General features: G+C 48.4%; 4 protein-coding genes and 1 pseudogene across 4 annotated transcripts; 2 read left to right on the top strand and 3 right to left on the bottom strand.

Moving 5' to 3' along the window:
* Positions 1–4,412: 4,412 nt before the first annotated feature.
* LOC137167575 (olfactory receptor 52P1-like) lies at positions 4,413–5,351 on the bottom strand. Its single transcript, XM_067569789.1, has one exon. The coding sequence runs from the start codon at positions 5,349–5,351 to the stop codon at positions 4,413–4,415; it is 939 nt and encodes a 312-aa protein (XP_067425890.1).
* Positions 5,352–22,281: 16,930 nt separating this feature from the next.
* LOC137167568 (olfactory receptor 52P1-like) lies at positions 22,282–23,220 on the top strand. The gene has a single exon (XM_067569783.1). The coding sequence runs from the start codon at positions 22,282–22,284 to the stop codon at positions 23,218–23,220; it is 939 nt and encodes a 312-aa protein (XP_067425884.1).
* An 11,830-nt stretch (positions 23,221–35,050) lies between these two features.
* On the bottom strand, positions 35,051–35,989 carry LOC137167572 (olfactory receptor 52P1-like). The gene has a single exon (XM_067569786.1). The coding sequence runs from the start codon at positions 35,987–35,989 to the stop codon at positions 35,051–35,053; it is 939 nt and encodes a 312-aa protein (XP_067425887.1).
* Positions 35,990–47,806: 11,817 nt separating this feature from the next.
* LOC137167589 (olfactory receptor 52P1-like) lies at positions 47,807–52,182 on the bottom strand. Its single transcript, XM_067569798.1, has 2 exons — positions 52,110–52,182; positions 47,807–48,789 (listed from the first exon to the last, which is right to left on the bottom strand). Exons 1-2 carry the CDS (start codon positions 52,180–52,182, stop codon positions 47,807–47,809), a joined length of 1,056 nt encoding a protein of 351 aa, XP_067425899.1.
* A 9,808-nt stretch (positions 52,183–61,990) lies between these two features.
* On the top strand, positions 61,991–62,930 carry LOC137167574 (olfactory receptor 52N4-like; annotated as a pseudogene).
* The last annotated feature ends 8,225 nt before the right edge of the window (positions 62,931–71,155 follow it).

Below are 71,155 nucleotides of genomic sequence, written 5' to 3' on the forward strand. Positions count from 1 at the left end.
TAGGGAGGGCCCAGCATTGCAGGGTTTTTTTTTCATTCTGCCCCAGGTGATCAAAGTCTGGGTGAAAAAAAAATCAAATCTCTACCGTAGCCCCTCCCAGGTGGAGAACATGGAGAAGCCAAGACCCAGCCAGACCCTCCGTGTACAGTGACCCAAGTCCAGCTACCACCTCAGATACAAACTGCTGACTGCTCTGAGGGCTGGGGTCACCTACCACAGTCATTGCTTTCCCAGGACAGTCAGCAGGACCCCACTAATCCCTCTCCTCTCATCCTGTCCCTTTAGGGGGCTGCTGCGCTCACTGGCCCTTGTGCTCTCCTTCGGTGTCTATGAGGATAGCTAGTTTTAGGTGGGGAAGCAGACAGGTGCCTCCCAGTCTGGTGGTGTGTGGGGACATGGGCGTGGAGTGAAGCTGGCACACAGTACCACAGTGCCGCAGATGTGTGGTGTTGACAGGAACCATCCCTGCGTTATCCCCCTGCTGGTCACACTTGTCACCACTTCATGGACTCACCACTGGGATCCCAGGTGCCCCCTTGTGAGCTGACACTGGAGACTGAACCCCAAGTGCAGCTACCAAAGGGGCTTCTCCTGATCCCCCGGTGACCGAGCAGCCCTGCCGTGAGACCAGCACTCTCCAGGCACTATGGGCCCGGCTCCGGTGCAGAGGGGTGGTGTCTGACATTGAGTGGGGTGGTGGTGTAAAGGCCGGTGCCATGTGTAGCCGCAGGGGTGACATTACACCAGATTGGTTCCCGCCACTGTGGAGCTGCTTTCCCAGCCCAGCCAGGCGGCTCGCTGGGCTGAGGGGCTGCTGTGTTGGGGAGATGCGTGGCAGGCGGATGTGCCTGTGGCAACAACTCACCCCAGCTGCTCTTCAGCCATGGTGAGCCACGCCTCAGACTGCACACGTCTGCGTCAGTCAGGGTAGCAGGGCAGCCATGTTTTCCTGGCTAGCCACCAAGGTTTGACGTTTGGGCTGGGATGAAGCTCACTGCCGACGGATTCCCCCAGTTCTACGAGGCCCCAGATGGTGATGCGAGGCGGCTCTGGGTCTAGGGATACAGCAGGGTATCCCAGGGGGTTGTGTGAGTGGCTCCCCGGGGAGTTGCTCAGTGTCACCAAGGTGGGAAGGATTCCTCTCAGGAGCTGACCTGCCCTTGGTCATTGCCCAACGTGGGGGTGCGGTGAGCCTTTGTTGATCTAATAGGATCTCTGGTGTCTCCTCAGTGGGGTCAGGTTCTCCCTCAGTCCCCAGGGTAGAGAGTGCTTGTGGCCATCGGGCTGGAACTGCTTCCCAGGGCTGGATGTGGCCCAGCCGCTGAGGCCAGCTGATTCAGTGGACTTGAATCCGAGGGACTGCTTGGGGCCTGGCGACGGCCATGTGGATACCGTGCCGGATGTAGAGGGATGGGATGATATTGGCCATCACCCATCACCACTCCTGGGCCTGTCCACCTCCCTCTGGCTGGGATGTTGCTCCCTTCTCTGGATAGTCCCTGTCATGGCTCCCTCTTGCCATAGCTTCTCCCAGTCCCTGGGCTGTGACTTCCCCCCCCCTGGGCTCCAGAGAGTCCTTCCCCATCTCCCAATCTGGCAGCATGGCCAGGACTGATACCTGCTCTCCCAGGCTGGGATGATGCACAGATGGTCTGTCTGCCCTTAGTCCCCCAGCTCTGGCTGTCTCTCTTCCCTGGCACTCTTCCTGTGCCACCCATAGAATATGAAAAGAATAGTTAAAGGGTTTATGCTTTAAGATAGAATAGAAAAGTTTAGAGTTTGGAAAAAGGGCCTAAGGGACCTAATAAGGGCTGTCAGGACGCTAGCACAGCACAGATAGAGGGCGGAGCCGACCACACCTGGCTAAGTGACAACTGAGAAGTCATGGTTACCAGGCAGAAAATGATTTAATACATGATGAGGCAACCTGACAACTAAAAATGGGGTGACATAAGCAAGAAGGAATTGATCAGAAATGTTACTGAATTATGTCACATGATGGGGCAAGTGACAGCTAAAAGTTTGGTCAGTTTAAAGTAACAAGTAAACTTGTCAGCTTAATTAATAAATTGCAACAAGTAACAAATAAAGTTGTCACCTAGGTCAGCTTGAGGTTATTTAAACCCCCAAAAATCAGTTGCACTTTGGACTGCAGTCTGCTGGGATCCTCGGTAGCTGGACTGAGCCCTTCTATGAACCAGCAGCGTCTAAGAGCCAGCTAATACTTCTTAGAGTCGACTCAGCCCAAGGAGCTGAGGAACAGAAGCACTTATTTGGTAATGTATGAGAGTACACTTGCTTTAAGATAGCTAAGGATTTACAAGCGACCATCAGTCTGTAAATATTGATATAGCTGAGAATTTACAAGTGACCATCTGTCTGCAAACTCTGGAATAGTTGAGAGTTTGAAGCAATCATCTGTCTGTAAACTCTGGATTGAATGTGAGTTTGCAAGCGATCATTTGTCTGCAAACATAAAATGGCCAAATGTAAGGAATGAATGCATGCATAGGAAAATACTAAGCCTTTGTATTCTTCTTTAGTTTCATGTTTGTATTATTTACATTTATGCACTTTATTTAATACTTATGACTAAATAAATGAGCTCTATTTCTTCAGTTAAAGTCCTATTTGAATTCTTGTTCGGTCGCCCCCACCCCTTGGTTGAGGAAATTCCTCTGCTCTCAGAGACCCACACTTCTAAAGCTAAGGCCTTCCAGGCCACTCTGAGTCCATGCCACCCTTCCTCTGGCCTTGTTTATTCAGTATAATATCCACCAATCCTATCTTAGCAGTGGGAGGGATGTGTTTGTTTCCCCGCAGTACAAAGGAATGGAATTGGGTTGAAGTGTAGAAAGGAAGAGACAGAAATCATCTTCAACAGAAAGCTGGGAGTGATACTTGGTTTTGACTGCAGTGAATGCTGAGAAGCCTGATGGCATAGGTAGGAGAGTGAAAAAGGAAGGAGTGCTTTAATAGCCCAGTGTGTTAAGTCATAAAACTCAGATCCCACCGATAACAAAAATTCTGTGACTGGCATTTGTGAAAAGTTGTGCTACAGTGCCTTAGAATTATAGAGTTGGAAGGGACCTCGGGAGGTGAACCCCCTGATCAAAGCAGGACTAACCTCAGCTAAATAATCCCAGCTAGGATTTTGTCAAACAGTAGCTTAAAAACCTCTAAGGATGGAGATTCCACCACCTCCCTAGGTAACCCATTCCAGTGCTTCACCCTCCCCCTAGTGAAAAACTTTTTCCTAATGTCCAACCTAGACCTCCCCAACTGCAACTTGAGACCGTTGCTCCTTGTTCTGTCATCTACCACCACTGAGAACAGCCTAGCTCCATCCTCCCTGGAACCCCTTTCAGGTAGTTAAAGGCTGCTATCAAATCCCCCCTCACTCTTCTCTTCTGTAGACTAAACAAGCCTAGTTCCCTCAGGCTTTCCTCATAAATCTTGTGCTCCAGCCCCGTAATCATTTTTGGTGCACTCCACTGGACTCTCTCCAACTTCTCCACATCCTTCTTGTAGTGGGGGGCCCAAAACTGGACACAATACCCCAAATGCGGCCTCACCAACGCCGAATAGAGAGAAATAATCACTTCCCTCGATCTGCTGGAAATGCTCCTACTAATGCAGCCCAAAGTGGCATTAGCTTGTCTGGCAATAAGGCCACGCTGTTGATTCTTATCCAGCTTCTTCTCTACTGTAACCCTCAGGTCCTCTGCTGCCTAACGGCTGCCTAGCTCGTCGGTCACTATCTGTAGCTGTGCATGGGATTCTTTTGTCCTTCATCTCTGTATCTGTGATTTTTCTAGTAACTTTTTGTTTATTTTGACCCTAGTCTGTGTGCAATGTGTGTCCGAAAATGAACTGATAATTGAGGGCAGATTTCATGTCTTTGGAGAGGACAAACCAGAGGGGAAAACTCCAAGTTATTGCTAGTTAAGAATTCAGAGACTGATTTGGGAAGGCTCAGGACTGGAAGGGATTATTTGGGCTTGGCGGGGGGCAGACCTGGGCACCTTGTGATGGCAGAGGGGGTAAAAAGAATCAATGATGGAAGAGAGTGAGGAATAGTGAGAATCAACAACCATACTGATGAAAAAAAGGTCAGAGAGCATATGAGAAGCCACCATCGCTGGTGGTCTGGAAGTCACAGAAAGGCCGAGTGACAGGGTGTGTGGGGCTGGGGGATGACAAGTAGTTTTGAAAGCAATCAGGTGATGGTTGGAGAGATGGAACTGAGCAATGTAGAGACCACTGCTTAGTAATGGAGTGATAAGACATTAGGTGTGAGGAACTTTTAAAACTGAACTGCTACAAGGCTGAACTCAACCAAATTTAGACAAAGCATCTTTGATCGTTTCCCCCTCTCTTCACGCAGATTTAACATGAGTGGCCCCAGGCAATCACATTCTGCAGATGTATTTTCCCACTTTCTCACGAAGCTCTTTGGTTTTCACCCCATAAATGATAGGGTTGAGCATGGGGGGCACAAGGAGATTGAGGTTGGCTAAGAGGATGTGAACATTGGCAGCGATGCCCTGACCGAACCTGTGTGTCAGGGTGGAGAAGAGGATGGGAGTATAAGACATCATCATCACACAGATGTGGGCTGTGCAGGTGTTGAGGGCTTTCCGGTGGGCTTTCTTGGAGGTGATCCTGAGGATGGACCTGATGATCAGCCCATAGGACAGGCCAATGAGTGTCAGGTCTAACCCAAAGGTCACTAATGTTATCATCAGACCGTACATCCTGTTGACTCTGGTGTCCCCACACGAGATCTTCACCACAGCCATGTGCTCGCAGAACGTGTGGGGGATAAAGTGATTTGCACAGAATGGCAGCCTCCGAAGTAGTAGGGGCATGGGCAGAAGCAAGAGAACAGCTCGTATCAAACCCACTAGCCCTAGCTTAGCAATTCGTGCGTTGGTGAGGATGGTGCCGTATCTCAGAGGGTCACATATGGCGATGTAGCGATCAAAGGCCATTGTCACGAGGACGGCTGATTGCATAGCAATAGTCACATTAAGAAAGAACATCTGGGTGAGGCAGCCATTCACAGTGATGCCTTTGGAACGGAACCAAAATATGCACAGTGCTTTTGGTACGACACAGGTAGACATGCCGATGTCTGTGAGCGCCAGCATGCAGAGCAGCAGGAACATGGGCTTGTGCAGGGTCTGCTCTTTGCTTACAACAAACAGAACCATGAAATTTCCCAACAGGCTGATGATGTAGAACATAGAGAAAGGGATGGAAATCCAGATGTGATCAGATTCCAGCCCCGGGACGCCGTTTAAGATGAATGTTGACAGATTGGAGGAGGTGAGGTTGAAAGCCGCCATTAGATGGTCGTAGCACTGATCAGGGTCAGTGATATTCGGGGTGCCTGTGAAAGAAGAGAAGCAGAGAGAGGAGGGTCACGCACTGGAGAGCAAATAGCACGGTACATCTTTCATTGTTACTAACTATCTCTAAAGGGGGGTGAGCAGTGAGGTGGCACCAAATTATTTAGGCCGAGTGTGACCTGTCCGTGCCTAAGGTAGCCGCCTGAAAATACCAATGTCAGGGCACATTGCAGACAGAGAGCAGGTTATCCCAGCACTGGTGGGTGACACTGAGGTCAGAGTTCCCAACCAGCCACAAACAATGTTTCTGATTCCCCACACTGGTTACCAAAAAGCGAAAACAAAATATATACAGCCCCTTTACTGCATTTCTGTTTCTGGCTCCCAATAAGCTACTAGATACAGTAAAGAGATAAGCTATTTAAAACTCTATGCTCTTTGCCAAAAAGGTGCTCCTGACTCCAAAGGGTCAGCCACAATACCAGATCAGTGTAAATTTAGATCTTACCCAATATTCCACGCTGCCAGGCATTCCTTTAGTAACTAAAACTAAGGGTTTATTATAAAAGGAAAGAAACTATAAGAGAAATGTTACATGATTAAAGAAATAAATACATATATAGGATTGGAAAATCCATATATATCATGTTTCCAGTAGAACTGTGGAGTTTGCAGGCTTGCAGAGTCCCTCTGGTGTACCTCCAGTACCTGAATGGGTCTCAGTCCTTTGATTCACAGCTTCAGTTGTAGATGAATTGATCCAGAGCAATAAAGACTAAATAGTCCATGTGCTGGGTTTGCTTAAGTTCTCCCATGAGAATTATCAGGGTGATTCCAGGCTGACGCTGGAATCTCAGACTCGCGAGTCAATCTTTCCCTGACAAGCTTGGAGAGATTTGAGATAAAAGGATCAGTCCACTAGAGTCTTTATTAGATCCATGCAGGCTGACCGATATTTTCTTGACAGCAGGTATCTCCTTGAACAAATAATAGATGATTACTTGAGACTCTGAAGTACCATCTCCTATGTACTGAGCACACCTGTAACTAATGACATTAGCACAAGGTGAATGGTCATTTACAATCATTCACACATATTTACTACTGAAACTTCAAAGAGAAATACAAAGAATAGTATTCTTACATTCAAAGCTGTATCTAAATGCTCATATGTTCCTTTTCAACTCGTAATCAATAAAACAGTGACAGACAGGAAAGCAGTTTATCTACATTGCTAACCTCTAACAAGAGAGATGTAAATAACATCAAATACCTACCAACAATACACTTCATATTAAAGCTCTCCTTTACTTATAAGGAATGACCCTCACTACCACTGTATTTTCCTATAATATACTTTGGAAGGTCAGCGTTGGGCCATGCAACTTGCAAAGTTGCTTGGCATTTTCCTGCCTAGCGTCACACTCCCAACGTGAGATTGGTGTAGGAGGGTGTAATCAGAGCTCCTGTATACAGCTTAAGGGCCCCCCAGCCTTGACACGGCATCAGCTACAAATTAATTACAAGAGTTAACATCAGCATTAATATTTACATCAAAATTAGTACTAGGGTGTGCTTGCAATCTTTTTCATTATGCCATGCCTTTAATACAGATAGTTTGTCATTGGGGCAGTTTATTTAATCCCCTTCTGGATTTTTGAACACTTAACCAGTCGCCTTCATTTTATCTCAGTATTCTTTGTAGCAAAGGGCTTTAATTACATCCTGGGGTTTTGATATTTCAGGGTTAGCCTGTGCTTCTCATTTACAGGATAAAGTTTTCTCCCTTTTTTTCCTCCCCCCAGCTTCCCTAAAGGTTGGAAACCTGGGCTCTGTGGTCTAACAGAATCCATTGTCTGGCTAGGTGTGTCTCCTTTGCTAACAGTTCTGAGTCTGGGCAACTCTTTGCTCCGCAATCAGTCAGGTAGATCACATTAACCCACAGACTAGCTTGCTTATTAGTTCTCAAATGTTCCATTAGGGCCAATTTCAAGGTCGGGCTCTGTCTCAAAGAAATACCAACCATTCATATGAATGTTGTCTACAAATGATAGGTCCTTTGAGAGTGTTCGCTGAAGCTCAATGCATGCTGGGTAAAGTCAGTATGTTTTTTCTGTTGTTGATGTTAGAATCATAGAATCATAGAACATTAGAATTTGAAGGGACCTCAGGAGGTCATCTAGTCCAACCGCCTGCTCAAAACAGAACTAACCTCAGCTTAATCATCCCAGCCAGGGCTTTGTCAAGCCAAAACTTAAAAATGTCTAAAGATGGAGATTCCATCATCTCCCTGGATAACCCATTCCAGTGCTTCACCACTCTTGTATGCCCATTGGAGGGAAAAGCTTGAACTCCTCAAACACTTTACAAGGTTCTAATTTCACTGTATGAACTCAAGGCAGGGACCTTGTGTCATGCTACACAGCTCTGTGAAACCCTGCTCAAAGTGCCAGCATGGCCATAAACAAAGGAAAACATTGGGATACAGAAGGAGTGGGAAGGTGAATAATACTGAAACTACAATGCCATGAGATCAGTCAGTCAATGCTTCAGCCTCCTCTGGACTTCTAAGTGCAGTGTTGAGCATCCTTCTCAAACAGGATATTGCAGAACTACAGGAGTTCAGGGAAGGGCATCGAGTAGTATCAGGGAACTGGAGAAACTCTCCTGGGGAGAGAGGATGAAAAGTCTGGGATTGTTACCTTAGAACAGAGAGAAATAAGAGGGTATTTGAGAAAAGTCTGTAAAATACTATAAAATACTGTAAAATATTGACTGCCAGAGAGTATATGAAGAATGTGTTCTCCCTGTCTCAAAACGCAAGGTGAAGAGGATATTCAATTAAACTGAAATATGGCATATTCCAAACTGATTAGGAAAATAATACTTTCTTCACTCAGTGTACAATTAGACAGTGGAACTCATTGCCACAAGATGAAGTTGAGGCCAGGAGCTAAGCAAGAATCAGAGTTTTAGGACATTTGCATGGATAGTAAGACTCTTCCGTTGCAATACTACAGCTAAATAAAAGTCTTGGAATGACTGTACACCCCCATGTCTCAGGGCACAAGCTAATCTCTGGTTGTTAGGTGTTAATGTGACACCTTTATGAAGGTCAAGTTATTGCCCCTACACCTTCTTCAGGAGCCCCTGTGGTTTTCGCTGTAAGACAGAGAAGACATGGGATGGGATGGACCATAGGTCAGCTCCACAATGCAATTTCTTTTTTGGGAAGGATCCAAGTTTTCCCCATGGAAATACACCTTATCATGCCAGGCTGGGACTTTCTGCTTTGTTACTTCTGTGGAAGAACCCAAACTCAGGGGTCCTTACTTACAAGTTCTCTTGCTCAGCGGATAGTCCTGAATTAGCCAAACAACAAATTTAGCAAAGTCAAAGTTTATTCTTTAAGTAAAGAAGGTGATCCCTTCAAATGTGAGGAACGACGCTTGCTTCCAAAAAACTGACCGTATTTGTAGGGTGGTATAAACAAGTTTTACACGTCACAGTTTCAATGGTCATACACACTAAAAAGTATTATCTAGGAATTTTCTAACTGAATACTTTTCTTATCTATGTTACAAGGTCTTTCTCTGCATTCCATCTCTACTAGTGTCTAGACCTCTTAACTATTTCATTACTTCAAAACATTCTAAGATTAAATAACTGCTAAAAGAACATTTTCTATCTCAGGCTTTTTACAACCATTTCTAAAATCAATTCTCAGCAAAAACAGAGACCCCATCTTGTTTTCCCTTCACACTTCCCTTGTTTCTTTTGGTGTGGCTCATTCTTGAAAGCACCCAGCTTTTTCTGAGAAAGAACAAGTACGGTGGTTTTGTTATTCTGCCTTGTTAACTGACAGGGGTAAAGAGAGAAACCTGTAAGCAAACTAGCTGCTTACCCTTCTCAAGCAGATTCCACAACAATTGGGGGAAACTAAATAAGAAAGAAGACAGGTCACTGATTCAGAGCATTAGGGACTGGTTGGTATAGGGAACAAATATTGACTAATGAGCTTTTCAGGCTAGCATGGATTAGTCTAACACCATCCAATGTCTGGAAGTCGAAGTTAGACAAATGCTGACGATAAATAAGGTGTGCACTTTTTAAACATGGAGAGTAATTAACCATTAGAGCAATTCACCAAGGATCATGGTAGATTGTCTATCAGTGAGAATTTCTAAACCAAGGTTCGATGTTTCTCTATAAGTTCCATTCTAAAAATTACTTAGTGGCAGATCTCTGGCCTGCGCTATACAGGAGGTGAGTATAGATGATCAGAATAGCCTCTTCTGGCCTGGGGATCTGTGAACATGTCCCTGCAGCACAGACAGGAGTCAGCTGGAGGTATTTTGCCTGCAAGCTGGTGCCTGAGCCGTACTGAAGGCATTTTTTTTATTCCTGACAGTGCTGAATTTAGCCCCAGGGCAGAAACTTCTCAAGAACATTTTGTAACTTTGAAAAGGATACTCTACGTGTGACTCTGAACGAGATTTGGGGGGCATGAAGGAGGAACATTTCAGATGAGAAAAATACTGACATGACCCCATAAAGTCTCCACCATGAGGAATGTATGTACAACTGTCCCCATTAATTAGTTAGCAGAGCTGGCTAACAAATGATCTCAGAGAGTCCCAGGTTTATTGTCTGTGTCCCAGTGGCTCACTGTGTCAGCCAGCGGCCAGGAACTCTTGCACATGGCATCTGTATTTACCTAACACTGACATGACCCAGCATTCCCAGCTCTCATTATACACTGTGCACACTTCTCAGCTTGCTCAGTGAGTGTGGAAGCAGCAAGAACAGCGGCACAGCACAGTTGCCTTGGCATCTGCTACTGTGCGTGTGACCTTCTTCACCGGAGAGAAACCGTCACTGATCCCCCCCTAGCCAAGGGAGATGTGGGACGGGGGCACCTCACCCTGCAGAGGAAGAGTTGTGGGGATCTTGGGGAGGCTCAGAAATTGTGGGGGCCACGGGTAACTGGGAAGCCTGGAGAAGACACTGGTGCCCAGCGTAATGTTGGAATTGGGGCAGTCTAGGATGGGGAAGGAGATTACAGAAAGGCTATCGGATCCAATTGGAGACGGAACCAGCTGAGAAGCAAAAATCAATGGTTCTTTCCACTGGGGAAATACCAGAAGTTGCGTAAATAACATGCAACAAGCATTAAGAAAACTGGAAAAAAAATGAGTAAAGGTTGTTACACCCAGCCTACAATTCTATAACTCATCAGGGAAAAGAGGCTCTGAGGCCTGCCCAGACACATTTGGACCCAGGGTAGCTCCCAGTACTGGTCTGGGACCAATGATCAGACAGAAAAACTGAATTTCATCAGTGCTGCCTGTACACCCGCCTCCCCATGCAGACCATCCCGAGTGCTGCCACACAGTGATCCCACTCACCTAGGACCAACACCAGGTGCCGGACACACCACACAGTGACAGCTCATACAAATATCTACACAGCCTGGGTTAAACTCTGGGTCTGGCTGCACCGGGGAAAGAGGGGACGAAGGGGGAGAAGCCTGCACTGAAACGGAGACAGATGGAAGGATACGCTAAAGAGACAAGGAACTTATCTTAAAAACAAATATTTGTCTAAACTATTTCTAATAAATCTTTAGCACCATTTTTATGAGATAAATCCCTTGGTATTTCTGACAATATTAACCATTCAAACCTCCATGCTGGAGAATTCCTGCCCAGATTACTCTTGACTCGAACCCTTCCTGAGCCCTTAGTGCTAACTTTATTGCATAAACAGACCACTCACCAGAATCCCATGCAGCAGAAAGAAGAAATCTCTTTACTGTGACCTGAGAATGAGTGTACGAATCTCACATCTGACACGTGCAATGCTGGACAGGAACATTTATTATTCCCCCGTACAGTCCCTGTGGGCTCTCAGGTTGACCTGGTCTCCGGGACAATTCCCTGTGCTCCATGAGCAGTGGGAACAGCATAAAATAGACCCTGGAGAATTTCATCTTAAGAGGCTCCCCTGGGAGAGAAGGAATGATTCACCGATAACACAGGCTCAGATTGTCGGGGCACTGAGTCTTGCAGACTTCCTAGACTTGTCCTGCACTGCTAAAACCCCAGAGAGAAAAGAAGAGCCACGGGTTAGACGTGCTCATTTATCTATCAGCATTTCTGTGCTGTTGCTCATTGTCATAGAATCTGAGCATCTCCTACTACTCACCCCTCAGGGTGCAATATCCTGCCATGGGGAAGCGCAGCTTCCTGAGCCCCCTTCAGTGATCAGCACGTGCCCTGAAGCCTGTGGACTGATGGCCTTTGTCTCTTTATCCCAGCTCCAGTAACTGCACAGGCTGTCATTGGAGTACGGATGGTGCGGGAAGATGTTCAGAGGTGAATGAGGTGCCCATTGTCCATCCACATTCAATGGGACTCTGCTGCCCACTGCCCTTGTGCCTTTGACAATCTCCAGCTGGAGTCTAGTGGATCAGGTGCTGTTTTGGAACTCAGGTGACCAGATCAATTTTTGGCTTGGCCACAGAGGTCCTGTGTGACCTTGGTTGTGTTATCCTGTAATCTACTCTGAGCCTCAGTTTCCCCTCTGTAAAATAGGGAGAGCACTTCCCTGACTCAGGGGGTTTGGAGGATTAAAAACCCTTAATATTGGGGCACCCATATGGGGAACCACAGTGAGGAGGGCCTTGTGAGGACCCAGAGGTACAACCGTGCTTGTTTATCTCACGCAGCATTCCTGCCCCTTTCAGGACTTTGCTCTACTGTGATCTGGATACTGCACACACTGCCTCACACACTGTGCATTCCTCCCTCAGTCACTGCAGGAACAGTCCTGTGCCTCTATTCTCCCCTTATGGGGTACCCACAACTCCTTCTAATATCCACAATCCAAGTTTGTGGGAATTTTATTTAGTCCACAGCTATGAGTCTCCACCTATCAATTTCATTGGCCTGTCACCATTCGTACTTCTATTTTCAACTGTCCATAAAATATGGCTGTGGGGAATCACTTCTCATCCAGCCCACTGAAAAAACAGTTCTTAACCATTTGTAACTGTTGTTCTTCAAGAGGCGTGGCTCATGTCCATTCCAATGTAGGTGTTTGCATGTTATGTGCACCATCAGTGGAAGCCTAGTGGTAGCTAGTGGTATCCGTTAGGTCAGCTCTCGTGCTCCCTGGAGTCATGCCCTCATGGTGCTGGTACATGGTGTAGTAAGAAATGAGAGATGAAGGCCTGCAAACAGGCTAAGGCTTAAAGCCTAAGTGGAAATAGCCAAGTGAACAGAAACCAGCCTGTGAATTTACAACCTAATGAAACTGGCACTGATACTGCAAGCATACGCATTTCCAAAATATTGCTAATATGCAAATAATACTAAAAATACAAAACAGGTGCAGAAGGCACCAAAACGTCCTGACACTAAAGAGATAACTGACTCCCTGAAATGAGACTTTGATTAATAATAATGTCTAATATGGTGATGTAGAAGAAAACAGTCTTCACTTCTGTTTGGTTGGGCAAGGAAAAGAACTTTATTACAAGGTAATTACCTGGGGCAACAGCTTTAGTTAAACTGCACCCCCGATCTGTGTTGTGTGAGGGTTTTTATACAGACTTATTACCAAGTCATTGTTATACAGCAAAATGCATTAATCATGTGTAATACAAAGAAGAAATAATGGTGAGTTGAACAAACAGTGTCATGCATACAGCTCCACAAGGAACTTCCCGTATTTGGTTACATTCCCATATTCGGTTACAAAAGAAGGCATGTGCATAGTTTATTGCTAAATTGGAAAAATACAACTTCAGTCAAGAGAAAGAGAAAGTTTGCTATCTTATTTAGCTTCAGAGAAAGCTTCGCCCCCACCTAGCTGACCACGCTTATCGATTAGCACCTTCCTAACTTCCTCTTAGACTTCCGTTACACACTCAAACTGTTTTTGTGACAAACTTCATGTTTCCACAGTGATAAATAGAGTTGTTTTGCTCAAATCATCCATATACAGTAAAGGGTGGTATTAGACTATGTCAAGAGATTGGCAATTACCTACATCAAAGGGGGCAGAACAAAATTGTCTGTGATAGTATATAAAAGAGGTGTCAGAGGGAAGGACTTTGTCCGGCCTAGGGGATAACGGAAAGTCCCGCCATTGGGTCGCGTCTATTGTAATGCCAAATATAGGAAGCTGACCCATAGATACTCTGTAAGTCACTTTTCATTGTGCCACACGCAATAAACCTGGCCAGGGTGCCTTCATTGTTCAGCTAATCTGTGGTCGTGTCGATTCATTCGATCGTGAGTGCTGTCCCGGTTACCAGCGCGGAGCTGGGACAGCACCCACACAGGGACACGTGCACGCAGCCTACACTGACAAGCACCAACACCGGTAATGACATTGACGACACATGGGACCCTGTTGACCCTCCACCCACTCAGTTTCTTCTTGCCAGCTAACTCCAGCAGAGGGGCAGATAGTGCTCAGAGCATAATATTCCCCACCCAATAGAAACAGACGTGATACTGGCATTACACTACTTTCAGCAAAGCAAGCAGATTTTGAGAAGAGCCGGAGAACATGGCAGTGAGTTTAGAAAGGCACAAAGTGCAGAGCTTTCAATGTTTAGCAACTACAACTTCAAAGAGAAAGGCACTGAATGAAGTCACAGCCTACCTTAGGGGACCTTGGATAAGCTTTAGATGGAGCTTCCTGGTTAGGCTCATGTTGATTCATCAAGGCCTGCAATACGGCATACGGGAGAAGAGTGAAGGAGTTAAAAACCTCATGATACTAAACTCTAGGGGAAGGTTGCTCTGAACCCCAAGAGGAGTCCCATGGAGGCCATGATTCAAAATACAGAGCAGAAAGACATGAATCATAGAGGAGAAAAGCCAAGAAAGAACTGCTAGGACAACAATACCCAGAACGAATCCAAAGGAGCAGACGGATAATAGCTGAACACTTATCTGCTCCATTGGCCCCTTTAATTTTAGAGAGCTCAGTACAGCTTTAAAAGACCCCTGAACCCATAGAAAGATCATTACAGATTGGAAAGCGTAAGCAGGATGGGAAAGAAACAACATGCCTGTGTTAATAAATAAAAAGGGTGAATTGGGAACAGGAATAAGTATGACTTAAGCGAGGACATGAAGAATTGCTGCTATTCTGCATCCTACTTTGGTTTTGTCACAGATAAATAATTGTAGTATTTAAGGAAAAGCCATTCTACACTTCCAAACAGAGGCGCCAGCAACAATAGCCCAGCTCCGAACCACTGTCACCCTCGTCAGTGTCTCATGATGAACCATTCTATCTGCCAATGTAAGGCAAAGCTCTGAATGCTACAAAGGGAGAGAATTTGCTGGACTCTGCCTCACGTGCAGTCTCTAATGGCCATTAAAGGTGTGAGCCCCAACTGAAGCTTTTCCCACATTCAGTGCATTCCTGGGGTTACTCTCTCATGTAAATTCTTTGCCATCTATATCAGGAGAAAAGGACAGGGGAGTCTGAGGAGTAGCTGTGGATCCCGGGCTGGGAGGGAAAGCAATGCTGGGTCTATTTGTTGTTTGTCTCCAGGAGGGTTGTGTGGAGGGGGGCTGTGTAGCCCCTAAGTAGAACTGAAATTCCTGGTGTACCCTAACAGTGGTGTGCATTTTTACCGGTGAGGTGGAGCAGACGTGGCATGTCAGAAAGAGCGAGCTGCCATCTGTGTGCAACTGCAATGTGAAACACCCTGACAGAGCTACACAGTGAGTGGGGTGAGTGCCAGGATAAACTTAAAAGTTCCTCCCATGTTTGATTTATTTTGTTGAATTTGATTGGTAGCAAACACCTTTGAGTTGGATGAATTGACCAAAGAAATTTTGTTCAGCATCTTGAATAATGATCTGGAGTATGGGGTGGATTGCATTCCCAGCAATTTTGCAGATGACACTAAGCTTGGCGCAGTGGTAGATACACTGAAAGACAGAGATAAGATACAGCATGACCTTGACAAATTGGAGGATTGGGACAAAACAAATCAGATGAGGATCAACAAGGACATGTGCAGAGTCCTGCAAATAGGACAGAAGAATCCCAGGAACCGCTACAGCCTGAGGACCGATGGGTTAAGCAGAAGTGCTGCAGAAAAAGACCTGACGGTTACAGTGGACAAGAAACTGGATATGAGTCAACAGTGTGCCCTTGTTGCCAAGAAGGCTAAAGGCATATTGGGCTGCATTAGTAGGAGCATTGCCAGCAGATCGAGGGAAGTGATTATTCCCCTCTATTCAGCACTAGTGAGGTCACAGTTGGAGTACTGTGTCCAGTCTTGGGCCCCCCACTACAGGCAGGATGTCGACAAACTGCAGAGAGTCCATCAGAGGGCAGCGGAAATGATTAGTGGGCTGTAGAACGTGACTTATAAGGAGAGGCTGAGGGAACTAGGCTTGTTTAGTTTGCAGAACAGAAGAGTGAGGGGGGGTTTGATAGCAGCCTAAAATTACCTTAAGGGGGATTCCAGGGAGGATGCAATTAGGCTGTTCCTAATGGTGGAAGTTGGAGGAAGTAGGAGCAATGGTCTCAAGTTGCAGTGAAGGAGGTCTAGGTTCGGTATTAGGGAAAACTTTTTCCCTAGGAGAGTGGTGAAGCACTGGAATGGGTTACTTAGGGAGGTGGTGGAATCTCCATCTTTAGAGGTTTTTAAGGATTGGCATGACAAGATTTAGCTGGGTTTGGTCTTGCTTTGAGCAAGGTATTGGACTAGATACCTCCTGGTATCCCTTCCAACCCTCATCTTCTATGATTGTCTAATTCCAAAGTGGGGAATAACCGACTGGGCAGTGGTACTGGTGAAGAGGATGGAGGGGATATAAAAGATCAAAAATATGAGTCAACAAAGTGATTCAGCTGAGAAATAGGCAAATGCCATTCTGGGGTGTATTAACACGTGTGTTGTACGTAAGACATGGGAGATAATTGTTCAGATATACTCTGCACTGGTGAGAGTGTAGTTAGAGTGCTGTGTCCACATTTGGGCACCATGCTTTAGAAAAGAGATGGACAATCTGGAGAGAGTCCAGAGAAGAGGAACAAAAAATGACAAGTGGTTTAGAAAACCTGACTCGTGAGGAAAGGATAGAAGGTATTGGGAATGCCTAGTCTTGTGAAGAGAAGGCTGAGAGGGGACATAAGAGTCTTCAAATCTGAAAAGGTTTGTTATAAAAAGGATGGTAATTAATTGTTCTCCATGTTCCCTGAGAGTGGGACAAGAAGTAATCAGCTCCGTTAGCAGGAAGGGAGATTTTGCTTGGATATTAAGAAATATTTTCTGAGAATAAGGAGAGGTAAGCACTAGAACAGCTTAACTGCAGTGGTTGTACTGTCCCTGTCACTGGAGTTTTTAAGATCTGGTTATACGCACCCTCCCCAGCTTCATTAGTAGTTTCCACAACAAATGACAGGGAGAAACAAGGGCAGCAAGGGCCCACGCCTAAAGCAGATCCCAGCCCTTCAGAGGAAGCATTTCAGACACGAACCTTGCCTCACTTTCACCAGTCTCAATTGAGGCAAGGCTCCACTAGGAGATGTGGCAGGAGCTATAAGAGAAGGCCTCCTCCCTCGTCGATCCACGGGTCTGGGCCCACAAGAAACCATGAGGTTGAAAGCAGAGCTTTCGAGGATGCGACTCAAGATGGCACACCAGAACAGTATCTGGATCTAATCCCCAGAGTGTTTTGGACTGTTTATCCGACTTCTATTAGGTGTGAGCCCATATTACTTCAGAGCGCTGGGTGCCAGGCTTGATAGGACTGGGATACTCCCTGCAGTTCTGTTATTCCCCTCCTTGCCACCCTCCCTCTCCATCCCCCTTCAGGAACTCTTCTCATGAACAGCTTCTAATACAGGGGGTGCAAACATCCCCAAAAAGTGGGAGCTGTAGAGGAGGTTCCTCTGGAGCTAAAGGGCAAGGCTTTCTGCTCCCGTTATTTCCTTCTCCCAAAAGCCAAGGGCCATCTCAGACCCATCCTGGACCTGTAAAACCTCAACAGATTCATGAAGAAGGTGAAGTTCTGCATGGTCTTCTTGGCCTCCATCATCCCTTTTCTGCATCCAAGCAACTGCATGCTGCTCTCGACTTGAAGGGTGCGCACTGTCATATCTCACTCCTTCAGAGTCACATAAGAGTTCTCCAATTCAGAGTAAACCAGGGTCACTACCAGTTTACTGTCCTACCCCTCGGCCCATCAGCAGCTCCTCACATGTTTACCAGGTGCATGGCATTTGTTGCAGCTGTTCTTAGGAAACAAAAGGTCCAGGTTTCCCCTCACTTTGATGATTGGCTGATCAAAAGCCGCAGCAGGGCACAGGTGGTGTCCAAAGTGAGCTTAATACTGAGAACCTTCGAACAGCTAGGCCTGTTAATAAATGTTCAGAATTCAAGTATTATTTGAACATGTGAGAGAGTTATCAGAGGGGCAGACCTCAACTCAGTCCAGGACAGAGTCTTCCTTCCAGAGGCCTGGGGCACCATCACAGAAGGTCTCAGAAGCCATCCTACCACCATTCAAAACAGTGCTTGAAACATCTGTGGCATATGGCCACATGCACCCATGTTGTGCGACATGCGAGATTGAGTCTCAGACTTCTTCAGTCCTGGCTAGTGTCAATGAATGGACCAGACAGGGACCGCTTAGACATAGTGGTCACACTTCCTCCCTTAGTAACCGATACCCTCTTTTGGTGGTGTGCTCAAGGTCAGATTCTCGAGACGACACCCTTCACTGTCTCTGGTTACGAACGCCTTGACATTGGGGTGGAGGGCTCATCTGGGGTCTTTGGTGCCAGGTGGAGGTCTTGCTGCATATCAACGTCATAAAGCTCAGAGCAGTTCAGGCTATCCAGAACCACCTGGAGGGCAAAGGCGTGTCAGTTCTTATAGACATCATGACAGCGTTGTTCTAAATAAACAGACAGTGTGGAGCACACTCCTCTCCCTAGTGCAGGTATTTCTACCCCTGTGAGAATTCTGTGTGAACCCCTCAAACCATCTTGATATTTCTTGACTTCTGGGGACCCAGAATGAGAAGCGGATCATCTCAGCAGTTCCCTCTAAAAACCAGGTGTGGTCCATTCACCCAGATACCGTGAATAAAATCTTCCAAAGATGGGAGTTCCCCAGGCAGGCTTTTTCTGCTCCTGCTTGAACTACAGCCCAGGATTGGTTGCAGGCGTATTCCTTGTTCCATGGAAGGACCATCTTTGCTATGCGTTCCTGCCCACTCCACTCATACACAGAGTTCTGCTGAAGGTCCGGAGGGAAGGATCTTCCATGATTCTGATAGACCCAGACCAGCCTCATCAACATTGGTTCACCGCCCATCTGGATCTTTTGGTGGAGACTCCAATTAGCCAGTTCAGGTCCCAGCTCTGATTACCCAGGATGAAGGTCGCCTACATCACCTGAATCTCATCTCAGGGCCTGGAAACTCATGATTCCCCACAGCCATATTTTATGGACATCGCTTCCCCATGGCAGGATATTGCACTGAGGGGTTTATGACTAATCTGGGGCAATCTGTGCTGTCCTCTGTCAGAGAGGCTAGCGGATGGGCGGGACTGTTACTCAGTGTGGAAATCCTATGTTTGAAACAAGTATGCGCAAGAGCCTTTTCACGTGCACATCTCAGTCTCAGGGATTCAGCCCTGGGCTCATCAGCCGGGAGTAGCAGCAGATGCTCAGATTCCATGACTATAGAGCAGCAGCATAGAAATTATGATAAATAAATGAGCACGTCTAACTGTTGGCTCTTCTTTTCTCTCTGGGATTTTAGCAGTGAAGGACAACTCTGTCAAGTCTGCAAGACTCAGTTAGCCCTGACAAACTGAGCCTCCCCTATCAGTGTATTTTCTCTTTACTCTCTGGAGAGGTTCTTATGCTGAAATTCTCCTGAGTTTATTTTCTGCCCTTCCACCTGCTCATGGAGCACAGGGAATTGTCACGGAGTCCTGGCCAACATCAGAATCCTCAGGGACTGTATAGGGAAATCATAAAGGTCCCTGTCCAGAATTGCAAGTGTCAGACGTGAGATTCGTACATTCTTTCTCAGGTCACAGTAAGGAGATTTCCTCTCCCTGCTGCATGGGATTTCGGTGAGTCACCTGTTTCTGCAATAATGTTAGTGCTAAGGGCTCAGGAAAGGTTCAGTTCAAGAACAATCTGGGAAGGAATACTCATGCATGTAGACTTGAGCTGCTTAGTATTGAGAGAAACACCAAGGGATTTAAAATTGGAACTAAATATTTATTGTAAATTGCTTAGACAAACAGTTGTTTTTAAGATAATTACCTTATCTCTTATACTGTCCTTCTATCTGTCTCAGTATCTTCCTTTTTTTTCTCTTGTTTGCTCAAATTTTCGAATTCAGCAACTTTACTGCCAGATTAACACGTGAAGTTCGAGCCTCTGCAGTGACTATCTGTGATACCAGAGATTTCACACAGGGTTTTACAGGTTTTACAGACTGGCCAGATTCTGCTCTCACGTTCTGCCTTCACTCCACATCAATCCAGATTGACACTGGCATCAGTGAGAGCAAAATCAGGGCTCCTGTGTTTTGAAATCTCCATCTTTCATGCTGGGTCTCAGGGTGCCACATAAACTGGGATCTTCCTTCAGACTCTTTCAGCACCCGAACAGAATAGCTCTCGCTGCTGCAGGACCTGAAGCCAGGATCTTCACAGCAGGGAGCCTAAAATTCCACACTAAGGGTGAAATCTTGGTCCCCTTGAGATCAATGGCAAAACTTCCATCAGGGCCAGGATTTCACCGCAAACCCACATTTAGGGACTTAAATGAAAGGCCTGATTTTCACCGTCCATGAGCCTCCATTGACTCCAACTGGAGTCGTCCTACGGGCTCTAAGGATGGGTGAGCTCAACCGGACAAGGGAAGAACTGACAGGAGAGTAGTTGAAATCTTAAACTCACAACTTAGAGGTTCAAAACAATTAGGGTGACAATTTTTTTCAGGTAGGGGGGGTCTGCTCTCTCTGTTCCCCTGCATCTGATTCTGTAGAGGACCAGAAGTCCAAAATACAGTAAAAATAAGAGGAAGATTTTGACTTAGAGGAAACAAGGCTGTGTCGGAAATCTGGCTGGGGGAGATCCAAATACCACACACGGTGTGAGTGTGGGGTGGGACATGAAGTATCCAGATTACAGAGGCACGGAGTCCTGAAACAGGCTGAAATAGGAAATGGACATCCTGCCTAATTCACACACCAAAGAGGTGTAACGAGACCTCCTACAATCTCGCAGAGCAAGGGGGTGTCTCTAATGTGGACACACTATAGTAGATTGTCTCTGACACCTTCCTCCATCCAGCCCATCCCTCCTCCTGTGACCAATCCCACAACTTCCTCCTGGCAACTTCAGCTATTGCTAACATGGAAAAGCAACATCAGGAAGTTGTTTTTGGGTTCTTAACTGGCGGGAATACACTAAAGCTTTGTGTTGTTTTGAGGAAGAGTTACTCGCGTTGGCTGCTTTTAGTCCCCACGTCCTCTCTCCCCTCCCCTCGGGTCTGTGTCTCTCCTCTTCCCTGCACATGCTGAGCTGCTGCTGGGGTTCCCTTCACCCCCGGACAGGCTGTGCAGGCTTCTCCTCCTCCATCCCCCCTTTCCCTGATGCAGCCAGACCCAGAGTTTAACCCAGGCTGTGTAGATTTTTGTACGAGCTGTCACTGTGTGGTGTGTCCGGCACCTAGCTTTGTTCCTGGGTAAGTAGAATCACTGTGTGGCAGGGCTGGGGATTGTGCAGTTTGGGACAAATCTGTACATGGACAGGCAGGTGGCACTGGGGTTGTGGGGCAGGGACTGTGGGGTACATGGACAGGCGGGCAGCACTGCTGAAATTGAATTTTTCTTTCTGCTTGTTGGTCCCAGGCCAGTGCTGGGAGTTTCCTGGTCCCGAGTGTGTTTGGGCAGGTCTCTGGGCATCTTTCCCTTGAGAAGCAATAGACTTTTTTGTCCTGGGGATAAATTCATAAGTCGAATAAAAAAGCCTTCAGTACAGCTCAGGGACCAGTTTCGAGGCAAAACACCTCCAACTGACTCTTGTATGTGCTGCACAGACGTGTTCACATATACACAGTACAAAAGGCACCACTGTGATCATCTAGTCTGACCTCCTGCATATCACAGGCCAGAGACCTACTCCCAAAGGATTCCTAGAGCAGAGTTTACAGAGAAACATCCAATATTGGTTTAGAAATTCTCAGTGATGGAGAATCTGCCACAATGATGGTAAATTGCTCCAGTGGTTAATTACTCTCCATGTTTAAAAAGTGCACACCTTATTTATACTCCGTATTTGTCTATCTTCAACTCCCAGCCATTGGATGGTGTTAGCCTTTTTATGCTAGCCTGAAAAACCCATTATTCAATATTTGTTCCCTATCTGGGTAGTTGTAGACTGTTATCAAGTCACCCCTTAACTATCTCTGTGAATCAACATGTACCTTTAATTGTGGACACCAGAACTGGACACATTTTCCTGCAGCAGTTGCACCAGTGCCAAAGAAAGAGGTGAAATAACTTCTCTGCCTCTAATTGAGATTCTCCTGTTTATCATGACAGGGTCACACAACCTCTTTTGGCCACAGAGTCACACAGGGAGCTCATGTTTAACTAATTACCCCTTTATGCCCACCACATCTTGTTCAGAGTCACTACTTCCCACGATAGAGTCCCCCATATTTTTTGCTTCTACCCAGTTTACCAACCAATCCAGATCACTGCTCACCACCCTTTCTAGATAGTTTGTAACAAAGAAATATTGACTGTGACATTTGTTCTCAAGTGCATGACCCTCCTCCCTCTGCTTCTCTCCCGTCATAGGCACCCTAAATATTACTGAGCCTGATCGGCGTTTCGACCATTTCATGGGGGCTTTCAACCTCACCCCCTCCGATCCATCGACATTCATCCTAAACGGCATCCCGGGACTGGAAGATGCCCACATCTGGATTTCCATCCCTTTCTCTATGCTCTACATCATCGGCCTTTTGGGAAATTTCACAATTCTGTTTGTTGTCGGCAAAGAGTCGACCCTGCACAAGCCCATGTTTCTGCTGCTCTCCATGCTGGCGCTCACAGACATTAGCCTGTCTACCTGTGTCATGCCGAAGGCACTGTGCATATTTTGGTTCTGTTTCAAAGGCATCACTGTGGATGGATGCCTCACCCAGATGTTCTTCCTTCATGCGGTTGCTGGTATGCACTCAGCCGTCCTCGTGATAATGGCCTTTGATCGCTACGTCGCCATATGTGAGCCGCTGAGATACGGCACCATCCTCAACAACGCACGAATCGCTAAGCTAGGGCTAGTGGGTTTGACGCGAGCTGTTTTTGTGGTTCTGCCAGAGCCCCTGCTACTGAGGAGGCTGCCGTTCTGCGCCAACCGTGTTATTCCCCACACGTACTGTGAGCACATGGCTGTGGTGAAGATGTCTTGTGGGGACACCAGAGTCAACAGGACCTATGGCCTGATGACAGCATTAGTCATCATTGGGCTAGACTTGACACTCATTGGCCTGTCCTACAGGATGATCATCAGGGCCGTCCTCAGGATCAATTCCAAGAAAGCCCACTTGAAAGCCCTCAACACCTGCACAGCCCACATCAGTGTGATGTTGTTATCTTATACTCCCTACCTCTTCTCCGCCCTGACACACAGGTTTGGTCAGGGCATCGCTGCCCATGTTCACATCCTTTTGGCGAACCTCTATCTTCTTGTGCCCCCCATGCTCAACCCTATCATTTATGGGGTCAAAACCAAAGAGCTTCGTGACAAAGTGGGAAAATACATCTGCAGAATGTGATTGCCTGGGGCCACTGACTTTAAATCTGCATGACAGGAGGGGGAAAGGATGTTTTCTCGTTAATCAAGGGTGCTTTGTCCCAATTTGGCTGAGCTCAGCCTTGTGGCAGTTCCGTCTGAGAACCTAATGTCTTATCACTCCATCACCACGCACTGCTCTCTCTGTTGCTGAGTGTCCCCAAATCGGTCTCTTATTTCTTAACTTGGAATATCTTGGAGTTTCCCCCTCTGTTTGTCCTCCCTGAAGACATGACAGTTCATTTTGGAACACACATTGCACAGATATTAAAATAAACAAAAAGTCTATTTAATAGAAAAACCACAGGTGCAAAGATGAAGGATGGAAGAATCCCATGCACAGCTACAGACTGGGGACCGACGAGCTAGGCAGCAGCTCTGCAGAAAAGGACCTGGGGGTAACAGTGGGTAAGAAGCTGGATATGAGTCAGCAGTGTGCCCTGGTTGTCAAGAAGGTTAATAGCATATTGGGCTGCATTAGTAGGAGCATTGCCAGCAGATCGAGGGAATTGATTATTCCCTGCTATTTGGCTCTGGAAGAATGTGGACAAATTGGAGAGAGTCCAGTGGAAGGGAACAAAAATGATTAGAGGGCTGGAGCACATGACCTATGAGCAGAGGCTGAGGGAATTGGGCTTGTATACTCTGCCGAAGAGAAGAATGAGGGGGGATTTGATAGCGGCCTTTAACTACCTGAAAGGGGGTTCCAGGGAGGATGCAGCTAGGCTGTTCTCAGGGGTGGCAGATGACAGAACTAGGAGCAACGGTCTCAAGTTGCAGTGCAGGAGGTCTAGGATGGTTATTAGGAAAAAGTTTTTCACTAGGAGGGTGGTGAAGCACTGGAATGGGTTACTGAGGGAGGTGGTGGGACCTCCATCCTTAGAGGTTTTTAAGGCCCAGCTTCACAAAGCCCTGGCTGGTTTGATTTAATTGGGATTGGTCCTGCTTTGAGCAAAGGGTTGGACTAAATGGCCTCCTGAAGTCCCTGCCAACCCTTAACTTCTAGGATTCTAGGATTCTATGACGTAATGAGGAAAGCAAACATAGACGAGTTACACAGAAAATAAAGAAAGACACAGCCTCAGGCTTCCACCTCTCTACTGGTTAATTTCCCTTAACTAGTACAAGTTACCTGTATTTTCTGAAGAGTTTTGGCAAAGGCTCTAGGTTTTTTTCCACCTTCCTCTGTAGCATGGGGCATATCTCACTTGCTGGTGAATTATCTGTACCTTAAAGTCATTAAAGCATGATTTTAGAGAACTTTAATAACTCAGTAATAGCTCAGGGTCTATTACAGGAGTGGATGGGGGAGGTTCTGTGGCCTGCATTGTGCAGAATGTCAAACTAGATGATCATATTGGTCCCTTCTGACCTTAGCGTCTCTGAGCCCATGTGTTTTCCTCATGCTCTCTGTCATCAAGGGGATTCAGTGTTTCCCAGACAGGACCTCGCTTAGCTGCTGCAAAGTGACATAATCTGTGACATTTTGGGTATCATCTAGACCAATAAAGGGGTCTGTCCCCATCTGCCTTGTAAAACTGGGGGCCTTAACACTGTGCTGTTATAGCTCACGGCCGTGCACCAGTAACCAGCCTACAAGCATCATGGTCCCATGAGAGAACAAGGCGGGACAGTGGGCAGTGCAAGGAGAGGTTTCCAGACACGTAGGTCTTGAAGGCTGGCCTCGGGTGTGGGGCGGAGACGTGACCCATATGGGGGCCGATGCTGGGGAGAAGAAGCCACTGACCATACTGCAGCTTTCTGACTTTAGGTGGCTTTCCATCGGTCCCTGTGTGAGCAGGGTTCTTGCTCAGTTTGACGAACTGACGCTTCACTTTCAGACAGACAAAGACAAAGACAAAGGAAGCAACTACAAGGCTGAACTTCTTTCTCACACGTACAGTGACTCGGATGGACCATGAGGGCATGTGGCCACCACCAGAAAGGCGTCTTCTTCGTGGCATCAGCGCAGGACAGACAGGGCCCGGGGGGATGTGTATGGGACAGACTGTGAAGTTTTCTTAGTCCCAGAAACTGTTGGTTAGGGGTTTCTGGGGCCCACAGGGCAGGGCTCTTTCTTTCCTTTAACCTTCCCCTTTTTTTCCTTATTTTTCTTACAGCTTCTGTTTAACAAGTTGTAGCAGGTTTAAACTTAATGTAGTGAGAAGCAGGTCAGGGACGTAGCCCGTTGATGAGAGAGTCACCCTAGCCCCTGTCCTGAGTGAGCACGATGATGGTGGGTGTCGAGCATCCCAAGAATCTTGGGGTCCCCTTGTCGGGGTTACAAAGACTCTGCCAAAGATGAGAGAAGAAGGGGAGCCCTCGAGGCCAGGCTGGCCTCCGGGTAAAGGGAACTGGAGCGAGGACTCAGATCCTTTCACTGTTGGATCCCACCAGGGCAATGCAGAAGCTCACAACAGCTGGATCATCCCCTCGCTTCCATTCGGGAACCGAGACAGACTAATGGGTTGGATTTTAGTGACGTGTAAATTGTGAAATCATCACATCAATGAGAACAGCAGAAATGTGTCACTTTGGGGAGCACAGGTTCTGCGTAAGGTGAAGGAGAGAAAGCAGCATGACAGCTAGACAGCTAGCTGTGTCTAACCACACAGTGTCATGCAGCATTGCGGAGAGACCCATTGATGTAAAAGAGCAGCTCCTAGAGAGTGTTCGTCGGAGTCCATCTTATTTCATTCAGATGGATGAGTTCACAGATACATCAAATGCTGCACAGATACTTGTGTGTATTCGCTTTGCTACAGCCATAGAATTAAATGAGACATTTCCCATTTGCTGTCCACTTCCAACATGAGCAACTGGGGAAGAGCTTTTGAAACTATTAAATAATTTTGTTCGAGACACAGACCTTGACTGGGGACGTTGGTTTGGAATTTGCAGCAATGGAGCAGGGTCCGTGACAGGATGGCATAGCCGGCTTGTAACGAGGCTGCAGGAAGCGGCCCCTACAGCAACCTGGGATCATTGTATGATCCACGGACTGGCATTGGCAGCTAAGAAGATGCCAGAGGAGCTCGGCCATGTTCTGTCAGCTGCAGTAAAAAAGACAAACTTTATAAAGTTGCGTCTGGTTAATTCAAGGGTTTTTGCCGTTTTATGTGAGGAGTTGGGAGCAAACTTCACACAGTTGTTGTTACATGCAGAAGTTCCTTGGCTGTCTAGGGACAAGGTGCTGACAAGACAATGTGAACTGCATGAAGCCGTCCATATTTTTCTTGCCGATAACATGAATATGGCAGCCAGATATTACAACAAGAATATACAATGAGCATCACTGACACACTTTACAAGTGAAGAGCGACTGAATTCTCTAAATGTGTTATTTCAGGGGTGAGATGTGAATTTTTCATTGCTAACGACCATTAGCAACATGAACTGTGGTCTTCATGTGTGCAACAGAGATCTGTTTGCATCTTTTCAACACCGCATGATGTGCGACCGCGCAGTGATCTGTCAGTTGACACTGTCCAGGACGTAACTGACAAGTATTTAGGGGTTCTGCAGGGGCGCTTTTGTGAATACTTTCCTGAAGTGGGCAATGACAAATGCAATCAATGGACCAGGAACCTGTTTACTTTCGAGCCGAACCGCACAGAGATGCTGTCATCAACTGAAGACGAAAGCCTTATTGACCTGTCAAGCAACAAAGCACCGCAGCACACATTTTTACAAATGCCAGTCGCAGACTTTGGATTATCGGTGGGATCTGAGTTTCATGACTTAACACACTGGGCTATTAGAGCGCGCCTTCCTTTTTCACTCTCCTACCTATGCCTGTCAGGCTTCTCAGCATTCACTGCAGTCAAAACCAAGTATCGCTCCCAGCTTCCTGTGTAAGATGATTTCTGTCTCTTCCTCTCTACACTTCAACCCAATTTCATTACTTCGCACTGCGAGGAAACAAACACACCCCTCCCACTGATAAGATAGCACTGGTGAATATTCTACTGAATGAATGTCTCATTGTCTGGGGTCATGTTTCCTAAAATGTTTGTGAAGTTTTATTTTAGCTGCTTCCATTTGTGCTGGTTTTGAACTGAAAATTAATACTTCTGACACCTGTACTGATCTCTAAAGCGGTGCCTACAGATGTGGTTTATCTCGCTCTACAGACCAAACAGAGAGACTAGACACACCTCTGTCACTACCCACAAGGTCAATAATTCCGTGCACTGCTGCAAAAACGCAGCAAATGTCTGCAAGGGAAACCTCTTTTCACAAACTTCCCTGATGTTACTCTCATCACCGAAACATTCCTCCTAGGCTGGGTGTACACCTAAAAAACATTACAACCCAGGGCAAATGGTCATCCACGGAGGTGTCTCTCCACATCAACCACCCCGAACTCAGGGCGGTCAGGAACGCCTGCCCCCATTTCCTTCCACTGATGAAGGGAACTCGCACAAGAGTCTTGACAGACAACACAGCACGGATGTATTACATACATTGGCAGGGAGCAGCCAGGCCGCCCTGCTTCTGCGTGGAAACAGTAAAGTTATGGAACTGGAGCATTTCCCACAACATCACACTCTCGGGGGCATAACATCCGGGGCACAAAACTTGACAGCGGATAGTCTGAGTTCTACAGCAGGTCACAGAGCCCGTGGCTCAGGCAGCTCAGAAGAGACACTCCAGGGATGGGGAAGATAGGGGGTGAGCTGCCCTGGGTAGCACCGTGGGGAGAGCTTCAACCCAGCCCCAGTGTTAAGCCTTGGTCACTGGCCAGGAAAACATGGCTGCCCAGCTGCCCTGACTGAGGCAGACGTGGGCAGTCTGAGGCGTGGCTCACCATGGCTGAAGAGCAGCTGGGGTGAGCTGTTGCCACAGGCACATCCCCCTGACACACATCCCCCCAACACAGCACCCTCTCAACCCAGCGAGCTGCCTGGCCGGGGTGGGAAAGCAGCCAGCCTCCACAGTGGCGGGAACCAATCTGGTGGGATGTCACCCCCTGCGGCTACACATGGCACCAGCCTTTACACCACCGCCCCACTCAGTGCTAGACACCACCCCTCTGCACCGGAGCCGGGCCCATAGTGCCTGGAGAGTGCTGGTCTCATACCAGGGCTGCTTGGTCACCGGGGGGATCAGGAGAAGCCCCTTTGGTAGCTGCACGTGGGGTTCAGTCTCCACTCTCAGCTCACTATCGGGCACCTGGGATCCCAAGTGTGAGTCCATGAAGTGGTGGCCAGCGTGGCCAGGGTGGGGGCTAGCGCAGGGATGGTTCATATCAACACTACACATCTGCGGCACTGTGGTATATCAGTGACGACCCAGCCTGTGTGCCGGACTCACTCAACGCCCCTGTCCCCACACACTGCCAGACTGGGAGGCATCTGTCTATTTACCCCACCTAAAATTCACTATCAGACACCGAAGGAGAGCACAAGGGCGGTGAAGTAGGGACACGTCATAATTGTGACTTAAATGAGAACATGAAGAATCGCTGCTATTCTGGATCCTTCTTAGGTTTTGTCACAGATGAATAACTGTAATCTTTAAGGAAAAGCCGTTCTACACTTCCAAACAGAGGTACCAGCAGCAATAGCCCAGCTCAGATCCATTGTCACCCTTGTCAGTCTCTGAAGTCTCTCCTTGTGTCGGGGTGAACCATACCTCAAAGCCCACTTTGGAGGCCTCATGATCCTACCACACCCTGCCCTGGAAAGTGCAGTAGAGGTGAGTCCTCCAGGCTGTCTAGAGTAGCGGTGGATAAAACAACCAATCGGGGAGAGGCTGTAGGTAGCAGCTAATCAGAATACAGAAGGCTCCACTAAAAGGAGCTGCAGTAGCTGAACAGAGTCAGTTGCTGCATGGAGGCAGAGGAGCAAGTATGGTACTCCTGGCTGGACAAAGGCAATCCAAAAGCAGGTACAGAGCAGCAGTTGGCAGGGACTAGGGGAGCAGGAATGAGCTCTTGGCTGGCTGCTGGGACTTGGTACTTGGCTGCCCTGAGGTAAGGGTGAAGCCGAAGGTGCCGGGGCCCGTTGGGAAGTGGCCCAGGAAATCATAGGAGAATAGTGAGCAGTCAAAATGGATGCAACAGGAAGCTGCTAATCGTAGGGTATCTGGGCTGGAACTGCTGTAGTGGAAGGACCAGGGTCCCCACACTGGCCACAGGGAGTGGCTTACTCAGGAGGAGGGAGTTGGACCAGGCTCAGAGTGGGGACTGAAGACCCCAAAGAGGGTCAGCAATTACAGAATTTTGACACAACCTGGAAGGGGATCGAATGAAGTGAAGGACCACAGTGATTCGGCTGGGGTCAAAGGCGACACGGCTCCATAACCTAGAGAGAAAGTGGCTTTGAAAGGATACTACTGAGGTCACTGAGACAGGCTCTCTTGGACTTATGCCCCACAAGGGGTCTGATTGGGTCGGATACCCAGGGCCTGTGTGTGTGTCACCAAACCTGCCTGAAAGGCCACCGACAGGGGTCACTGCAGACAGAGAGGTGCAAACACACACCCAGACCAGGGGCACTCACGGGAGGTGAGTGGCACCCCGTTACAGTCCTGATGAACCATTGAGTCTGCCATGGCAGGATAAAACCCTGACTGCCCAAAAAGAGATGGCAGGGCTCTGCCCCACATGCAGTCTCTGATGGCCATTAAGTGAGCCCCCACTGAACCTTTTCCCGCATTCAGTGCATTGCTGGGGTGACTCTCCCATGTGGATTGTCTGACATGTAGAGCATCATCTCTAGCCCAGCTACAGGCTTGTTCTGCCGAGCCCACAGGCCTTGCCCCAACCTGATTCCCTGTTTTGCCTCAGTTTACTCTGGCTTTGAACCTTGACTCTGGATCTTGACTCTGGCTCTCATTGTTAAGGAGAAACACAACATGCTGTCTGGAGTAGCCTGTCCTAGGGGTGCCAAGTGCTTGTGCGTGCTCAGAAGGTAAAACATGGCACACCCCAGAAGGCAGATCAGGCTGCGATAAGTCTCTAGGTGCAAGCCGCACTCCCTGTGCCTGGTGGTTAAGAGGGGAGGAGGGCAGGAACAAGCCAGAAATGGATCATCCTCTGGTTTTCTAGGACAACAGTTCATTGGTAGGTCTCAGGAGAGTGCGCCTGGCACACAGGGGCCATGCTACGTAGCCAGGGGTTGCCCACACAATGGAATCGCTTCACCTTGGCAATGAAGCTGCAGAAGGTTTTCTTAGATGGTCTCCCTGACAGCCAATGCGCCCAGTCTTGACAAAAGTAGCACAACTTCCACACCCTGCCTCCATGAGTAAACAAGGGCAGTTCGTGCTTGTTAGAGCGGGAAAGAAAATGGAGACAGATTCTAGTGACCACATGGTCAGGGACTCCTTTATAAGTGTGCTCAAGTGCAGGATTTCTTCTAAGACTACGGCCTAGCAAAGGTACTTCCACTTCTTGGGGACTGTCAGAAGTGAAGTCTGACATAATTTGGCAAGTCTGTCAGATAATCCAGGCCTTGAGAGAGTCTTTTAAAGGGTTTGAAATTTTTCAGCCTCCTACAGTCCTGAGGAAGAGGCATGGGGCAGTATGTGGAACACGGATACAGAGAGAAATTAAACTGCTTGAAAGGAAAACGGACCCTGTAGAGAATGTGGAAGAGAGAGAGATGGAGAGAGCAATTACAAGAATTAACATACGGATGAGGGCTCTCCTTTAAGATGGAAACGATGAACCCATTCCATTTCTAAAGCATGTCTTCTGTACCTTCCTAATAATGAGCGACGACTTAGAAACAATTATTGCTGCAGCTCAGAGCATTATATGCCCCCTCCCAATACTAACAGATGTGATACTAGCACATTACTTTGAGCAAAGTAGACAGATTTTGAGAAGAGCCAGAGAACACGGCAGTGAGTCTAGTGAGGCACAAAGGCTTTCAAGCTTTCACAACTACAACTTGAAAGATAAAGGCACTGACTGAAGTCTCAGCCTATCTCAGGGGACCTTGGTTAAGATATAGACAGGGCTTCCTGGTTAGTCTCATGTTGATTCATCAAGGCCTGCAATACAGCATATGGGAGAAGAATGAATGGGTTGAAACCCACATGATAGTAAATCTAGGGGAAGGTCGCCCTGAACCCCGGGAGGAGTCACATGGAGGCCATGAACGAAAATACAGAGCAGCAAGACATTAAACAGAGGAGAAAATCCAAGAAAGAGAACTGCTAAGACAACGATACCCGGGGAGTCCAGAGGAGCAGACAGATAATGGGTTTTCAGCTATTTCCAGCATGGAGAAAAATATCAAGGAGTTTGTCCTTTTCAATGTACACCTCCAAATGCTCTCGGAGGAGGGAGGGGTAAATGGTCTTATCAGAGCATGGGCCATTTAATGATTAGACAGCTCAGTACAGTTATCTTAGCTTTAAGAGACCCCTGAAGCTCATAGAAAGGTCATTACAGATTGGAATAAAAGCGTAAGGAGAAATGAAAGTATCTATATGCCTGTGTTAATAGCTAGAAGAGGGTCAAGTGGGGACAGGCCATACTTGTGACTTTACTCAGAACATAAAGAATCGCTGCTATTTTGCATCCTACTTAGGTTTTGTCACAGAAAAATAATTGTATTTACAGAAAACCCAGAGTTGCCAGCACCTATAGCCCAGCTCAGAACCATTGTCAGCTTTGTCAGTATCTGCAAGAAACCTCTCCTGATGAACCGTCCCATGTGCCAGGGCAGGGCGAAACCCTGAATGCCTCAAAGGGAGAGAATTCACTGGACTTTGCTCCATGTGCGGTCTCTCCCGGCCATTAAAGGTGTTAGCTCAGACTGAAGCTTTTTCCACAGTCAGTGCATTGCTGGGGTTACTCTCCCATGTGGATTCTCTGATATCAAGAGTAGGAGAAGATGACAGGGGCATCTCAGGAGTAGCTGTGGATCCCTTGTTGGGAGGTGAAGCACCACTGGGTCTCTCTCTCCTGGAGATCATCCAGCCCCTGAACAAACTGAGCAGAATTACAATTCCCAGTGTGCCCTACCAATGGAGTGCATGTTTACTGGGGAGGCAGAGCAGACGTGGCATGTCAGAAAGAGCGGTCTGTCATCAGTGTACAACTGCAGCACTGAACATCCTGACAGAGCTACGCAGTGAGCAGGGGGAGTGGCAGGCTGAAGAATCGTTTCCTTTATTACGTTGAATTTGATTTGTCACAAACACCTTTGAGTTGGATGAAGTGACCTACTCCTGACGTAATGCCAAAACTCAAGTGTAAATTAACTTGTAGGAAGGCGCTGTGTCCTTTCTCAGAGCCTGAGCCCAAGGAAGGATTGCGATGCTCCTGCGTCTTTGTTTATTTTCTGTGAAACTCGTCTGTTTGCTTTCCTCATTATTGCATAGAATCCTAGAAGGTTAGAATTGGAAGGGACTTCAGGAGGTCATTTAATCTAACCCTTTGCTCAAAGCAGGACCAATCCCAATGAAATCATACCAGCCAGGGATCGGTGAAGCTGGACCTTAAAAACATCTAAGGATGGAAGTTCCACCGCCTCTCATGGTAACCCATTCCAGTGCTTCACCACCCTCCTAGTGAATAACGTTTTCCTTATATCCAACCTAGACCTCCCACACTACAACTTGAGACCATTGCTCCTAGTTCTGTCTGTGATACGACCAGTGCCTAGGGTTGCCAACTGATAATGCCAAGGTCAGGGCAGGCTGCAAAAGAAGAGCAGATTCTCCCCACGCTGGTGGGTGACACTGAAGCCCGGCTTCCCAACCAGCCACAAACTTCTTCTGATTACCCCACACTGGATATCACGAAGCCAGTCCACAAATGCCCACAGCCCCCTTCACTGCATTTCAGCTCCAGGCTCCAAATCAGCATCAGGTCCAGCAAAGAGACCAGTTACTTAAACTCTCTGCTCTTTGCTAAAAAGGTTCCTTCTGACCCCAAGGGGTCAGCCACAGCATCAGAGCAATATAAGTTTGGATCTTACCTAAAATACCATGCTGGCAGCCAATCCTTTAATATCTAAATTAAAGGTTTATTGTAAAAAGAAAGAAATAAACCACGAGATAAATGTTAAAGGGTTAAAGTAAATCACAGATATACAAATGATTAAAAGTCCATATACTTCAGGTTTCTGGAAGAAATGTGGAGTTGCAGGCTTGTATAGTTCCCTCTGGTTCACATCCAGTACCTGGATGGGTCTAAGTCCTTCAGTTCAGTTGCAAGATGAATTAGTCCAGAGGTCGGTGTGTGTCTGCAGCTGGACAGGATCATCGACCAAGATGAATCCTGTGGTTTGATCTTATAAACCCCCTCCCCCGGCCATGCGGCCTGTGGGCAGTCATAAGACCCAAAATGGAGTCCATAGTCACATGGGCCAATCCTGGTGGCTCTTCAGGTGTGCCTGGGGTCCAGAGTCACGTAAGCAGGTTCTGGTGACTCAGTGGTGATGCTGGCTTCTCTCTCAGGGCCCCTTGCACCTGGGAATGCCATAATGGGCCATTACGCTGGCCATTGTTCTGCAGCCTTCCTATCTGGGGTGTTGCCCCGGCAGCACAATTGAAACACAGATATCTCAAATACATCTATAACTTCCATTTCACATATTACACATGAACATAAGTAATATTCTCTTACTTAGCATATTATAACCTTCCTAACAGTACCTGACATGGCCTATCCCACATGGATTATTACGATTCTGCCATGCTGATGTCACACAACATACTAGCTGCCCCCTCTCTCAAGCTAGCCCGCATGACACTGTCATCTGCCACAAGTGAGAACAGCCTCCTTCCATCCCCCATGGAACCTCCTTTCAGGTAATTCTAGGCTACTATCAAATCCCGCCTTAATCTTCTGTTCCGCAGACTAAACAAGCCCATTTCCCTCAGCCTCTCCCCATAAGTCACATACTCCAGCCCCCTAATTATTTTTGCTCCCCTCCTCTGGCCTCTCTCCAATTTGTCTACATATTCCTTTAGTGGGAGGCCCAAAACTGGATGCAATACACCAAATGTGGCCTCACCAATGCCAAATAGAAGGGAATATTCACTTCCCTCAATTGGCTGGCAATGCTCCTACTAATGCAGCCCAATATGGCGTTAGCCTTCCTGTCAATGAGGGCACACTGCTGACTCATATCCAACTTCTTGTCCACTGTAACCCCCAGGTCCTTTTCTGCAGAACTGCTGCTTAGCCCGTCGGTCCCCAGTCTGTAGCTGTGCATGGGATTCTTCCATCCTTCATCTTTGCATCTGTGATTTTTCTATTAAATACGCTTTTTGTTTATTTTGACCCCAATCTCTGTGCAATGTGTATTTCAAAATGAACTGATAATTGTGGCAGATTTCATGTCTTTGGAGAGGACAAACCAGAGGGGAAAACTCTAAGTTATTGCTGGTTAAGAATTCAGAGAGATGGATTTGGGCAGGCTCAGGACTGGAAGGGATTGTTGGGGGCCTGGTGGAGGGCTGAGTTGGGGACCTTGTGATGGCAGAGAGGGGCAAAAGAGTCAAAGAAGGAGGAGAGTGAGGAATGGTGAACATCAACAACTGTACTGATGTAAAATAGGGCTGAGAACATATGAAAAGCCATTGGTGGTGTGCAAGTCATAGAAAAGACAAGTGACAGGGTGTGTGGTACAGGGGATGATGGGTCTCACTGAAAGAGATCAGGTCATAGTCAGAGAGATGGAACTCAGCAACAGAGAGAGCAGTGTTTGGTGATGGAGTGATAAGACAATAGGTTCTCAGGCTGAACTGCCACAAGGCTGAGCTCAACCACACTGGGAAAAATCACCCTTAATTAATGAGGCCTACTCCTGTCACGCAGGTTTAAAGTCAGTGGCTCCAAGCGATCATATTCTGCAGGTGTATTTTCCCACTTTGTCACGAAGCTCTTTGGTTTTGACCCCATAAATGATAGTGTTAAACATGGGGGGCACAAGGACATAGAGGTTGGCCAAGAGGATGTGAACATGGGCAGCGATGCCCTGACCGAATCTGTGTGTCAGGGCAGAAAAAAGGAAGGGAGTATAAGACATCAGCATCACACAGATGTGGGCTGTGCAGGTATTGAGGGCTTTCTTGTGAGCTTTTTTGGAGGAGAGCCTAAGGATGGCCCTGATGATCAGCCCATAGGACAGGGCAATAAGTGTCAGGTCTAACCCGATGATCACTAATAATGTCACCAAGGTGTACGTCCGGTTGACTCTGGTATCCCCACATGACATCTTCATCACAGCGATGGGCTCGCAGTACGTGTGGGGGATAACGCGGTTGGTGCAGAATGGCAGCCTCCGCAGTACCAGTGGCACTGGCAGAATCAAGAGAACAGCTCGTATCAAACCCACTAGGCCTAGCTTAGCGATTCGTGCATTGGTGAGGATGGTGGTGTATCTCAGAGGGTCACATATGGCGACGTAGCGATCAAAGGCCATTGTCACGAGGATGGCTGATTGCGTAGCAGCAACTGCGTTAAGGAAGAACATCTGGGTGAGGCAGCCATCCACAGTGATGTCTTTAGAACAGAACCAAAATATGCTCAGTGCCTTCGGCACGACGCATGTCGACAGACCAATGTCTGTGAGCGCCAGCATGCAGAGTAGCAGGAACATGGGCTTGTGCAGGGTCTGCTCTTTGCTCACAACAAACAGAACCATGAAATTTCCCAACAGGCTGATGGTGTAGAACGTAGAGAAAGGGACGGAAATCCAGATGTGGGCAGCTTCCAGCCCCGGGATGCCGTTTAGGATGAATGTTGATGGATCGGAAGGGGTGAGGTTGAAACCCGTCATGAGATGATCGAAGCACTGATCAGGCTCAGTAATATTCAGGGTGCCTGTGAAGGGAGAGAAGCAGAGGGAGGAGGGTCACACACTTGAGCACAGTAAATATTCCATTGTTACTAACTATCTAGAAAGGGGGGTGAGCAGTGAGGTGGCAACCTTTGCAGAAAGCACCAAAGTATTTAGGCTGAGTGTGACCTGTCTGTCCCTAGGGTTGCCACCTGAAAATACCAAGGTCAGGGCAGGCTGTAAAAGGAGAGCAGATTCTCCCAGCACTGGTGGGTGACACTGAAGTCATCCACAAACAATGCTTCTGATTCCCCACACTGATTACCAAGAAGCTAAGACAAAATATACACAGTCCCCTTTACTGCATTTTAGTCCCTGGCTCCCAATAACCCACTAGGTCCAGTGAAGAGAATGCTTTCTCCACTGAGTGCATAATTAGACAGAGGAACTCATTGCCACAATATGAAGTTGAGGTCAGGAGATCAGAAAGAATCAGCGGTTTAGGACATTTAAATGGAAAGTAAGAATGTTCCGTTACAATAGATAGAGCTAAATAAATATCTTGGAAAGCCTATATATCCCTGTTTTTCGGGGCACAGACCGATCTTTGATTGTTAGGAGTGAATGTGACACCCTTATGAAGGTCAGGTTATCCCCCCAACACATTCTTCAGCAACCCCTATGGTGTCACTGTCAGACAGAGGATGCTGGACTGGATGGATCATTGATCTCCTCCAAGGTGCAATTCCTCTTTGGCAAAGAAGCCAAGATTTCCCCATGGAAACAGACACTATCATGCCAGGCTGGGACTTTGTGCTCTGTTACTTCTCTTGTTTGTTTTGGTGAGACTCGTTTTTGAAAGCACCCAGCTTTCTCTGAGACAAAGCAAGTACAGTGGTTTCCTTATTCTGCCTTGTTAAGCTGAAACACCCATCAGCAACCCAGTTGTTTACCCTTCTCATGCCAGAATACTGATAACATTTGCAGATGCCACAAAAATTGGGAGATCCTAAGTAATGAAGAGGTCAGGTCACTGATTCAAACCGATCTGGATTGGTTGGTAAAGTGGGTCAAAACAAACAATGTGTGTTCTAAGAACAAAGAAGGTAGGCGATACTTACACAATGGGGGACACTGTCGTGGGAAGTAGTGACTCTGAACAAGATTTGGGGGGGCAGGAAGGGATAATTAGCTAAACATGAGCTCCCTGTGTGACCCTGTGGCCAAAAGGGCTAATGTGATCCTGGGATGATAAACAGGGGAATCTCAAGTAGGGGGAGAGAAGTTGTTTTACCTCCAGTTCTGGTGTCCACAATTAAAGATTCATGTTGATACACACAGATAGTTAAGGTGTGACTTGATAACAGTCTACAACTATTAAAATTGGGGGATTGTAAATAATGAAGAGGACAGGTCACTGATTCAGAGCGGTCTGGATTGGTTGGTAAACTGGGTGGAGGCAACAAAATGTGTTCTAACAGAGCTACATAGACATCTACTTCTAAGAACAAAGAAGGTAGGTGATGCTCACACATCTATCGTGGGAAGCAGTGACTCTGAACAAGATTCAGGGGCTGTGAAGGGGTAATTAGCTAAACATAAGCTCTCAGTACAATCTGGTGGCCAAAAGAGTTAATCTGACCTGGTGGGATAAACGGGGGAATCTCAATAGACAAACACTGGCTATAAACAAAGAGAGTAATTGACCATTGGAGCAATTCACCAAGGGTCATGGCAGATTCTGCATCACTGAGAATTTCTAAACCAGGGTTGGATGTTTCTCTATAAACACTGGTGACTTCTGGCCTGGGGTCTGTGAACACGTCCCTGCAACACATACCGGAGACAGCTGGAGGCTCTTTGTCTGCAAGCTGGTTCCTGAGCCTAACTGAAGGCATTTTTCTGTTACTCAAGACAGTGCTGAATTTATTCCCACAGGGAAAAAGTCTCATGTGACTTTGAAGCTTTGAAAATGACACTCTAGGCGTGTTTTTCACAGTGTGAGGCTTCCTGTGAGCCACTGCATGAAAGAACATTTCAGATAAGAAAAATACTGACGTTACCCCAGAAAATTTGCCCCTTTAATGCATGTACAACTGTCCTATTAATGGCTAACAGAGCTGGCTAACAAATAATCCCAAAGAGAACCGGGTGCACCATTTGTGTCCCAGTGGCTCTCTGTGTGAGCCAGTGGTCAAGGGCTCCTGCGCATGGCAGCTGTATTTACCTAGGCACTCACATGACCCAGAACTGCCAGCTCTCATTATACACTATGCACACTTCTCAGCATGCTCGTCATTGCTCTGTAGCGGCCCCCAAAGCCACACAGGGTGTGTGTGGGAACAACAAGAGCAGCAGCACAGGTGCCTTGGAATCTGCTGCTCGGGGTGTGACGTTCTTCACTGGAGAGAAAGGGAGCCGGTGGACGGGGGCACCTCACCCCTGCAGAGGAAGAATTATGGGGAGCTTGCGGTGGCTCGGAGACTGTGTGGGCCATGGGAAACTAGGAAGCCTGGAGAAGATGCTGTCGCCCAGCGTAGCTTTGGAATTGGGGCAGCCTGGGATGGGGAAGGAGATTATAGACAGGCTGTCAGATCTGATGGGAGACAGAACCAGCTGAGGAGCAAAGATCAATGGTTCTTTCCACTGGGAAAATGCCTGAAGTTGTGTAATTAACATTTAACAGCCATTAAAAAAAATCAAAAAGAAAATGAGTAAATGTTGTGTCACCCAGGCTGCAATTCTCTGGCTCTCCAGTGGAAAGAGGCCCGGAGACCTGCCCAGACACACTGATGTCAATGGGACAAAAATTTCACCCTTAGCGTTGAACTTTAGGCTCCCTGTTGAGAAGATCCTGGCTTCAGGTCCTGCAGCAGCGAGAACTATTCTGTTAAGGTGCTGAAAGTGTCTGAAGGAAGACCCCCAGTTTATGTGGCACTCTGAGATAGGGCATGAAAGGTGGGGATTTCAAAACACAGGGGTCCTGATTTTGCTGTCAGTGATGCCAATGTTAATCTGGAGTGAGCCACTGAAGGCAGAATGTGAGAGCAGAATCTGGCCAGTCTGTAAAACCCTGTGTGACTCATTCTTGATGTGAAATCTCGTGTATCACAGACACCCACTGCAGAGGCTGCGGCTACACGTCTTAACATGGCAGTAAAGTCGCTGAATTGAAAAACCAGATAATCCAAAAAGGGGAAGATACTGAGACACATAGAAGGACACAGTAAGAAACAAGGAAATTATCTTTAAAATATATTTGTCTAAACTATTTACAATAAATCTTTAGATCTAATTTTAAATCCCTTCATGTTTCTGACAACACTAAACAGTTCAAGTCTCCGTGCTGGAGAATTCCTGCCCAGATTGTTCTTGACTGGAACCTTCCCGAGCCCTTAACACTAACTTTACTGCAGAAAGAGGCAACTCACTGTAATATTATGCAGCAGAGAGAAGAAATCTTGTTACTGCGACCAGAGAATGAGTGTACAAATGTCACGTCTGACACTTGCAATTCTTGTCAGGAACATTTATGATTCCCCCGTACAGTCCCTGCAGAGTCTTAAACTGACCAGGAGTGTTGGACTATTCCCTGCACACCATGAGCAATGGGAAGGGCAGAAAAAAGACCCTGGAGAATTTCAGTCTAAAAGTCTCCCCTGGGAGTGAAGAAACAGTTCACTGATAACAGAGGCTCAGATTGTCAGAGCACTGAGACTTGCAGACTTGCTAGAGTTGTCCTGCACTGCTAAAACCCCAGAGAGAAAAGAAGAGCCAAGGGTTAGACGTGCTCATTTATCTATCAGCATTTCTGTTCTGCTGCTCATTGTCATAGAATCGAAGCATCTGCTGCTACTCCCGGCTGACGAGCCCTGTGCTGAATCCCTGAGACCGTGACGTGCACGTGGACAGGCTCTTGTGCATCCTTGTTTCAAACGCAGGATTTCCACACACAGTAACAGTCCCTCCCATCCGATAGCCTCTCTGACAGAGGGCAGTACAGATTGCCCCAGCTTAATTATGCACCCAGAGGGGTTTAATATTCTGCCATGGGGAAGCGCAGCTTCCTGAGCCCCTTTCAGTGATCAGCACGTGCCCTGAAGCCTGTGGATTCACGGCCTTTGTCTCTTTATCCCAGCAACAGTAACTGCATAGGCTGTCATTGGGGTGGGGAGGGTGCAGGGAGATTTTCACAGGGAAGTGAGGTGCCCATTGTCCACCCACATTCAATGGGACTCTGCTGCCCACTGCCCTTGTGCCTTTGACAAGTTCTCCCTGGGATCTAGTGGATCATGCGCTGCTCTGGATCTCAGGAGACCTGGTCAATTCATGGATCGGCCACAGAGCTCCTGTGTAACCTTGGAAGTGTCATCTCGTAATCTACTCTAGGTCTCAGTTTCCCCTCTGTGAAATAAGGAGAGCACTTCCCTGCCTCAGGGAGTTATGAAGATAAAAAACCTTTAATTGTGGGGCACCCATATGGGGACTGTAGCGAGGCGCTGGGGCCTTCCTCAGAGTCTGGGCCCAAGGAAGGGTCCCGACACCCCTACTGGGCAGAACACGGCCCTGCAGGCCAAACCACCCTTAAACGGAGGGGTGGAGCCAGGGCAGAAGAGGGAAGTATAAAAGCCCGGCACAGCAGCTCAGTCAGGGGGCAGTTGCTGCTGGAGGCAGACGTGTCTTCCCAGAGGCTGTGGTCTATTTATGACCCAGGCCCTGCGGCTGTGCGGAGCAACCTCCTCACCGACCAGAGCCTGGAAGCCTGCCCGGACTGCCAACAGCCTGCACATGGGCAGGGAAAGGGTACACTTTACCAGGGCCCGGAGGTCCTGGCTGTGACCCCCTTTACCCTGAGGAAATTTTTTTTCATGGCTCATGAGATTGTATGTATGGGATGAGGGATTGTGGTACGTGTGTGGGAGGGGGTCCGTGTTACATCTTTGTACTGGGCCTGAAAAAATTATGCTTTGGGCCTGGGCAACCCTGGGACAGGCTACTCCAGACAGAATTTAACTGAGTTTAGTCCTGCTTTGAGCAGGGCGTTGGACTAGATGACCTCCTGAGGTCCCTTCCAACTCTTTGATTCTATGATTCTATGGTTCTCCTGAACACGTTGGTAGAACTGCCTCATTTCCCTCCCCTTTGCCCCTCATCCCGGTGGATCCCAGGTTTTGCATTGCTGTGGGTAGCTCTGTTCCCGTGGGAATGCCACAGCTGTTCCTGCAGATGCTCCTCTCTGCGCCATCCCAGGAAGTCCAGACCTAGACCCCTATGAAATGTGTTTTATTATTGTGGACTTTTGGATTTATTATTTTCTGATTTCATTTTTTCTAGTTAAAAATATTAAATCCATCTTTATGGGTATTTTAGTCAAAATTGTTTGATCCATTAACAATTTCAACAGCTTTACTATAAATGTATAAAAATGTTTAGAACTGGATTGCAATGGGAAGCCCTGATTTCAACAACAAAAAATATCCTACAGTTTAACAGGAACCAACGAGAACCAGAGCCAAGGTTCAAAGCCAGAGTAAACGGGGGTGAAACAGGGAATCAGGTTAGGGCAAGACCTGTGGGCTCAGCAGAACAAGACTGGAGCTAGGCCAGAAACAATGCTCTACAAGTCAGACAATCCACACGGGAGAGTCACCCCGGCAATGCACTGAATGTGGGAAAAAGTTCAGTGTGCGCTCACACCTTTAATGGCCGTCAGAGACTGCATGTGGGGCGGAGCCCTGCCATCTCTCTTGTTCAGCAGTCAGGGTTTTATCCTGCTGTGGCAGACTGAACGGTTCATCAGGACTGTAACAGGGAGGCACTCACCTCCCGCGAGTGCCCCTGGGCTGGGTGTGTGTTTGCACCTCTCTGTCTGCAGTGAGCCCTGTCAGTGGACTTTCAGGCAGGTTTGCTGACTCAGCCTGGTTCAACTCCCTCCTCCTGAGTAGGCCACTCCCTGTGGCCCGTGTGGGGACCCAGGTCCTTCCACTACACCTCGTCCCAGCCCAGAGATCCTACAATTAGTAGCTTCCTGCTGGGTCCCTTTTGATTCTCACTATTCTCCTATGATTTCCTTGGAAACTTCCCATGGGTCCCGGTACCTCCGGCTTCACCCTTACCTCAGGGCAGCCAGGCACCATGTCCCAGCAGCCATCCCAGAGCTCTGGCCTGCTCCCCCAGTTCCTGCGAGCAGCTGCTTTATCCCTGCACCTGGAGTGCCTATGTCCAGCCAGCAGTACCAAACTTGCTCGTCTGCCTCCATGCAGCAACTGACTGTGTTCAGCTACTGCAGCTCCTTTTAGTGGGGCCTACTGTGTTCTGATTGGCTGCTTCCTGCAGCCTCTCCCCGATTGGTTGTTTTCCCCACCGCTACTCTAGGCAGCCTGGAGGACTCACCTCTACTGCACTTTCCAGGGCAGGGTGTGGTAGGACCATGAGGCCTCCAAAGTGGGCTTTGAGGTATGGTACACCCCGACACAAGGAGAGACTTCAGAGACTGACAAGGGTGACAATAGATCTGAGCTGGGCTATTGTTGCTGGTGCCTCTGTTTCTGAAGTGTAGAATGGCTTTTCCTTAAATATTACAATTATTCATCTGTGACAAAACCTAAGTGGGATCCAGAATAGCAGCGATTCTTCATGTCCTCACTGAAGTCACAATTATGGCGTTTCCCTACTTCACCGTCTTTTAGTTATTCACACAGCCATATTGTTTCAATCAAACCATTGTCTATGAACTCTGGGCGTGGCAGGGCTGCATTGTCCCCCTAGTTTTGGTCTCTGCATGCGGTCTGTTGAAAAATATTTCAGGAGGTTCGTTTCCCTGCACTGGATAAAAAGAGACAAGCAGGTCTCGTGAACAGTCTGCAGAATTTATTTCTGCAGAGGTCAGATGCTTCCCAACCAGTGGGTAGCGAGAGACCCTGAAGTTTACATTCTTTCCATATTTATAATATCATAGACAAAGGAATTACATATGCATAAAATCTTACTTTTTATAGGTACACTCAATTCTTATACAAACACTCCTATTGACTAACATTTCTACACCATCTAATTATACAGGTATACATATTCATAAAATATATTGACAACCAGCTTAACCTTATCTAGCATGGGTGCCTGGTTTATCTCTCAGGGCTACATAACTAGCAGAAATCAGTCGGAGCTATCTTCTTGCCTCTCTGGGAAACTTTCCATGACCCTGACACAGACAAGCATTCTGACACAGAGGGGCCCTGCTGTTTCAAGAGCTAAGAGGGAAGGCTAAAATAAAATAACTAAGATGGAGTCACTATGGTCAAGTTGTAGCTCTTCCTTCAGGTCCTTTAAGCCTAGAGCGGGTCCAGCATTGCAGGGTTTTTTTCATTCTGCCCCAAGTGATCAAAGTCTGGGTGAAAAAAAAATCAAATCTCTACTGCAACCCCTCCCAGGTGGAGAACATGGAGAAGCCAAGACCCAGCCAGACCCTCCATGCACAGTGACCCCAGTCCAGTAACCTCCTCAGACACAAAATCCTGACTGCTTTAATGGCTGAGGTCACCTACCACAGTCATTGCTTTCCCAGGACAGTCAGCGGAACCCCACTAATCCCTCTCCTCTTGGCCTGTCCCATTAGACGGCTGCTGTGCTCACTGGCCCTTGTGCTCTCCTTCGGTGTCTGTGAGGATAGCTAGTTTTAGGTGGGGTAAGTAGACAGGTGCCTCCCAGTCTGGTGGTGTGTGGGGACATGGGCGTGCAGTGAGGCCGGCACACAGGCTGGGCCATGGCTGATGTACCACATTGCCGCAGATGTGTGGTGTTGACATGAACCATCCCTGCGCTAGCCCCCACCCTGGCCAAACTGACCACCTCCTCATGGACTCACACCTGGGATCACAGGTGCCTGCTGGTGAGCTGACACTAGAGACCAAACCCCATGTGCAGCTACCAAATGGGATTCCCCTGATCCCCACAGTGACCGAGCAGCCCTGCCGTGAGACCAGCACTCTCCAGGCACTATGGGCCCGGCTCCGGTGCAGGGGGGTGGTGTCTGGCACTGAGTGGGGTGGTGGTGTAAAGGCCGGCGCCATGCGTTGACATCTCACCAAAATGATCCCCGCCACTGTGGAGCTGCTTTCCCACCCTGGCCAGGCGACTCGCTGGGCTGAGGCCGCTAGTGTGGTGGGGGGATGCGTGGCAGGGGGATGTGCCTGTGGCAACAGCTCACCCCAGCTGCTCTTCAGCCATGGTGAGTCACGCCTCAGACTGCCTGTGTGTGCCTCAGTCAGGGCAGCTGGGCAGCCATGTTTTCCTGGCCAGTGACCAAGGCTTGACGCTGAGGCTGGGATGAAGCTCACCGCCGACGGGTGCCCCCAGTTCTACGAGGCCCCAGATGGTGGTGCAAGGCGGCTCTGGGCCTAGGGATACAGCAGGGTATCCCAGGGGGTTGTGTGGGTGGCTCCCCAGGGAGTTGCTCAGTGTCACCAAGGTGGGAAGGATTCCCCTCAGGAGCTGACCTGCCCTGGGTCATTGCCCAGCGTGGGGGTGCGGTGAGCCTTTGTTGATCCAATAGGATCTCTGGTGTCTCCTCGGTGGGGTCAGGTTCTCCCTCATTCCCCAGGGTAGAGAGTGCTTGTGGCCATCGGGCTGGAACTGCTTCCCAGGGCTGGATGTGGCCCAGCCGCTGAGGCCAGCTGATTCAGTGGACTTGAATCCGAGGGACTGCTTGGGGCCTGGCGACGGCCATGTGGATACCGTGCCGGATGTAGAGGGCTGGGATGACATTGGCCATCACCCATCACCACTCCTGGGCCTGTCCACCTCCCTCTGGCTGGGATGTTGCTCCCTTCTCTGGATAGTCCCTGTCATGGCTCCCTCTTGCCATAGCTTCTCCCAGTCCCTGGGCTGTGAATTCCCGCCCCCCTGGGCTCCAGAGAGTCCTTCCCCATCTCCCAATCTGGCAGCATGGCCAGGACTGATACCTGCTCTCCCAGGCTGGGATGATGCACAGATGGGCTGTCTGCCCTTAGTCCCCCAGCTCTGGCTGTCTCTCTTCCCTGGTACTCTTCCTGTGCCACCCATAGAATATGAAAATAATAGTTAAAGGGTTTATGCTTTAAGATAGAATAGAAAAGTTTAGAGTTTGGAAAAAGGGCCTAAGGGACCTAATAAGGGCTGTCAGGACGCTAGCACAGCACAGATAGAGGGCGGAGCCGACCACACCTGGCTAAGTGACAACTGAGAAGTCATGGTTACCAGGCAGAAAATGATTTGATACATGATGAGGCAACCTGACAACTAAAAATGTAATGTAGCTAAATTATGTCAAATGGGGTGACAACATGAGCAAGAAGGAATTGAGCAGAAATGCTACTGAATCATGTCACATGATGGGGCAAGTGACAACTAAATTTTTCAGTTTGGTCAGTTTAAAGTGACAAGTAAACTTGTCAGCTTAATTAATAAATTGCAACAAATAACAAATAAAGTTGTCACCTAGGTCAGCTTGAGGTTATTTAAACCCCCAAAATCAGTTGCACTTTGGACTGCAGCCTGCTGGGATCCTTGGTAGCTGGACTGAGACCTTCTATGAACCAGCAGCGTCCAGAGGACGGCTAATACTTCTTAGAGTCAACTCGGGCCAAGGGGCTTAGGAACAGAGCGCTTATTTGGTAATGTATGAGAGTACACTTGTTTTAAGATAGTTAAGGATTTACAAGCGACCACCTGTCTGTAAATATTGAAATAGCTGAGCATTTAAAGTGACCATCTGCCTACAAACTCTGGAATAGTTGAGAGTTTGCAAGTGATTATCTGTCTGTAAACTCTGGATTGAATGTGAGTTTGCAAGAGACCATTTGTCTACAAACATAAAGTGGCCAAAAGTAAAATTGTGCACTGTAAGGAATGAATGCATGCATAGGAAAATACTAAGCCTTTGTATTCTTCTTTAGTTTCATGTTTGTATTATTTACGTTTATGCACTTTATTTAATACTTATGACTAAATAAATGAGTTATATTTCTTCAGTTAAAGTCCTATTTGAATTCTTGTTCAGTCGCCCCTGTCCCTTGGTTGAGGCAATTCCTCTGCTCCCAGAGACCCACAATCCTAAAGCTAAGGCCTTCCAGGCCACTCTGAGTCCATACAACCCTTCCTCTGGCCTCGTTTATTCACCAGTCCTATCTTAGCAGTGGGAGGGGTGTGTTTGTTTCCTCGCAGTACAAAGTAATGGAATTGGGTTGAAGTGTAGAAAGGAAGAGACATAAATCATCTTCCACAGAAAGCTGGGAGCGATACTTGGTTTTGACTGCAGTGAATGCTGAGAAGCCTGACTGGCATAGGTAGGAGAGTGAAAAAGGAAGGAGCACTCTAATAGCCCAGTGTGTTAAGTCATGAAACTCAGATCCCACTCAGATAACCAAAATTCTGTGACTGGCATTTGTGAAAAGTTCTGCTACAGTGCCTTAGAATCATAGAATCATAGAGTTGGAAGGGACCTCAGGAGGTGATCTAGTCCAACCCCCTGATCAAAGCAGGATTAACCTCAGCTAAATAATCCCAGCCAGGGCTTTGTCAAGCCGCAGCTTAAAAACCTCTAAAGATGGAGCTTCTACCACCTCCCTAGGTAACCCATTCCAGTGCTTCACCACCCTCCTAGTGAAAAACTTTTTCCCAATGTCCAACCTAGACCTTCCCCACTGCAACTTGAGACCTTTGCTCCTTGTTCTGTCATCTGCCACCACTGAGAACAGCCTAGCTCCATCCTCCCTGGAACCTCCTTTCAGGTAGTTAAAGGCTGTTATCAAATCCCCCCTCATTCTTCCCTTTTGCAGACTAAACAAGCCTAGTTCCCTCAGCCTCTCCTCATAAGTCTTGTGCTCCAGTTCTGTAATCATTTTTGGGTCCCTCCGCTGGACTCTCTCCAATTTCCACACATCCTTTTTGTATTGGGGGGCCCAAAACTGAACACAATACCCCAAATGTGGCTGCAACAATGCCGAATAGAGGGGAATAATCATTTCCCTCGATCTGCTGGAAATGCTCCTACTAATGCAGCCCAATGTGGCATTAGCTTGTCTGGCAATAAGGGCACGCAGTTGACTCATATCCAGCTTCTTCTCTACTGTAATCCTCAGGTCCTTTTCTGCCTAACTGCTGCCTAGCTCGTCGGTCACTATCTGTAGCTGTGCATGGGATTCTTCCATCCTTCATCTTTGTATCTGTGATTATTCTATTAAAGAGACTTTTTGTTTATTTTAACCCTAATCTGTGTGCAATGTGTGTCTGAAAATGAACTGATAATTGAGGGCAGATTTCAAGTCTTCGGAGAGGACAAACCAGAGGGGAAAACTCCAAGTTATTGCTAATTAAGAATTCAGAGAGACCGATTTGAGAAGGCTCAGGACTGGAAGGGATTATTGGGGCTTGGTGGAGGGCAGACCTGGGCATCTTGTGATGGTAGAAAGGGTAAAAAGAATCAATGATGGAAGAGAGTGAGGAATGTGGAGAATCAACAACCATACTGATAAAAAAAAGGTCAGAGAGCATATGAGAAGCCACCATTGCAGGTGGTCTGTAAGTCACAGAAAGGCCGAGTGTCAGGGTGTGTGGGGCTGGGGGATGACAGGTAGTTTTGAAAGCGATCAGGTGATGGTTAGAGAGATGGAACTGAACAATGTAGAGACCACTGCTTAGTAATGGAGTGATAAGACACTAGGTGTGAGGAACTTTTCAAACTGAACAGCTACAAGGCTGAGCTCAGCCAAATTTAGACAAAGCAGCTTTGATCCTTTCCTACTCTCTTCACACAGGTTTAACATGAGTGGCCCCAGGCGATCACATTCTGCAGGTGTATTTTCCCACTTTCTCACGAAGCTCTTTGGTGTTGACCCCATAAATGACGGGGTTGAGCATGGGGGGCACAAGGAGATAGAGGTTGGCCAAGAGGATGTGAACGTGGGCAGCAATGCCCTGACCGAACCTGTGTGTCAGGGCAGTGAAGAGGTAGGGAGTATAAGACATCAGCATCACACAGTTGTGGGCTGTGCAGGTGTTGAGGGCTTTCCCGTGGGCTTTCTTGAAGGAGATCCTAAGGATGGACCTGATGATCAGCCCATAGGATAGGCCAATGAGTGTCAGCTCTAACCCGAAGGTCACTAATGTTATCACCAGGCCGTACGTCCTGTTGACTCTGGTATCCCCACATGAGATCTTCACCACAGCGATGTGCTCGCAGTACGTGTGGGAGATAATGCGGTTAGCGCAGAATGGCAGCCTCTGCAGTAGCAGGGGCATGGGCAGAATCAAGAGAACAGCTCGTATCAAACCCACTAGCCCTAGCTTAGCGATTCGTGCATTGGTGAGGATGGTGGCGTATCTCAGAGGGTCACAAATGGCGACGTAGCTATCTAAGGCCATTGTCACGAGGACGGCTGATTGCATAGCAATAACCACATTAAGAAAGCACATCTGGGTGAGGCAGCCATCCACAGTGATGCCTTTGGAACGGAACCAAAATATGCACAGTGCCTTCGGCGCAACACAGATAGACATGCCGATGTCTGTGAGCGACAGCATGCAGAGCAGCAGGAACATGGGCTTGTGCAGGGTCTGCTCTTTGCCGACAACAAACAAAACAGTGAAATTTCCCAACAGGCTGATGATGTAGGACATAGAGACAGGGACGGAAATCCAGTTGTGGGCAGCTTCCAGCCCCGGGACGCCGTTAAAGATGAATGTTGACAGGCCGGAGGGGGTGAGGTTGGAAGCCACCATTAGATGGCTGAAGCAGTGATCAAGCTCAGCAATATACAGGTTGCCTGTGAAGGGAGAGAAACAGGTCACGCACTTGAGAACAAATACTAACTATATACTAACTACACTGGTTACCGAGAAGCTAAAACAAAATATATACAGCCCCTTTACTGCATTTCAGTCTCTGACTCCCAATAAGCCACTAGATACAGTAAAGAGATAAGCTATTTAAAACTCTATGCTCTTTGCCAAAAAGGTGCTCCTGACTCCAAAGGGTCAGCCACAGTACCAGATCAGTGTAAATGTAGATCTTACCCAATATTCCACGCTGCCAGCCAATCCTTTAGTAACAAAAAATAAGGGTTTATTATAAAAGGAAAGAAAGAAACTATAAGAGAAATGTTACGTATTTAAAGGAATAAATACATACAAAGGATTGGAAAGTCAATATATATCATGTTTCCAGTAGAACTGTGGAGTTTGCAGGCTTGTAGAGTCCCTCTGGTGTACCTCCAGTACCTGGATGGGTCTCAGTCCTTTGATTCACAGCTTCAGTTTTAGATGAATTGATCCAGAGGAGTGAAGACTAATTAGTTCATATGCAGGGTTTGTTCAAATTCTCCCATGAGAATTATCAGGGTGATTCCAGGCTGATGCTGGAATCTCAGACTTGCGAGTCAAACTTTCCCTGACAAGCTTGGACAGATTTGAGATAAAAAGGATCAGTCCACTAGAGTCTTTATTAGATCCATGCAGGCTGACCGATATTTTCTTGACAGCAGGTATCTCCTTGAACAAATAATAGATGATTACTTGAGACTCTGAAGTACCATCTCCTGTGTACTGAGCACACACATAACTAATTACATTAGCATAAGGTGAATGGTCATTTACAATCATTCACACGTATTTACTACTTACACGTCAAAGAGAAATACAAAGAATAGTATTGTGACATTCAAAGCTCTATCTAAATGCTCATATGTTCCTTTTCAACTCATAATCAATAGAACAGTGACAGACAGGAAAGCAGTTTATCTACATTGCTAACCTCTAACAAGAGAGATGTAAATAACATCAAATACCTACCAACAATATACTTGATATCAAAGCTCTCGTTTACTTATAAGGAATGACCCTCACTACCACTGTATTTTCCTATAATATACTTTGGAAGGTCAGCATTGGGCCTTGCAACTTGCAAAATTGCTTGGCATTTTCCTGCCTAGTGTCACACTCCCAACGTGAGATTGGTGTAGGAGGGAGTAATCAGAGCTCCTGAATACACCTCAAGGGCCCCCCAGTCTTGACACATCATCAGCTACAAATTAATTACAAGAGTTAAAACCAGCATTAATATTTACATCCAAATTAGTACTAGGTTGTGCTCGCAATCTTTTTCATTATGCCATGCCTTTAATACAGATAGTTTGTCATTGGGGGAGTTTATTTAATCCCCTTCTGGATTTTTGAACACTTAACCAGTCGCTTTCATTTTACCTCAGTATTCTTTGTAGCATAGTGTTTTAATTACATCTTGGGGTTTTGATATTTCAGGGTTACCCTGTGCCTCTCATTTTGACCTGGTCAATTCTTGGCTTGGCCACAGAGGTCCTGTGTAACCTTGGATGTGTTATCCTGTAATCTACTCTGAACCTCAGTTTCCCCTCTGTAAAATAGGGAGAGCACTTCCTTGACTCAGGGGTTTGGGAGGATTAAAAACCCTTAATATTGGGGAACCCATATGGGGACCCACAGTGAGGAAGGCCTTGTGAGGCCCCAAGGTACAGCCGTGCTTGTTTATCTCACGCAGCATTCCCGCCCCTTTCAGGACTCTGCTCTACTGTGATCTTGACACTGCACACACTGCCTCACACACTGTGCATTCCACCCTCAGTCATTGCAGGAACAGTGCTGTGCCCCTATTCTCCCCCTCTGGGGTCCCCACAACTCCTGCTAATATCCACAATCCAAGCTTGTGGGAAGTTTATTTAGTCCACAGCTATGAGAGTCTCCACCTATCAATTTCATTAGCCTGTCACCATTCGTACTTCCATTTTGAACTGTCCATAAAATATGGCTGTGGGGAATCACTTATCATCCAGTCCAGTGAAAAAACGGTTCCTAACCATTTGTAACTGTTGTTCTTCAAGAGGCATGGCTCATGTCCATTCCAATGTAGGTGTGTGCATGTTATGTGCACCATCAGTGGAAGCCTAGTGGTACCCAGTGCTATCCGATGGGTCAGCTCTCGTGCTCCCTGGAGTCATGCCTTCATGGTGCTGGTACATGGTGCAGTAAGAAATGAGAGCTTAATGCCTGCAAACAGGCTAAGGCTTAAAGCCTAAGTGGAAATAGCCAAGTGAACAGAAACGAGCCTGTGAACTTATGACCTAACTGAAACTGGCACGGAGAAAACACTGATACTGCAAGCATACACATTTCCAAAATATTGCTAATATGCAAATAATACTAAAAATACAAAATAGGTGCAGAAGGCACCAACATCCTGACACCAAAGAGATAACTGACTCCCTGAAATGAGACTTTGATGAATAAAAATGTCTAATATGGTGACGTAGAAGAAAACTCAGTCTTCATTTCTGTTTGGGTGGGAAAGGAAAAGACCTTTATTACAAGGTAATCACCTGGGACAACAGCTTCAGCTGAACTGCGCCCCCAATCTGCATCGCATGAGAGTTTTTATACAGAGTTATTACCACGTCATTGTTATACAGCAAAATACATTAAGCATGCGTAACACAAAGAAGAAATAATGGTGAGTTGCACAAACAGTGTCATGCATACAGCTCCACAAGGAACTTCCGGTATTTGGTTACATTCCCATATTTGGTTACAAAAGAAGGCATGTGCATAGCTTATTGCTAAATTGGAAAAATACAACTTCAGTCAAGAGAAAGAGACAGTTTGCTATCTTATTTAGCTTAAGAGAAAGCTTCGCCCCCACCTAGCTGACCATGCTTATCGATTAGCACATTCCTAACTTCCTCTTAGCCTTCCGTTACACGCTCAAACTGTTTTTGTGACAAACTCCTTGTTTCCACAGTGATAAATAGAGTTGTTTTGCTCAAATCATCCATATACAGTAAAGGGTGATACGTCAAAGGGGGCAGAACGAAATTGTCTGTGACAGTATATAAAAGAGGTGTCAGAGGGAAGGACTTTGTCCGGCCTAGGGGATAACGGAAACTCCCGCCATTGGGCCGTGTCCATTGTAATGCCAAATATAGGAAACTGACCCATAGATACTCTGCAGGTCACTTTTCATTGTACCGCAGGCAATAAACCTGGCCAGGGTGCCTTTGTTGCTCAGCTAATCTGTGGTCGTGTCGATATTTTCGATCGTGAGTGCTGTCTTGGTTACCTGCGCAGAGCTGGGACAGCACCCACACATGCACGCAGCCTACACTGACAAGCACCAACACCGGTAATGACATCGACGACACATGGGACTCTGTTAACCCTCCACCCACTCAGTTTCTTCTTGCCAGCTAACTCCAGCAGAGGGGCAGGCGGGAGGGTTCTTGGAGTGAACAAGAGCAACACACCTCAAAGAACAACAGTTACTAAAGGTTAGGAACCTTTTTTTTGGTTTTTCCAGTGCTTGCTCATGTCGATTCCAATATAAGTGACTCCCATGCCACTGTGCAGGAGAAGTGATCGGCGTTCATTGACTGGAAGGGCTTTCATCCCACCTGCTATTGCCACAAACAGTTGAGTGGTCTTTCTGAACGGTTTTGTCCTTTCAATGTAGAAGGCAAGAGCACACCTGATGTCCAGAGAGTGAAGTCTCTGCTTTTGGCTGTTGGCATGTGGTGTCTGGTATAAGATTGGAAGGAATATGTTGTGGTTCACGTGGAATTGTGAGACCACCTCTGGAAGGAAGGCTAGGTGAGGACACAGCTTGATCTTGTCCTTGAAGAAATCATGTTTTGGGCCTCTAAACTGAGGGCTCTTATCTGTAAGACCCTTCTGGCCAGAGTGATGGTCATCAAGAAGGCCGTATTCCTGGAAAAGTAGAGGAGAGAGCACATCTCCAGGAGCTCAAATGGGGGCCCCATTAGACTTTATAGGACTAGAGTGAGATCTCAGGCGAGGATCGACTGGCAAAATTGATGGTATTGCCTGTTCATGCCCTTGAGAAAATGGACGTCTTTTGAGTTGGTGAAGGCAATTCAGCCATTGACCCACGCCAAAAACACAGCCAGGTGGACTCTGATCGATGACACTGATAGCCCATGCTATTTTAGGTGTAGTAAGTAGTCCAGGATGAATGGTGTAGATGACTTCAGGGGCAAAACACCTTTCTGCACATGCTAGATCGAGAACCTCTTCCACTTTGCCAGGTACATCACTCTACTGGATGGTTTTCTACTCCCTAGAAGGATCTCTTTAGTGGGTCCAGAGCATGTCACTTATAAGGAGTTCAGCCATGGAGTTTCCAGGCTGTGAGATGCAGGACTCGAGGTTTGGGTGATGTACGCAACCATAATCCTGGGTAATCAGATCTGGGACCAGGGACAGGCTGATTGAGTCTCCACCAAAAGATCCAGACTGGTGGTGAACCAATGTTGATGAGACCAGTCTAGGGCTGTCAGGATCATGGAAGTTCCTTCCCACCCTTGTCAGTCTCTGAAGTCTCTCCTTGTGTTGGGGTGTACCATGCCCCAAAGCCCCCTATGGAGGCCTCATGGTCCTACCACCTGCTGCCGCAGAAAGAGCAGAAGAGGTGAGTCCTCCTGGATGCATAGAGTGGCTGTCGGGAAAATAACCAATCAGGGAGATGCTGCAGGAAGCAGTCCATCAGAACACAGCATTCCCCACTAAAAGGAGCTGCAGTACCTGAGCAGAGTCAGTTGCTGCATGGAGGCAGAGGAGAAAGAATGGTACTCCTGGATGGACGAAGCTACTCCAAGAGCACGGACAGAGCAGCTGCTGGCAGGGACCGGGGGAGGAGGAAAGAGATCTTGGCTGGCTTCTGGGATGTGGTACCTGCCTGCCCTGAGGTAAGGTTGAAAGAGAGAGAGAAAGAGAGCCATGACAGGAGAATTAACATAAGGTTTAGGGCTCTCCTATAAACTGGAGACAAAATGAACCCATTCCATTTCTAATGCGTGTCTTCTGTACCTTCCTAAAGATGAGAGATAAATCAGAAAAAATTATTGATAGTGCTCAGAGCATAATATTCCCCACCCAATAGAAACAGACATGATACTGGCATTACACTACTTTGAGGAGAGCGAGCAGATTTTGAGAAGAGCCGGAGAACATGGCAGTGAGTTTAGAAAGGCACAAAGTGCAGAGCTTTCAAGGTTTAGCAACTACAACTTCAAAGAGAAAGGCATTAAAGGAAGTCACAGCCTACCTTAGGGGACCTTGGATAAGGGATAGACGGGGCTTCCTGGTTAGGCTCATGTTGATTTATCAAGGCCTGCAATACGGCATACGGGAGAAGAGGGAAGGAGTTAAAAACCTCATGTTACTAAATCTAGGAGAAGGTAGCCCTGAACCCCAAGAGGAGTCCCATGGAGGCCATGATTCAAAATACAGAGCAGCAAGACATGAAACATAGAGGAGAAAAGCCAAGAAAGAACCACCAGGACAACAATAACCAGGACGAATCCAAAGGAGCAGACGGATAATAGCTGAAAACTTACCTCCACCATTGGCCCCTTTAATTTTTAGAGAGCTCAGTACAGCTTTAAAAGACCCCTGAAGCCCATAGAAAGGTCATTACAGATTGGAAAGCGTAAGCAGGATGGGAAAGAAACAATATGCCTGTGTTAATAACTAAAAGGGTGAATTGGGGACAGGCATAATTGTAAATTAAGCAAGGACATGAAGAATTGCTGCTATTCTGCATCCTACTTCGGTTTTGTCAGAGATAAATAATTGTAGTATTTAAGGAAAAGCCATTCTACACTTCCAAACAGAGGCGCCAGCAACAATAGCCCAGCTCCAAACCACTGTCACCCTCGTTAGTGTCTGCCAGAAGTCTCTCCTGATGTACCGTTCCATATGCCAATGTAGGGCAAAGCTCTGAATGCTAGAAAGGGAGAGAATTTGCTGGACTCTGCCCCACGTGCAGTCTCTGACGGCTATTAAAGGTGTGAGGCCCAATTGAAGCTTTTCCCACATTCAGTGCATTCCTGGGGTTACTCTCCCATGTACATTCTTTGCCATCTATATCAGGAGAAAAGGACAGGGGAGTCTGAGACATAGCTGTGGATCCCGGGCTGGGAGGGAAAGCAATGCTGGGTCTATTTGTTGTTTGTCTCCGGGAGGGCCGTGCGGTGGGGGGCTGTGTAGCCCCTAAGTAGAACTGCAATTCCTGGTGTACCCTAACAGCGGTGTGCATATTTACCGGTGAGGTAGAGCAGACGTGGCATGTCAGAAAGAGCGATCTGCCATCTGTGTGCAACTGCAATGTGAAACACCCTGACACACTGAGTGGGGTGAGTGCCAGGATAAACTTAAAAGTTCCTCCCATGTTTGATTTATTTTGTTGAATTTGATTGGTAGCAAACACCTTTGAGTTGGATGAATTGACCAAAGAAATTTTGTTCAGCATCTTGAATAAAGATCTGGAGTATGGGATGGATTGCACCCCCAGCAACTTTGCAGATGACACTAAGTTGGCGCAGTGGTAGATACACTGAAAGACAGAGATAAGATACAGCATGACCTTGACAAATTGGAGGATTGGGACAAAACAAATCAGATGAGGATCAACAAGGACATGTGCAGAGTCCTGCAAATAGGACACAAGAATCCCAGGAACCGCTACAGCCTGAGGACCGACGGGTTAAGCAGAAGTGCTGCAGAAAAAGACCTGACGGTTACAGTGGACAAGAAACTGGATATGAGTCAACAGTGTGCCCTTGTTGCCAAGAAGGCTAACGGCATATTGGGCTGCATTAGTAGGAGCATTGCCAGCAGATCGAGGGAAGTGATTATTCCCCTCTATTCGGCACTAGTGAGGTCACAGTTGGAGTATTGTGTCCAGTCTTGGGCCCCCCACTACAGGCAGGATGTCGACAAACTGCAGAGAGTCCATCAGAGGGCAGCGGAAATGATTAGTGGGCTGTAGAACGTGACTTACAAGGAGAGGCTGAGGGAACTAGGCTTGTTTAGTTTGCAGAACAGAAGAGTGAGGGGGGGTTTGATAGCAGCCTAAAATTACCTTAAGGGGGATTCCAGGGAGGATGCAGCTAGGCTGTTCCTAGTGATGGCAGTTGGAGGAAGTAGGAACAATGGTCTCAAGTTGCAGTGAAGGAGGTCTAGGTTAGGTATTAGGGAAAACTTTTTCCCTAGGAGAGTGGTGAAGCACTGGAATGGGTTACTTAGGGAGGTGGTGGCATCTAGGGGTTGGTCTTGCTTTGAGCAAGGTGTTGGACTAGATACCTCCTGGTATTCCTTCCAACCCTCATCTTCTATGATTGTCTAATTCCAAAGTGAGGAATAACTGACTGGGCGGTGGTTCTGGTGAAGAGGATCGAGGGGATATAGTAGATCAAAAATATGAGTCAACAAAGTGATTCATTTGAGAAATAGGCAAATGTCATTCTGGGGTGTATTATCACATGTGTTGTACGTAAGACATGGGAGATAATTGTTCAGCTATACTCTGCACTAGTGAGACCGTAGTTAGAGTGCTGTGTCCAGAGTTGGTCACCACGCTTTAGAAAAGAGATGGACAAACTGATTCCAAGCTACACAGCTTGAAAAACTCAAGGGCCACCCTGAAGTCTCTCGGTCTTCAGACCCAGCCCCTCTGAGGAAGCATTTCAGACACGAACCTTGCCTCGCTTTCACAAGTCTCAACTGAGGCAAGGCTCCACTAGGAGATGTGGCAGGAGCTACAAGAGAAGGCCTCCTCCCTCGTCAATCCACGGTTCTGGGCCCAGAAGAAACCATGGGGTTCATAGCAGAGCTTTCGAGGGTGCAACTCAAGATGGCACACCAGAACAGTATCTGGATCTAATCATCTGTGTGTTTTGGACTGTTTATCTGACTTCTATTAGGTGTGAGCCCATATTACTTCAGACCGCTGGGTGCCAGGCATGATAGGACTGGGATACTCCCTGCAGTTCTGTTATTCCCCTCCTTGCCACCCTCCCTCTCCATCCCTCTTCAGCGACCCTTCTCATGAACAGCTTCCAATACAGGGGGTGCAAACATCCCCAAAAAGTGGGAGCTGTAGAGGAGGTTCCTCTGGAGCTAAGGGGCAAGGCTTTCTGCTCCAGTTATTTCCTACTCCTGAAAGCCAAGGGCCGTCTCAGACCCATCCTAGACCTGTGAAACCTCAAGAGATTCATGAAGAAGGTGAAGTTCTGCATGGTCTTCTTGGCCTCCATCATCCCTTTTCTGCATCCAAGCAACTGCATGCTGCTCTCGACTTGAAGGGTGCGCACTGTCATATCTCACTCCTTCAGAGTCACATAAGAGTTCTCCAATTCAGAGTAAACCAGGGTCACTACCAGTTTACTGTCCTAACCCTCGGCCCATCAGCAGCTCCTCACATGTTTACCAGGTGCATGGCATTTGTTGCAGCTGTTCTTAGGAAACAAAAGGTCCAGGTTTCCCCTCACTTTGATGATTGGCTGAACAAAAGCCGCAGCAGGGCACAGGTGGTGTCCAACGTGAGCTTAATACTGAGAACCTTCGAGCAGCTAGGTCTGCTAATGAATGTTCAGAAGTCAAGTATTATTTGAACATGTGAGAGAATTATCAGAGGGGCAGTCCTCAACTCAGTCCAGGACAGAGCCTTCCTTCCAGAGTCCAGGGGCACCATCATAGAAGGTCTCAGAAGCCATCCTACCACCATTTAAAACATTGCCTGAAACATCTGTGGCATATGGCCACATGCACCGATGTTGTGCGACATGCGAGATTGAGTCTCAGACCTCTTCAGTGCTGGCTACTGTCAATGTATGGACCAGACAGGGACCGCTTTGACATGGTGGTCACACTTCCTCCCTTAGTAACCGATACCGTCTTTTGGTGGTGTGCTCAAGGTCAGATTCTCGAGACGACACCCTTCACTGTCTCTGGTTACGAACGCCTTGACATTGGGGTGGAGGGCTCATCTGGGGTCTCTGGTGCCAGGCGGAGCTCTTGCTGCATATCAATGTTTCAGAGCTCAGAGCAGTGCAGTCTATCCAGAACCACCTGGAGGGCAAAGGCGTGTCAGTTTTTACAGACATCATAACAACGTTGTTCTAAATGAACAGACAGTGTGGAGCACACTCCTCTCCCTCGTGCAGGTATTTCTACCCCTGTGAGAATTCTGTGTGAGCCCCTCAATCCATCTTGATATTTCTTGTCTTCCGGGGACCCAGAATGGGCTAGTGGATCATCTCAGCAGATCTCTCTTTAAACCAGGTGTGGTTCATTCACCCAGACACCGTGAATAAAATCTTCCAAAGGTGGGAGTTCCCCATGCAGGTTTTTTCTCAACAAGGTACAACAGGAAGTGAATGCAGTTCTGCTCCTGCCTGAACCACAGCCCAGGATTGGTTTCAGGAGTATTCCTTCTACATTGAAAGGAACATCTTTGCTATGTGTTCTGCCCACTCCACTCATACACAGAGTTCTGCTGAAGGTCAGGAGGGAAGAAAATTTCCATGATCCTGATAGGCCGAGATTTGCCTCGTCAACATTGGTTCACCATCCATCTGGATCTTTTGGTGGAGACTCCAATTAGCCACCCTCAGGTCCCAGCTCTGATTACCCAGGACCAAGGTCACCTACATCACCTGAATCTGAAGTCGATCCATCTCAGGGTCTGGAAGCTCATGATTCCCCACAGCCATATTTTATGGACAGCGCTTCCCCATGGCAGGATATTGCACCCGGAGGGGTTTAAGACTAAGCTGGGGCAATCTGTGCTGCCCTCTGTCAGAGAGGCTAGTGGATGGGCGGGACTGTTACTCAGTGTGGAAATCCTATGTTTGAAACAAGTATGCGCAAGAGCCTTTTCATGTGCACATCTCAGTCTCAGGGATTCAGCCCTGGGCTCAGAAGCCGGGAGTAGCAGCAGATGCTCAGATTCTATGACAATTGAGCAGCAGCATAGAAATTATGATAAATAAATGAGCACGTCTAACCCTTGGCTCTTCTTTTCTCTCTGGGATTTTAGCAGTGAAGGACAACTCTATCAAGTCTGCAAGACTCAGTTAGCCCTGACAAACTGAGCCTCCCCTATCAGTGTATTTTCTCTTTACTCTCTGGAGAGATTCTTACGCTGAAATTCTCCTGAGTTTATTTTCCGCCCTTCCACCTGCTCACGGAGCGCAGGGAATTGTCCCGGACTCCTGGCCAACATCAGAATCCTCAGGGACTGTATAGGGAAATCATAAAGGTCCCTGTCCAGAATTGCAAGTGTCAGACGTGAGATTCATATACTCATTCTCAGGTCACAGTAAGGAGATTTCCTTTCCCTGCTGCGTGGGATTTCGGTGAGTCACCTGTTTCTGCAATAATGTTAGTGCTAAGGGCTCGGGAAAGGTTCAAGTCAAGAACAATCTGGGATACTCATGCATGTAGACTTGAGCTGTTTAGTATTGAGAGAAACACCAAGGGATTTAAAATTGGAACTAAATATTTATTGTAAATTGCTTAGACAAACAGTTGTTTTTAAGATAATTACCTTGTCTCTTATACTGTCCTTCTATCTGTCTCAGTATCTTCCTTTTTTTCTCTTGTTTGCTCAAATTTTCGAATTCAGCAACTTTACTTCCAGATTAACATGTGAAGTTCGAGCCTCTGCAGTGACTATCTGTGATACCAGAGATTTCACACAGGGTTTTACAGGTTTTACAGACTGGCCAGATTCTGGTCTCACATTCTGCCTTCACTCCAGATCAATCCATATTGACACTGGCATCACTGAGAGCAAAATCAGGGCCCCTGTGTTTTGAAATCTCCATCTTTCATGCCGGGTCTCAGGGTGCCACATAAACTGGGATCTTCCTTCAGATTCTTTCAGCACCGTAACAGAATAGCTCTCGCTGCTGCAGGACCTGAAGCCAGGATCTTCACAGCAGGGAGCCTAAAGTTCAACGCTAAGGGTGAAATCTTGGTCCCGTTGAGATCAATGTCAAAACACCCATCAGGGCCAGGATTTCACCGCAAACCCACATTTAGGGACTTAAATAAAAGGCCTGATTTTCACCGTCCATGACTCTCCATTGACTCCAACTGGAGTCGTCGTTGAGGCTTTAAGGATGGGTGAGCTCAACCGGACAAGGGAAGAACTGACAGGAGAGTAGTTGAAATCTTAAACTCACAACTTAGAGGTTCAAAACAATTAGGCTGACAATATTTTTCAGGTGGGGGGGTCTGCTCTCTCTGTTCCCCTGCATCTGGTTCTGTAGAGGATGAGAAGCCCAAAATACAGTAAAAATAAGAGCAAGATTTCGACTTAGAGGGAACCAGGCTGTGTTGGAAATCTGGCTGGGGAAGATCCAAATACCACACAGGGTGTGAGTGTGGGGTGGGACATGAAGTATCCAGATTACAGATGCACGGAGTCCTGAAACAGGGTGAAATAGGAAATGGACATCCTGCCTAATTCACACACCAAAGAGGTGTAACGAGACCTCCTACAATCTCGCAGAGCAGGGGGGTGTCTCTAATGTGGACACACTATAGTAGATTGTCTCTGACACCTTCCTCCATCCAGCCCATCCCTCCTCTTGTGACCAATCCCACAACATCGTCCTGGCAACTTCAGCTATTGCCAACATGGAAAAGCAACATCAGGAAGTTGTTTCTGGGTTCTTAACTGGCGGGAATATGCTAAAGTTTTGTGTTGTTTTGAGGAGGAGTTACTCACGCTGGCTACTTTTAGTCCCCACATCCTCTCTCCCCTCCCCTCGGGTCTGTGTCTCTCTGCACTTCCCTGCACACGCTGAGCTGCTGCTGGGGTTCCCTTCACCCCCGGACATGCTGTGCAGGCAGCTCCTCCTCCATCCCCCTGTCTCCCCGGTGCAGCCAGACCCAGAGTATAACCCAGACTGTGTAGATATTTGTACGAGCTGTCAGTGTGGTGTGTCCGTCACCTGGCTTTGTTCCTGGGTAAGTAGAATCACTGTGTGGCAGGGCTGGGGATTGTGCATGTTGGGACAAGTCTGTACATAGACAGGCAGGTGGCACTGGGGTTGTGGGGCAGGGAGTGGGGGGTACATGGACAGGCGGGCAGCACTGCTGAAATTGAATTTTTCTTTCTGCTTGTTGGTCCCAGGCCAGTGCTGGGAGTTTCCTGGTCCCGAGTGTGTCTGGGCAGGTCTCTGGGCATCTTTCCCTTGAGAAGCGATAGACATTTTTGTCCTGGGGATAAATTCATAAGTCGAATAAAAAAGCCTTCAGTACAGCTCAGGGACCAGTTTCGAGGCAAAACACCTCCAACTGACTCTTGTATGTGCTGCACAGACGTGTTCACATATACACAGTACAAAAGGCACCACTGTGATCATCTAGTCTGACCTCCTGCATATCACAGGCCAGAGACCTACTCCCAAAGGATTCCTAGAGCAGAGTTTACAGAGAAACATCCAATATTGGTTTAGAAATTCTCAGTGATGGAGAATCTGCCACAATGATGGTAAATTGCTCCAGTGGTTAATTACTCTCCATGTTTAAAAAGTGCACACCTTATTTATACTCCGTATTTGTCTATCTTCAACTCCCAGCCATTGGATGGTGTTAGCCTTTTTATGCTAGCCTGAAAAACCCATTATTCAATATTTGTTCCCTATCTGGGTAGTTGTAGACTGTTATCAAGTCACCCCTTAACTATCTCTGTGAATCAACATGTACCTTTAATTGTGGACACCAGAACTGGACACATTTTCCTGCAGCAGTTGCACCAGTGCCAAAGAAAGAGGTGAAATAACTTCTCTGCCTCTAATTGAGATTCTCCTGTTTATCATGACAGGGTCACACAACCTCTTTTGGCCACAGAGTCACACAGGGAGCTCATGTTTAACTAATTACCCCTTTATGCCCACCACATCTTGTTCAGAGTCACTACTTCCCACGATAGAGTCCCCCATATTTTTTGCTTCTACCCAGTTTACCAACCAATCCAGATCACTGCTCACCACCCTTTCTAGATAGTTTGTAACAAAGAAATATTGACTGTGACATTTGTTCTCAAGTGCATGACCCTCCTCCCTCTGCTTCTCTCCCGTCATAGGCACCCTAAATATTACTGAGCCTGATCGGCGTTTCGACCATTTCATGGGGGCTTTCAACCTCACCCCCTCCGATCCATCGACATTCATCCTAAACGGCATCCCGGGACTGGAAGATGCCCACATCTGGATTTCCATCCCTTTCTCTATGCTCTACATCATCGGCCTTTTGGGAAATTTCACAATTCTGTTTGTTGTCGGCAAAGAGTCGACCCTGCACAAGCCCATGTTTCTGCTGCTCTCCATGCTGGCGCTCACAGACATTAGCCTGTCTACCTGTGTCATGCCGAAGGCACTGTGCATATTTTGGTTCTGTTTCAAAGGCATCACTGTGGATGGATGCCTCACCCAGATGTTCTTCCTTCATGCGGTTCCTGGTATGCACTCAGCTGTCCTCATGATAATGGCCTTTGATTGCTACGTCGCCATATGTGAGCCGCTGAGATACGGCACCATCCTCAACAACGCACGAATCGCTAAGCTAGGGCTAGTGGGTTTGACACGAGCTGTTTTTGTGGTTCTGCCAGAGCCCCTGCTACTGAGGAAGCTGACATTCTGCGCCAACCGTGTTATCCCCCACACATACTGCAAGCACATGGCAGTTGTGAAGATGTCTTGTGGGGACACCAGAGTCAACAGGACCTATGGCCTGATGACAGTATTAGTCTAGCATTGGGCTAGACCTGACACTCATTGGCCTGTCCTACAGGATGATCATTAGGGCCGTCCTCAGTATCAGTTCCAAGAAAGCCCACCGGAAAGCCCTCAACACCTGCACAGCCCACATCAGTGTGATGTTGTTATCTTATACTCCCTACCTCTTCTCCACCCTGACACACAGGTTTGGTCAGGGCATCGCTGCCCATGTTCACATCCTTTTGGCGAACCTCTATCTTTTTGTGCCCCCCATGCTCAACCCTATCATTTATGGGGTCAAAACCAAAGAGCTTCGTGACAAAGTGGGAAAATACACCTGCAGAATGTGATTGCCTGGGGCCACTGACTTTAAATCTGCATGACAGGAGGGGGAAAGGATGTCTTCTCATTAATCACGGGTGCTTTGTCCCAGTTTGGCTGAGCTCAGCCTTGTGGCAGTTCCGTCTGAGAAACTAATGTCTTATCACTCCATCACCAAGCACTGCTCTCTCTGTTGCTGAGGGTCCCCAAATCGGTCTCTTATTTCTTAACTTGGAATAACTTGGAGTTTCCCCCTCTGTTTGTCCTCCCTGAAGACATGAAATCTGCCCTCACTTATCAGTTCATTTTGGGACACACATTGCACAGATATTAAAATAAACAAAAAGTCTATTTAATAGAAAAACCACAGGTGCAAAGATGAAGGATGGAAGAATCCCATGCACAGCTACAGACTGGGGACCGAGTGGCTCAGCAGCAGTCCGGCAGAAAAGGACCTGGGGGTAACAGTGGGTAAGAAGCTGGATATGAGTCAGCAGTGTGCCCTGGTTGTCAAGAAGGCTAATAGCATGTTGGGCTGCCTTAGTAGGAGCATTGCCAACAGATGGAGGGAATTGATTATTCCCTGCTATTTGGCTCTGGAGAGGCTACATTTGGAGTATTGTGTCCTGGTTTGGGCATACCAATACAGGAAGAATGTGGACAAATTGGAGAGAGTCCAGTGGAAGGGAACAAAAATGACGAGGGGACTGGAGAACATGACTTATGAGCAGAGGCTGAGGGAATTGGGCTTGTTTAGTCTGCAGAAGAGAAGAATGAGGTGGGATTTGATAGCAGCCTTTAACTACCTGAAAGGGGGTTCCAGGGAGGATGGGGCTAGGCTGTTCTCAGTGGTGGCAGATGACAGAACAAGGATCAGCGGTCTCAAGTTGCAGTGGGGGAGGTCTAGGTTGGACATTAGGAAAAAGTTTTTCCCTAGGAGGGTGGTGAAGCACTGGAATGGGTTACCTAGGGAGGTGGGGGAATCTCCATCCTTAGAGGTATTTAAGGCCCAGTTTGACCAAGTCCTGGCTGGGATGATTTAGTGGGAGCTGGTCCTGCTCTGAGCAGGGGGTTGGACTAGACACCTCTGAGGTCCCTTCCAGCCCTAATGCTCTATGAGTCCCTCGTGTGCAGTCTAGCTGAGTGTGACATGGCTGAGGTGAGGGGGTGTTTGCATATGTCAGTGTGGATGTCGAGGTGATGTTACGATATCCAGAAGTGCACATACATGGTTTAACTCCCTGTTTTCCTGTGCTTATAAAAATATGATCCCCTAAAGTCTGCAGGGTTCTTTAGCGAGTCAGAACTCCATGCACATCTGAGATGAAAAACTAAAGCAAGCTCTGGCCCGTGGTGTGATAGATTTATCTGCAACGTGCAGCCTTCTCCGCGCAAGTTATCAGCACAATGGGATGCTGCTGGCCTCTTCTCTGAAAGGGGCCCCTCGAGCTGGCTAGTGGTTCCCAAGTAAAAGGAGGGGTCCCTGCGGGAGCTTGCTCATGAGGAGTTTAATTTAGACACAGTAACACAACTGAGATGAAGCAGGCCAGGTCTCAGCTGGCTGCAATCGCTGCAGATCTGCTTAGCTCAATGGAGCTAGCTGAGCGTCCAGGTTAATGTCTTTTAACGCAGTCCCCAAATGGCCTCTGGGAAGAGCCAGCTCCTGAGGTCTTCTCTGGGCACCCCCTCCTGCCCTCCGTTACCCGGGATTAAATCCAGAGAGAGGCGGCAGACACCTGTGGGATCCGGCTGGATTAGCTGTGGAATTCCACCTGAAATTCTCCCTCTCCCCTTCTTCAGGCAAAACACCCCTTGAGCTGGCCCTAAACATATGTGGAGCCACTAAAAATCACCATTGACTTCACTGACCTCTGCTCAGAGGCCGGCACTGGGCCTTTGTCTCCACCAGAGGGGCCGGGCAGGCTCAGTGCAGTGTTCATATTGCACAAAACGTAGCACAGGGACACCTGCACCAAGGGGCAGGTCCCTGCCAGCGGCGCCCTACGTGAGCTGCGCCCCCAGGCAGCCGATGGGGGCTGGGTCCCCGGGCAGTCACTCGAACACACACGGGGCCGCAGCCGTCCTGGGTGCAAATCAGTGCAGCTCTGCCAGTTTACACCCCTGGAGGCTCCAGGCCATTTGGCTAAGGTGTTCAAAGGTGGGGGCCTGAAGTCAGGCAGTGAAGCCTGTATTTGGGCAGCTGAATGCCTGTCTGCCTTTTCAGAGCTGCTGAGCTCAGGGTTAGCACCTTCACAACGCAAAAAACCCACCTCCCCCCCCCAAGGCAAGCTTATCGCAAGCCTAACCCCCACCACCAGACAACTCGACAACCCCCCTTTGTCTGGCGAGAGAGCACACCTCGCTACGACTGACACCATAGGGGATGGAGCCACCCCCAAGAGGTGGACATTGCAACCACGCCGGTCAGTACAGGGGGAAGAAGGAAGGGAGGTGAAGGACACGGCCCCGTGCTCTGGGCTGGGTTTGGCTCAGTGAGTTCATGGACTCTGTTTGCACTGTTCCCAAACCAGTGCTGTGTTACCTCTCTTGTGCTATTAAAGGGTTTCTTTCTACACTCAGACTCTGTGCTGGCGACAGGGGACGTGTTGCCCTTTGGGGAGCCCAGAGGACAGGGTGTAATTTCCCAGGTGACTGGCTGGGGGCTGGAGCCGGTTTGGTGTTGTGTCATTGACAGGGACCCCTAGACATAGAACCCGGCCCTGTGCCGACTCGGTCTGGCAGAAGGGTTACACAAGGAGCGGGGCCAGACGCCACAAAGGCTCCGCAGCGCACAGTGTCAGAGCCGTGCTGTCGTCGCGGTGCAGTCGCTGCTTTCCCTTCTCCTCTGTGCAGGCCAGCCTCTTCCTGCCCAGCCTGCCCAGCCCAGCTCCGGCTCACAGAGGATAGCGGAGCACAGACTGCACTGGCTCCAGATAAGGAGCCCCCGGGGAATGCCAGGCAAGCCCCCCCCGGCCGGCTCCTTAGCCACGGGAGGAGGCTGCAGACCTGTTTCCTTCGCTCTGACTTCCAGCTCCTGCGCGGGTCTCTCCCTGCCCGTCACTGGGTTTACTGCCCACGGCTTCCTGGCCCCGCAGCCTTTGTACAGCTGGTGTATGCAGGGGCCGAGTGGCCCTCCCTCCTGCTCCACCACTGAAAGGGGGTGCGTTAGTGGCAGGGCTTTGTGTTCGCACGAGTGCAAGGAAGCACTGAGCAGAATGTCGCTGTACGTGATAAGCAGACCCGGTGCTGAGCATGGTGGGAAATGGCTTTGGGCTACAGCCCACGCGTGTGTGAAGCGCTGGGCTAATGAGACGTGGTGCGTCGATTGTGTGAAGAGCTGGCAGCAGAACTGGGCCCAGCCTGAGCTCAGGAAAAATTCACCCTGAACTGAACAGAGCCCAGCCAGGGTGGTGGGTGATGTTCCCTCCTCGTCCGGGGGAGCAGGAGAGAGAAATCGTCTGCTGAGATGGCACCTGCCCTGGGAAAGGACGACCCTCAGGCAGGGAATGACGATCTCTCTCACCGTTAAAAGGTGGAATTAACGTTCCTCTTGGAGTCGTTTGTCTGGTGAAAGCAGGGACGTGGCTCCTCTGTCACAGAAGGTTTTCCCAGGAGCTAGCAGCTGAAATTCACTAAGCTGAGTCACTACAGAAAGTGGGGAACCGTGACTGGCAAGCAGCAGAGCGGTGCCGGCAGTGGTGGCACCTGCAGATGGCAGGAGGCAGCAGCAGAGGAGGCCTGGTCGAGCCCGTGTCCGGCAGGAGCCTGCAGAGCGGGACTGGCTGAACCCGACCGAGCGGTGGACACTGCAGCTGCGCCGGTCAGGGCAGGGGCAGCCAGGCGGGCCAGGCGCAGGACACGCCCTGTGCTCTGGGGTGGGCTTGGCTCGCTGAGTCATGAACTCTGTTTGCCCGGGTTCCAAGCCAGGCTGTGTTACTGCCCTCCTTTTATTAAAGGGTTACTTTCTGCGCTCAGACTCTGTGCTGGTGAGAGGGGAAGTGTTGTCTTTGGGGCGCCCAGGGGACAGGGTGTGATTTCCGGGTGACTGGCCGGGGGCTGGAGCCGGTTTGGCGTTGCATCATTGACAGGGACCCCTCGATATAGCACCGGCCCTGCCTGCTGCCGGCTCTGCCTGGCTGAAGGGTTACACTCGTTTACTGATTAAAGGCGGGTTGGGTTTTTTTTAAACGAGTTAATGCAACGCCTCGTCCTTGGGTAGCTGCAGGCAGTCGGGTCCACTGGCTCATCTTGAATAAAAAGTCATGCAGAATTGTGCTGGTGGCTGTGTAAAACCCGGCCCGTGCCTAGCCGCTCAGTGCTGCGCAGTGGCAGGGTCACGCTCTCGGCTGGTTTATGCCAGGGCAACGACCACGCCAGGCCTGGCCGAGGTGAAGTGACACGTGGCCCAGGCTGTGCTCAGTGGAGGTTCTCAGCGGGTCAGGGAACAAAGGATCAGACTCCGTCTGCTCTGCCTGGCTGCCTGGCTGTCCGGTGTGTCGTCCTTACAGGAGCTCTCTGTTATGCAGAGCACTGCGCCCTGCAGGAGATGAAAGCTCTGTGACCACCACGCCTTTCCCCTTGAATGAAGGGATTCCTAGCCTGGCTGTAACTCAGCTCCGGGAAGGAAATTAAAGGTAGCATCAAGAACGCAGCAAAAGGGGCTGTGACCCTGCGCTCCTCACTCAGTGCACGAGTACAGCTCGCCAGCGCTCAGCCCAGGAGGCTGGGCTCTGTGCCGGCCTTCCCCGGGAGCAGCGGCTGCCCTGTGCAGACTGTGGGTACTCAGCATCTCTTCCTTAACTGTGGGATCCAGGCCAGGGCTTCGGCCGACCCTGTAATCGTCCCCTGCGCAGCGCAATCTGCGTAGCCAGGCCGGCAGCTGGAGAGAACCCAGGGCCTGGCTGTGACCAGCAGCCTCAGGAAACGCTGGCCCAGGAAAGTGTTCGCTAGCCCATTTCACGCAGGCCCAGAGGGCTCATGACGCAGCCCACACAGCATCTCCCTCCAGAGCCGGGTTAAGGCCCGCCCAGATTCAGATCATGGCATTTTCTGCTTTTATTTTCTTACTAATTTAGTCTCTCTCTCTTCTGACATGGTGTTGGGGTGTTCGACTCCTGCGTTCTCCATTATCCTTGCTGGCCATGGCCCAGGGTTCAGAGTCATAGAATCCTAGAAGATTAGGGTTGGAAGGGACCTCAGGAGGTTGTCTAGCCCTGCCCCACTGCAACTTGAGACCGTTGCTCCTTGTTCTGTCACCTGCTACCCCTGAGAACAGCCTAGCTCCATCCTCCCTGGAACACCCTTTCAGGTAGTTAAAGGCTGTTATCAAATCCCCCCTCATTCTTCTTTTCTGCAGACTAAACAAGTCTAGTTCCTTCAGCCTCTCCTCATAAGTCTTGTGCTCCAGCCCCCTCATCATTTTTGTTGCCCTCCGCTGGATTCTCTCCAACTTCTCCACATCCTTTTTGTAGTGGGGGGCCCAAAACTGGACACAATATTCTAAATGCGGCCTCACCAATGCCGAATCGAGGGGAATAATCACTTCCCGTGACCTGCTGGCAGTGCCCCTCCTAATGCAGCCCAATATGCTCTTAGCCTTCTTGGCAACCAGGGCACACTGCTGACTCATATCCAGCTTCTTATCCACTGTTACCCCCAGGTCCTTTTCTGCAGAACTGCTGCCTAGCTCGTTGGTCCCCAGTGTGTAGCTGTGCATGGGATTCTTCCTTCCTAAGTGCAGGACTCTGCACTTGTTCTTGTTGAATCTCATCAGATTTCTTTTGGCCCAATCCTCCAGTTTGTCTAGGTCACTCTGTATCCTATCCCTACCTTGCAGGGTATCTACCACTCCCCCCAGCTTAGTGTCATCCGCAAACTTGCTGAGGGTGCAATCTACCCCGTCTTCCAGATCATTAATGAAGAGGTTGAATAAAACTGGCCTGGGGCACGCCGTTTATTACGGGATGCCTACTAGACATCAGGCCGTTGATCACTACCTGGTCAGGCATGATCTGATTTATTCCCTCTCTAGCCCAAGTGCAATTACATTTCCCGTAGCCGGGGGTCCCCTCTCTGTGTGACCCGTCCTCAACCTGCAGTCCTTGCACAGGCAGGGCTCCCATCACCTGCCTCACAGCCTGGCGCATCTCCAGGGAGCAGATCCCTCCCGGGCCCTGGGGTTGCCATGGGCTGAGCTGTCAGCTGCGGGGTGGGCGCTGTCAAGCCGTAATTGGTTTGTTTTCTGGACATCTCAGAGATGTCTTGCCCGGCATAAGGCTGCTCTCAGTGTGTGGTGCCCAGCTCTGGATTTATGGCACTCCTCGGTCCAGCAATGTCAAGAGCTGCTGGTTTTCAGAGCTGTGTGGCCTCGGGCTAGCACGCTGGGTTGGCACTGGGGAGATATGGGTTCTTATCCCCCGCTCTGCCACCAGATTGCTGGGAGACTTTGGGCACGTCACTGCCCCGCCTCTGCCTCAGTTTCCCCCTTTGTGACATGCGCATGAGGACACCAACCTCCTTTGCAAAGCACTCTGGGACCTATGGAGGCACAGTGCTGTGTAAAGGCGAGCTCTTCTCATCGCTGGGCCTGACAGGCTGAAATTCGCCCCCTGACCACTGACACCTGGAGAGGTTTAAATGGTGCCTAGGTCTGGGCTGGTTCTCAGCACAGGGGTGAATCGCACCCTCCGGGCTGTCCAGGCAGTGGGTTGCACTAGTGTGAGTGAGAGAGAATTTAGTTACCCATTGTCTGTGTCATCGTAAACATTGGAAATTGCCTCGAATGGGAGACAAGGGCTGGGGATCTCGCCGGATAATGCCGGACAGTCACCTTTCCCCAGGGCCACCCCGCCTGTCTGGCCGTGCGTGATTGTATTCTTTGCATCACAATAAGGCCTAGAGACGCCAGTCCAGATCAGGGCCCCTTGTGCTGGGTAGTCGACACACACACAACAAAGAGACAGTCCCTGCCCCTAGGAACTTACATTGTAAGTACATTTTATGCATAATTTTATACTTTCAGGAGGAAAACCTCTTTGTGTGACAGGCTCTGTCCTTCTAGGGAGAAGAAAAGAAGTTATCTAGGATGGACTGGAGCCAGCGGAGCTGGTGGTGTCATCTGGGCTCCCCTCTAGCCCAATCTGGTCCAAACATCTCTCAGGATTGAGACGAAGATAGCCTGGGGTCCTAGGAGATGGTGGGGGTGGCAGCCGTGATGGGGAAACTCACTCCCGGGGCTAATTTCCCCCCAAATGTCTCTTTCTTTGACGACCTACTAAGGCAGCGACGGGCGGAACAGCCCCTGCCCTCATTAGTCACCACCAATTTGGCCTCATTCCCAACACAATTTGGGGGCATTTAATTTCCAGTGCCCCGTGTGTCTTGTTCACCAGGCAGGATCTTTGCACAGTCCTGGAGTTCGATCAGGAAGCACTAACTCAACCCTTCCGTCTCCCTGGCGTACCTTTTCCCACCCACATTTGTTACGACAGGTCACTGGACCCCCTGTTTTACCGTGGAGCTCACAAGTGGGGTAAGGGTGTAGGCCCAGTGCGTCTATCAACCCCCACCTGTGCCGTGGGACACCCAGGATCCGGTCCCCCAGATCGAATGACTGCTTTGTTATTTATACACAGGGGAACAACTTCCATGGGCAGGAGGCTGAGCGAGCCCCTCTCAGACTGTCCCGTAGCCCCGTGGCTGGGGTGCGCCTCTGGAGCGGTGGGAGACCCCGGAGCAAATCCTTTCTGCCTCTCAGCCCACAGGGGAACCTGAACCTACTTCCCCACATCTCCCGTCGGTGCTCCAGCCACTAGCCTGACAGTTATAGGCTAGGGCCTGGCAGCATCTCGGCCCAGATTTTGAACGGGCCCCAGTCTGGTCGGTGGCCGCTGAGCGCACCTACGGGATGGGGCCCCGCGGGTGAGCGAGGCAGAGCACCGATCTTCCCCTGGTTCGGGGAGAGCCCTGGGGCTTCGGCGGGAGATGTAGGCATCTAGCCGCCTGGAGGGGGGCAGCAACGCCGTGTCCAGAAAGAGAAACAGAGGCTGCGAGGGAACTTTCACAGCATCAGTTTAGGCACTGAGGGAGTTTAGGAGCCTACAGGGGTCGGTGGCAGCTGAGCGGGTGTTTGTGGATCAATTGGGGCCTAAAAAGGCAACTGAGGGGCCTAAATCTGGGATTTGGGTGCGTAGGAGCCTCTGGGGAGCTGGGCCTAAAACTCACTCTCCGGTGCGCGGGAAGGCTGAGTGTGAGG

The sequence above is a fragment of the Emydura macquarii genome, unplaced genomic scaffold, assembly GCF_026122565.2.
Source record: "Emydura macquarii macquarii isolate MOO-44397 ecotype Brisbane River unplaced genomic scaffold, CSIRO-AGI_Emac_v2 contig_2938, whole genome shotgun sequence".
NCBI classification, from domain to species: Eukaryota; Metazoa; Chordata; order Testudines; family Chelidae; genus Emydura; species Emydura macquarii.

What these genes read in the sequence shown, in the direction of transcription:
- LOC137167575 (XM_067569789.1), bottom strand. Translation starts at nt 5,351, where the DNA reads ATGGCGGCTTTCAACCTCACCTCCTCCAATCTGTCAACATTCATCTTA.
- LOC137167589 (XM_067569798.1), bottom strand. Translation starts at nt 52,182, where the DNA reads ATGTCATTACCGGTGTTGGTGCTTGTCAGTGTAGGCTGCGTGCATGTG. An exon ending in GCTGTCCCAGCTCTGCGCAG is followed by an intron (nt 48,790 to 52,109) that starts GTAACCAAGACA and finishes CTCCCTTCACAG; the next exon opens with GCAACCTGTATATTGCTGAG.
- LOC137167568 (XM_067569783.1), top strand. Translation starts at nt 22,282, where the DNA reads ATGGGGGCTTTCAACCTCACCCCCTCCGATCCATCGACATTCATCCTA.
- LOC137167572 (XM_067569786.1), bottom strand. Translation starts at nt 35,989, where the DNA reads ATGACGGGTTTCAACCTCACCCCTTCCGATCCATCAACATTCATCCTA.